The sequence below is a fragment of the Juglans microcarpa x Juglans regia genome, chromosome 6D, assembly GCF_004785595.1.
Source record: "Juglans microcarpa x Juglans regia isolate MS1-56 chromosome 6D, Jm3101_v1.0, whole genome shotgun sequence".
In the NCBI taxonomy this organism is placed as follows: domain Eukaryota; kingdom Viridiplantae; phylum Streptophyta; class Magnoliopsida; order Fagales; family Juglandaceae; genus Juglans; species Juglans microcarpa x Juglans regia.
In genome coordinates this window covers 21,799,644-21,871,732 of record NC_054604.1, presented here as the reverse complement: position 1 = coordinate 21,871,732, position 72,089 = coordinate 21,799,644, and the positions used below count along the sequence as shown (strand labels likewise).

General features: G+C 36.6%; 1 long non-coding RNA gene across 1 annotated transcript; it reads left to right on the top strand.

Moving 5' to 3' along the window:
* Nucleotides 1-19,110: 19,110 nt before the first annotated feature.
* LOC121234097 lies at nucleotides 19,111-46,210 on the top strand. The gene is made up of 3 exons (XR_005934303.1): nucleotides 19,111-19,122; nucleotides 35,581-35,592; nucleotides 46,101-46,210. It is a non-coding gene; the product is annotated as an uncharacterized LOC121234097 (long non-coding RNA).
* Nucleotides 46,211-72,089: the final 25,879 nt, after the last annotated feature.

Below are 72,089 nucleotides of genomic sequence, written 5' to 3'. Positions count from 1 at the left end.
GCCACCTCAAGGAAGACGGAACCACCCACGGTGCCAGAAACCGCTGACCAGCTCAACCCCGTGGCACCCACTCCATCCCAGTAAGCCCTCGACCACCTCTAGCCTCCTCTCCCTCTCGGTTGTTCTTAGTAGTTTTTCGATTTACAGTTCTTTCTCTCTCACTTGGTCTCTCTCTCTCTCTCTCTCAAGCTTTCGATTTCTCTATATCTCTCCAACCTTGGGCCACCGAGGAACCACCCAGCTCTGTCATTAAGCACCACCAAGCTCAAAAGCCTCACGCCTAGCTCTCAGTAAGCCCTGCCCGAATATGCATGCAACCCATTCACGTGTAAAACCTAACCCGAGTATGCATGCAACCCGTAGGATCATTTTTTTAAGTGGGTTAGTTAAATTACAAAAATGCCCTTTGTATTGTTTTTCCAAAAATACCCATGCCTAATTAGGATTAAAAGATGAGAATATTTTAGTACTAGGAAGAATCTAGGTTTAGGAATTATAGACTATTTTAGGTTTTAAATAAAATCACATGTTTAATTAGAAATTTATGCAAATTACGTGTTTATTTTATAGGCGACCGATTACTTGTCGAAAATAGTGGATTAGCACTACAAGGTAAGTAGCTTGATCATACCCATGTATGTACGGTAAACGGCATGTCTTTTATAAAAATATTTTGCATGTATGCCCATCTTTGGAAGCTCCTCTTTACGTACCCAATCATGATATATTTATGAAAATCTATGATTTTATATAAAGATTTATGCATTAAATTATTTATTAAATCCATGATTTTATGTGAAAGTTTATGAATATTGATGATCTCATGTGATAATTTATGCATTAAAATAATTATGGGAAGTCATACATGATTTTATGTGAGAGATTATTCATAAAATTATTTATGAAATGCATGATGTTACGTAAGAGTTATTTCATAAAATTATTTATGAAATGCATGATTTTATGTGAGAGTTATGCATAAAATTTTCTATAAAAGTCATGAATTTATGTGAGGGAACATGTATCACGATATTTATGAAAGAATGCGATTTCATTTGAAATCTATGACAAGATATGACAAGTATGTATGTGATTTCTTTTGAAATCTATGAAATGACAAGTATGCAAGTATGATTTTGATAAAACATGTAACGGCCTATGTTATGATATGAAAATGGTACCTATGTTATGCGCATATTGCATTGCCAGGTCATGCATGCTGGTAGTGCACCCAGTATGTCTTCCTTATGTATAGATTCCACAACCCACGGCTACAGACGAAATTGGAATCTACTTAGATTCGCTAAGCCTAACTCACGGGGGTCAATAGTGGGTAATGAGCTATGATAAATGAAAATATAAGTACATGTTCATGTTCATGTTAATTACATATGTATTTGTGAGTATGCACGTTTTTCAAGAAACCTTATGTTTATTATGTTTACTGTATGATGTATTGCTTATTGAGTATTCGACTCATTTTAGTTTATTTTTATATTTTTAATTTACCCCAGGTGATGACATTTATGAGGATGAGACTGCAGAACAGGACTTGACCCCGAGAGGCGAGGCAGAGGCCTAGACAGATTATGCTATGATTATTTCTATGGTTTATAGTTTAAATAAATCATTTTGATAAGCACATGAGATTTCCGTATTTTTTTTAAATAAGTGCTTCCGCAGACTTTATTTTGGATTTTCAGCATTTATTGAAGTTTGTTATTTATGGAAATCTTTTGCATCTGGCGTTTTGTTAAAAAGAAAAGCTTTTAAGTTTAAGCTTAGTAGTAGCACACTGTCTTTCCAAAAATTCTAAAATGTCTTTTTGGGAAGCGGGGTGTTACAAGAAGACATATGCTAGCGTGCAAGCATGAACATTTACAAAGTACAGTATGCAGAATAAAAGATTTTCCAGAGTTATCATGAAGAACAAAGCATGTTTTCAAAAGTAACAGAGCGATAGTTTTAAGACAAATAAAACCCAGAGTACTTTGGCATAACATAACCTGAACATCATCATCACATCAAAATAGTCCATCTCACAGAGCAGAGACCATGTTTCACCCTCGTGGTAGGGTTGTGCTAACCCCAGTGGCCAAACTACGTAGAGACAGAGGTGAAATCTTTCCCTTATTCTTCTTGGAGCCCTAAGTGTGTACACAGGAAAGACTACAATAAAACCACTTTGTTTCCAAAGTGGGTGCACTTAGAGATAAAAGAGTTGGTACCAACCCAAACAGTGCAGAACAGAGACAGAACTAGATACAAAATTAGTACACCGTGCCAAAGGTTTTCAGATGCCATATCAAAATAAAATAGAGCACCAAAACATAATCAGATCATTCTTACATGCTGAAAATAAAAGTCAGAGCATCTTTCTAAATCAGTGCACAATTTTTCAGATTCTCAATATCGCTCTCAGTCAACATGACAAAATTTAGCTCATGTCTACACAATACATGTCAGAAACATTTTTTTTTCATACATATTTCATGAATAATGCAAACAAGCGACAGATGTTTATTTTTCCTATGTTCTCATTTCATCACAAAAATATGCAAAGTTTTCAGAAAGTCAACCTCAGTCTCAATAATTTGTGTAAAGCCTAGCATAGGAACCCCGCTTACCTGACTCATGGAATGTATTATCTATGGCTTGAATTCGACTTCTAATAATCTCGTCACCTATCGACAGTAAACAAATAGACACTAAGTGTTAAATGACTATTGACACAACTTCTACTTAAATAATTAAAATCCATAATCCCAAACCATATTACAACAAAATAACTCAAATAAAATAGCCATATAATAATCTGGACAGCTCACACTTCAACCCAAAATACCAAATATCAATTTTAATATTGACTTATACACCCACCAAAGTCAACGTCAAACACAAATAATCAATATATCACCCTCTCTTAAATGGCCCCAAACTCCAAGCAACGACCAACAACTCAACCAAAACAGCAATAATGTAACTCCAAATAATTTAACCTCAATTCCATCGGTCATATAAAAACCTGAATAGTACAAAAACGGCCACTACTCAGCCCCGAGTATGCATTTGATTTACTGCATGTCCAACCCAACAATCCAAAACTCAAAGACCATTCCAACAAAAGGTGTTTGCTTACACACAAAAATGCCACAGACTACATATTTCAAATATTTCATTGGAGTGAAATAAACTGACTTGAAGTGAATGTGTGTGCGTGCGTGAGAAACAAAGAATGAGGATGGCCTACTAGCGAATGCTCTCCAGTGATGGGCTTCAACGGTTACAAAGGAAACAAATTCAGGAACCCACGAAAATGCAGTACCAACAATCACAAAGCAAAAAGAATCTACAAGTGATGAGAAAGAGAGGGTCGGTTGAGAGGGTTGTAGTTCAGAGTCTTAAGTGAATAATGAATGAGAGGGAGAGATAGATACCTGAAGACAAGGAACACCATGCGAGAGAGGAAGAGGAGAAGAGTCTGTAGAGAGAACTAAAGATTTGAGGAGAATAACTAACCACAAGAGAAGAATAACCTGCCGTGTAGAGAGAATAGGATTAGAGGAGCCGTTTTCGGTAAAAGCAGAGGAGAGGAAGAGAAAATGGGGGAAACAGTCGTTGGGTGGGGGAAGGAAAAGGAAGGGAAAGACTAACCTGCTATGGGCCACGGGTTGGGCTTTAGTTGTCTGGGCCAGGCCTCACACTTACATTCCAGTACATAGTTCAAATACAATCCAATACACTCACATCAAATACATTCCAGTACACAGTTTAAATACATTCAATCACTTACATTCCAATACACAGTTCCAATACATTCAATACACAGAGTATCTAAATATTAAAACTAAAATATCTCATTATGCCGGTTGTGATCCATCCTCGTCAGGTTGCACCGGTTGTGATCCATCCAACCTAAATTACATCTGTAATGAATAATATTCAAATATTAATGTGATATCGATAGTACAATCTGAATATTAATATGATATCTTCATATTCCACATGCTTGTGCTTGACCTATTTTATTCAAGTACTTGGCCAATAAAGTGCTTTCTCTTTCCATCCAAACTTGATATGGAAGTTGATTATTCTACTCAGATTCCTTTATCAATGCTTTCTAATCTAAAAAATTGATCTCCACGTTTCTGATCAGCTAAAGTCTAGGAATAAGCAATCGTTTTAAAGTCCATAGTTGTAGCTCTAATGATTGGTGGCTTGCTATTTCATGTCCAAAATTTATATTTTATTTGAATGGGGATAAACTATGAACATAGACCAGTAACCTTACGAAGAGCCTTTAAAGCAAATTAGAGGGAAAAAAAAGTCCCACTTTCACAAAGAAAGCTATTTACAAGCACTAAAGGGTACCCAAGGATGAGAGCAAATACTCTACGCATCTGAATTAATCAAATGGAGTGAAAATTCAGGCTGGGAAGTTGCAATCTTGGCAAAATGAAAGGACACACTAGCCTGAGATTTGTAAGATCAAGCTCGATATCTTTAAACATTTGATAAAAAATCGCACACACATTAAAAAAAAATTAACCATTAAATAAAATAAAAAAATCAGTAGATTCTCTCGGTAGCTTCTCTATGTGGGATAAGCATTTTCTCTCTCCCTCTCTCTCTCTCTCTCTCTTTTTTTTTTTGAGAGTTGGCAACTTCTAAAATTGACCTGTTGTGTTCTCTAATAAGTACATGACGTTTTTACATGACAACATAGTTACTGGTTCACAACCAAGTTCACAAGCAAGTTCCAAAGTAGAGCCAAGCAACTTCAAGAAAGAAAGAAGTAAACCTGAGTTTTAGCAATACCTTAATATATAGACTCTGCTAGTAAAGAATAAGCCAACAATGGAATAACTGATCAACTGGCACAAAAAACCAGAAAAGCTCAAGCCTTGCAAGAGCAACTCATTTTTGCATTACACAGACAACTCTAAAAAAATCTCAATTCATTCATGAAAAGTGGGTGTTGTATATTAGCAAATGTTAAATTTAAAATAGTTCAACGAACCCAACAACTCTCATAATGCTGTTAGTTCAATATATACGCAAATGATGAATAGTTTATTCATCCAATTCACCACCTTATTGAACTGACTGAAGTAACAAAACAAATAGAAAAAAAGTATCATAAAAAGGATACAAACCGATGGGGCTGATCAATTAATTAGGAACTCGCTAGAATTTATAGTTAAAAAGAACTCTTTTTTGGCCAAAGGTAAGAACTTGTTAATACCTCCTCGATGAGATGATGGCCAGTGACAGATCCACTCTAGCACTCTGCAATACTCAAGCAAAGTACCCAACAACTTGTTCAATACCAAATATCCCTTTTATGTTCTCGATTCATACCAGAGCGACTCATTAAGAAAATTCTGAAAACGAAATTGGTTTGAAAAACTTGAGAAATGTGCAAAGAATGTCACCAAGAATGCTCGAAGGACTGGGTCTTGAAGAACCAAATCACAGAGGATGATTATGCCTAAAGAATAACGCAGTAGTTGTAGTACAACTTTAGGGTGTCAATTCCACATAGAGAAAAATTAAAAGAATAGTAGAAAGAATAAAGAACTAAAGAAAAATATTAAATGATTAATGAGGACAAAGATTAATTTTAAATATAAATGAAAGTGAAGCAAAGTGACTGACGAAAAAAGTACTCAAGTTTGACAAAAAGTAAAGCGTTGGGAATCCCTTGCACAAATCTGGTATTTTAATTATTCTTAATTCATTGAATAACTCAATCGGGAACTCAATTCTCAAAATTCTCAATCGGAATGTATATATTTATAAACCAAGATTAAACTAAATGTAACCCGATGAAAAATATTCACCACTTTTAAAATACGTGAATTATTATCACTATTGAGAAAATCCAATGACGACAATATACTAAGGAAGCGATATTGCAGCAAGGAATTAAATCAATATAGATAAATAATTGATCCAAACATAATCAAAGAGTTGATCCATTCAATAGAAAAAGCATGACTGAATCCATAAACAGAATAAATTCTATGATTATTCGGAGAAGAAAACATAACAATGAATTGAGAGTGATAAAACAAAAGTGTTTTAGTAATTGAAAATCAAATACATAAATAAAAAATAAATTAAAAATACCATCTAATATGCAAGTTCATCCCTAGCCCTACTTGAGAATTTAGTTACCCATAAATATAATGGACAACAAACATCTCAAGAGAAAAATAGAGTTAACGGTGGCTATGGAAATGAATTTTAGATCTTCTTCATTCAAATTGGGCCATCTCCCCTCTTCTGAACTACCAAATTTCATGCTAATGATATGTTTAAATAGGGTAGGAAAGAAGCTCTAATGTCTTCATATTCCCGCACACAAAATTGTCTAAATTTTAGGAATCAGCTTGGCAGCTACGTACGCACTTCAGGAGTTTGAATTTGGAAATCCTTATTAGATACAACTTTGTATTCCTTTAAGATAGATTTCCAATGCATCAAGAATCGTATCAATCCGATATTTGAGCGGAAATTTATGATTAAACTACTAAAGTGTGTCCATTCTATCTCTAAGCGCATTTTGGACTTTGATCCGAATTACTCTCAAACCCCATCATTATCCTTTTTTGAAGAGTCCTACACTTGTTGAAAGTTCTTAAGTTGTTCCAACGTCTTGCTCACTTGAAAGTTCTTTGAATTTGAATAGGTTTGGACTTGTTCTTTTATAGACTCTGAAATTAAACATAAAAATTTGCTCAGGAGTATCCCAAAGTAAATAAAAACTCAATTCAAGAATACATATTAATTTCAATGATTTTTATTACATTTTAGCATTTTAGTCCAATAATAGGGTATTTGGAGTGCACTTTCGTACACTCATCACATCCCGTAACCAACTTATTGCTAGTCCCTAGCAATTTCTATGCTAAAAAGATGAAAGAGATGAGAATCACTAAAATAGGCCACCAATTCACATTTTTCAGATTCATATATCAAAAACAAACTAAAGAATCCAATAACCTATCAAGATCAATCCATTTATAGCAATTCACAGAGTGTGTGTGTGTTTTTCAAGCTGTAACCATCTTGCCACTAACCTTGACACATGCAACATCAAGAACGTCTCAAGAAAAGGGTTCAACTCTATAACTCATAGGTATAATAGTGTTTCGTGTAAGGGCTCTCTCTATAGAGTTGACAAGTGGTATACACACAATCACATAGAGATTTAGTTAATTATAAACAAGCAACAAGCAGGCATTGATCTTATAATAGGATCACTAACAAATAAGAATTCAACCATTCTTTCCACAGGCCTACTTAGGATAGAACGGTCAACACTAAAGGTTGTAACGTGGCTTAGGTTCAGGGCTATATGAAAAAAATGAAAAAGGATTCAAAAACCTCCAAGTACATACAAATGGAATTTTATTAAATATTTCAGTAGACCACACTTCTCACTTGATGTACTCTCCAACTTTTCAGATCATCAAATAATGCCTCTTTTTCCTTTTCTTTTCTTTTTTCAGTTTGTTTTTATAATTTGTAGAACAATTATGTCACCCTGGTATTTTGCTATTTCTACCTAGCCTTGGTATTTTACCTTTAAAACTCACTCACTTGAACACCTTGTAACTCATGTTCTTCCATTTCCTCTCTCTCCTTTTTTTTATTCAGTGCAAAAAAAAAAAAAAAAAAAAAAAGAATTCCACATCTAGTACACACTTGGAAGTAACAAGGATAGGGAAAATAAGTGTATAGGTTATACTCTAATGTGGAGAGATAAGGATAATGTGGGCATATGAAAAGAAAAAGCTAGATGTGTTTATTGTCTCAAAGTTTTACTAGGGGTCTATGATGGAAAGGGTTAGCTTGAAAGGCTCAAACGTTGATCCTAAGTTGACGTTCGTCATATCCCAAGTATATCCACTATCCAATTCAACATATCAATAAACACTTATAATAATTTACTGCATTTCTAGGCTCTCAATTCTCTCCGAAACTCACATAAATACTTAAGTAAAAGAGTTCTCTAGCTACATGTGTCAAACCACCATCTTACCACAAACTTGGATGAGTGCATTAGAGGTTTTGTGAATGCCTCAAAAAAATAATTTTGGTCGGTTTGGTGAATTCACGAAAATGGCTATGAATGAGAATGAGTACACATGTGAAAATGATGCACGTGTGATGCAAAATTAAAAAATTTGACACATGAAAATATGCCACAGAGTTCCAACAAGCATTTTAAATACTGAATTTGCATCACCCCTCCAATTTAAATGAAACATTGTCCTCAATGTTTAAGAATCAAATTTGAATGGGAAGTAATTAAAAAGGGTAGAATATACCAGATGAGTGACGTGGGTAGCTCGCTAAGCACCAAAGATGGTACATTGAAATGACAAAATGAGACTAACCTGCAAACAAATAATAATAATAATAATAAAACAACAGTAAACAAAAAGGAAAAGAAAGAAAATAAGAGAAAACAAAAACAAAATAAATATAGAAAAACATACCTATGTGGTGTGGTCAAGTTTGATAGACCGGATCCACAAGTGAAATGTCTTTCACTTCTGGAACTTGCCTATCAATTAATACTTTAAGGCGTTGACCATTTAGTTTAAAGATCTGACCATCCTTAGGATCCTCTATTTCCACCGTCCCATTTGCAAAAACATTCTTCACGACAAAATGGTCGATCCACCTAGACCTAAGTTTTTCTAGGTGCTTATGGAGTCTAGAATCATATAAGAATACTTGATCATTAGGCCTAAACATTTTTCTCAAAATATTTTTATCATGAAATGCTTTCATTTTAGCCTTACAGATTCTCGAGTTCTCATAAGTATCATTTCTCAACTCCTCTAACTCGGTCAACTGAAATTTTCTAAGCTTGCTTGCTTCTCCCATGTCAAAATTGAAATGCTTGATGGCCTAATAAGCTTGATGCTCAAGCTCCATAGGTAAGTGGCACGGCTTTCCAAAAATAAGCCTATAAGGTGACATGCCTAAGGGAGTTTTGAAGCTATACGGTAGGCCCAAAGTGTATCAACTAGCCTCAAAGACCAATCTTTACGATTCGGGTTGACCCTTTTTTTCTAAAATTTGCTTAATTTTCTTGTTTGCAAGTTCTACCTATCCACTTGTTTGGGGGTCGTAGGCAGTACAGAACGGTTGCAAAAATGGGTGCCACAATCACTAATGATAGCACGTGGTGTACCAAATCGAGATAACACATTCTCTTTTAGAAATTTAATTACCATCCTATTATCATTATTCCTACAAATTGCTGCCTCTACCCATTTTGATACATAATCTATTGCACAATAATATATTTATATCCAAAAGAATGAGGAAATGGTCCCATAAAATTAATGCCCCAACAATAAAAAATTTCAATCACTAAAATTGGGTTGCATCATATTACAACGGGACATAACTCCTAACTTTTGACAGTTTTCACATGAGCAACAATAGATGTTTGCATCCTTAAACAAGGTGGCCAAATAAAATCCTTACTGCAGAATTTTTACAGCCGTTTTCTTCATTGAAAAGTGGCCCCCACATGCTTGGGAGTGACAAAATTTCAAGATGCTAGCAATCTCTTCATCAAGGATGCAATGCCTTAAAATTTGGTCAGGGCAGTATTTCGAAAGGAAAGGGTCATACCAATAGAAATTACGTACCTCAATCATGAACTTCCTCTTGTCCTGAGCGTTCCAATCCACCAGTATCTCACCTGCAACCAAATAATTCACAATGTAAGCAAACCATGGTAGAGAAGTAATAGAAAGTAAATGCTCATCGCTAAAATCATCCCTGATTGGCAGGTAGTCAGATGTGTCCTCAAATGTGAGCCTCGAGCGATGGTCAGCCACTACGTTCTCCACTCCTTTTTTTGTCTTTGATGGTGATGTCAAATTCCTGCAAAAGTAAAATCCACTGTATTAGTCGCGCCTTAGCATCCTTCTTTGTAAGAAGATACTTAAGGGCTGCATGATTTGTGAAAATAATAATAGGAGAACCAATCAAGTAAGCACGAAACTTATCCAAAGCAAACACTATAGCTAGCAACTCTTTTTCAGTGGTGGAATAATTCATCTGAGCACTATTTAGAATTCTACTAGCATAGTAAATGACAAAAGGCTTCCCCTCCCTTCGCTGTCCAAGAACAACACTTATAGCAAAGTCATTAGCATCACACCTGATCTCAAAAGTTAAAGTCCAATCAGGTGGCTGCATTATAGGTGCTGAGGTAAGCTTGCCAATTAGCGTTTTAAAGACCTCTTGAAAAGCCTGTGTCCACTCAAATGGGGCATTTTTATCTAGGAGGTCACATAGTGGTCTAGATATGGTGGAAAAATTATGTATGAACCTCCAAGAAAAACCCGCATGACAAAGAAAGGATCTCACATCCTTTACTGTCCTAGGTGTAGGCAACTTAGAAACTAATTCAATCTTAGATTGATCAACCTCTATCCCCCTAGAAGAAATAATATGCCCTAAGACAATACCTGAAGGTACCATAAAGTGGCATTTCTCCTAATTCAAAACAATGCCTTCTATTGTAGGAAAAAAAGTCTTCACTCTTTTTTCTCTTGGGAAAGAATGAGGTGAAGGGTGGGGTCTACAAACTGAATTGAGAGGTGGTTAAGAGAGGACGTTAGGAAGGACTGCAGAAGAACTACGGTTGCAGAGTGGAGTAGTGAAGGTGGTTTGAGGTGGTAAGTAGAAGATTCGGCAGTGGCTGGAGGTGGGGAAAGATGATGGAGATAGAGGAAAAGTGGAAGAATTTGAAGCTCACGGAGGAAGAAACCATAAATATTGAAGTGGGCGAGGAGCTCTCGGAGGAACTGAAGTTAAAAGAAGAATGTAGCCTGGTGGGGAAGGTTTGGGTGGAGAGGAAGTTGAATGCGGTGGCGGTAGAGGAGACGATGGCGAAAATTTGGAGGATAAGCTAGAGAGCGAGGTTTAAGGAGGTGGGCATGAATATCTTTGTAATCCAATTTGCAAATCAAGCTGACAAGATGAAGGTTCAGGGAGGAAGACTGTGGTTATTTGACAACCACATGCATGTTTTATTGCCATACAATGGATATTTACCGCCACAAAAGCTGGATTTTACGAAGAAAAGGTTGTGGGTTCAGCTTTCTGAATTACTGTTGTCGTGTATGAACGAAGTAAGGGGAAAAATGATCGGAGCCACAATAGGTGAAGTTATTGAGGTTGATACACAGATAGATGGCAGTGGGTGGGGGAATTACTTAAGAGTTCTAGTGCTACTAGATTTGTTGAAGCCTCTTGCTAGGGGAAGAACAATATCGATGATGGGGATGAATTTTTGGATCCCATTAAGGTATGAAAAGCTCCCGCACTTTTGTTTTACTTGTGGATGCATAGTTCATGGAAAGGATAAATGTGAGAAAAAAGAGATTGATGGTGGGGAACAATTTGGTGTGTGGCTTAGAGCTGTGGGAAGAGGGAAGTTGAGGGAGGTGTATTCAAAACAAAATAATGGGGAAATGGAGAGGAATGTAGGGGGGAAGATCCTATTGAGGTGAGGAAGAGGGGAGAGGAGATCATTGATGCTGAAAAGGGATATGGGAGGGAGGTGTTTGGTGGAACAAATGAAAACGAAAATGAAAATGAAAAGAACGGGCAAGGAGATGTTGAATCTGAGAAATCTGATGAGCAAGTTCATTCTGGGGAAAATGAAAAGGGAGGATAATGTAGGCGAGGGCTCTGATATTTTGGCTGTGGTGGACAATGTTGAGAAATATAAAGTGAATGGGTCCTCAAACACAATGGCAGTGAATGAGGTGGGGAAGAGAATGGGTCTTTGGAAGAAGAGAGCTAGGGAAGTGGGGGCAAGGTGGAGATAAGTGAGCTGAGCACACAAGGGAAAAAAAGAAAAGGGATAATAGAGGAAGGAAAAGGGGAAACGAAGAAGAGGAAACAAAGGAAAATCAGTGTTATGAGAGTGAAGATGAATTATTAAAAGGGAGGGTGGTGGCTGTTGAACAGCCCCACCTGCTACAATGAAAACACTTAGTTGGAACTGCCAAGGGCTTGGGAACCCTTGGACAGTTCAAGACCTTCACCATATGGTGAAGGACAAGAAACCCAACATAGTTTTCTTAATGGAAACTAAGATGAATAATAGAAAATGTGAAAGCATGAAAAAAAGGCTGAAGTGTGAATGTTTTTTGGTGGTGGAACCTGTTGGTAGAAAGGGGGGATTGATAATGTTTTGGGATCATAATATAATTGCTGAAGTGGCCAGCTATTCCCAAAGGCACATTAGTATGTGGGTCACATATGAGGGTGGGAAGGAAAGATGGATGTTAACAGGTTATTATGGGGAACCAGATGCTAGTAAGAGAGTCGCTTCATGGAATTTTTTCTCATCTCTTAAACCTGATGGGAATGTGGGATGGTGTGTAATTGGTGACTTTAATGAAGTTGTGTCACATGATGAGAAAGTAGGAGGGAGGCAGAGACAAGAGAGTCAAATGGCAGCCTTCAGAGCTGTTTTAGAAGATGGAGGGCTTTTTGATATGGGATGGAAAGGTGATAAGTACACGTGGAGTAATAAGCATGTGGATGAAACTTTTACCAAAGAAAGGCTTGATAGGGCAATTGTGAATTCAAGGTGGAAGAATTTATTTCAGGAAGGTTGGGTGGAGATTATGGCAGCTAGATGTTCTGATCATAGACCTTTGTTGCTGTGCATGAGTCAGCTTTTTGAAAGGGAGAGAAGAATGAGAGTTTTTAGATATGAGGCCAGTTGGACACTTGAAGAGGAGTGTTCTGAGGTTCTAAAAAGGGTGTGGAATAAGGGTGATGAAAGGATGGAGGGGGTGTCTAATCTGAAAAGCAACCTTGAAGGTAGCAAGAAGGCTTTACTCAGATGGTGCAAAAAAAATAGAGCAGGGAAGGGAATAGAGTTGGAAGAAAAAACTAAGTTGTTGAAGAGCTTACAGGAGAGTGAAAATAGTAATAATGTGGAGGAAATAAAAATGATTCAAAGGGAGGTGGGGAGTTTGTTAGAAAAGGAAGACTTAATGTGGAGACAAAGGGCAAAACAGAATTGGTATCAGCTAGGGGATAAAAATACTAAATTCTTCCATAGCTGTGCTAGTCAAAGAAGAGCCAAAAATAAGATAAAAGAGGTTAGGGATGAACAAGGCAAAAGCTGGTCAAAAAAAGAGGATGTGGAAGAAGCTTTTAATGCTCATTTTGGAAAGGTTTTTACCTCTTCCAAACAAAGGCAGGTAGAAATTGATCTTTGTTTGTTGAAAATGGAGCCTCGTGTAACTAGGGAGATGAATGAAAGACTTACTAAGCCTTTCAACAGAGTGGAGATTGAAGAAGCTATCAACCAGATGGCTCCTTTAAAGTCCCCTGGACCAGATGGATTTGGTGCCTGTTTCTACCAAAAGCACTGGAATATTATTGGTGATGAAGTCTATGAGACTGTGCTGTCTTGGTTGAATGGTACACCTTTTGATCCCTCTATTAATCATACTTTTATTGCTCTCATTCCTAAAGTGGAAAGTCCTTCTAAGGTCAGTGAATATAGGCCAATTAGCCTGTGTAATGTGGCCTACAAGATCTTGTCTAAGGTGCTGGCCAATAGAATGAAAAAATTTAGATATCATCATTTCTCCCAACCAGAGTGCGTTTATTCCTGGGAGATTGATAACGGATAATATTATGGTTGCTTATGAGTTGTTACACTCGATGAAAGCAAGAAAAAAAGGGAGAGTAGGTAGCATGGCAATTAAACTTGACATGTCAAAAGCGTATGACAGGATAGAATGGTTTTATCTTGAGTCTGTCATGAGAAAGTTGGGTTTCTGTTCTCGATGGGTTGAGTTGATCTTGAGGTGTGTTAGCTCTGTAACCTACTCAGTTCTTGTCAATGGTCAGCCTGGCCCTATTTTTGTTCCCACAAGAGGATTAAGACAAGGAGACCTACTATCTCCTTATCTTTTTATTCTTTGTGCTGAAGGGTTAACTACTCTTCTCAATTGGTCTAATATGCAAGGGGAGGATGTAGAGTGAATCATTTGCTTTTTGCAGATGATTGTGTGCTTTTTGGGAGGGCTAAAGTGGAGGAATGGAAGAAGATTCAATCAATATTGCAGATTTATGAGATTGCCTCTGGGCAAGTCTTGAATCAAGAAAAATCAAATATTTTCTATAGCTCAAATACTAGTTTGATCGACAAGAATAAGATAAGGGAGGCTGGTGGGGCAGTGATGGTTGGATCTTATGAAAAGTGTCTAGAGTTGCCCCCTATGGTGGGAAGATCTAAGTATTATACATTCAGAGGGTTAAAGGAAAGAGTATGGAGGAAGGTCACCAACTGGAAGAATTCTTTTCTGTCAGCAGCAGGGAAGGAAGTGCTAATTAAGGCAGTGCTACAAGCGGTTCTAACTTATGCAATGAGTGTTTTTTTACTCCCAAAAAAACTTTGCAAGGATTTAAATAGTATACTTGCTAAGTTTTGGTGGGGCAATCAGAATACCAACAAAGGAGTTAACTGGTGCAGCTGGGACAGGTTGGGGCAACAGAAGCAAAAAGTAGGGCTTGGATTCAGGAATGTGGAGTGTTTTAATCTGGCATTACTAGCAAAGCAGGGGTGGAGGTTAGTGCATAATCCTGACAGCTTAGTAGCCCGAATATTTAAACAGAAGTACTTTGGAGATTCTTCCTTTTTACATGCTAAGTTGGGTGGTAGACCCTCTCTGACTTGGAAGAGTGTGTGGAAGGCATCAGAATTGTTAAAAGAAGGGTTGAGATGGAGGGTGGGGGATGGAAAAAATATAAAAATATGGGAGGATAAATGGCTCACAACTCCATCATCTTTCTGTGTACAGGCTCTTGTTTCAAGACTAAATAAGAATGCAAAGGTAGAGGAATTAATTGTGCAGGACAGTAGGGAATGGAATGAGACTTTAATAGGGGAGATATTTGGGCTGGAGGAAGTGGAACAAATTCTGAGTTTGCCACTGAGTAAACTGAACTCTGGCGATAAAATGGTGTGGGGACCATCTAAGAAGGGACTTTTTTCGGTGAGAAGTGCATATAACCTGGAGTTGGAGAGAAGGAAGAGATTAAAAGGGGAAACTTCACAGGAGCATGTTGATGATCAAAGGTGGGTCAGGATATGGGAGTTGCATATACCAGAGAAAACCAAATTGTTTTTATGGAAAGCTGGAATTAATCTGATGACTAAGAAGCTAGTGGATAGTGATTTATGTCCCATTTGTAAACATGAGGTGGAATCTACCATGCATGTACTCTGGCAGTGTTCTGCTGCCAATGATGTGTGGATAGAGTCTTTATTCAAAATTAAAAAATGGATCATTGCAGAAGACAACTTACTGACTTTGATTGAAAAAATGATGCAGAAGCTGACTAAGAAGGAAATGGAGGAGATGGCTATGATTATAAGGGGATTATGGCTCAGAAGAAATCAGTTTGTTTTTGAAAATGTTTTCAAAAGCCCCGGACAGGTGGTCAGGATAGCAAGGGATGAAATAAGGGATTTTCAGGTAGTTCAAAATATGAATTTAAATAAGGTATCAGGTAATCCTGTAGATAAGCAAAGAAGGTGGAAGGTTCCAAGTGAGGGCTTTGTAAAGGTTAATTGGGATGCAGCTATCAACTTGAATCTAAGAATGATGGGGATAGGAGTAGTTATAAGGGATGAAAGGGGAGAAGTGCTAATAGCCTGCTGTGATCAGAAGAAGTATGTGCAACAACCAGCTACAGCAGAATGTATGGCCCTCTGGAAAGCTATGGAACTGGGCAGAGATCTTGGCTTCAATAGGGTGATTTTCGAAGGTGATGCATATACTATTGTGAAGGCTGTAAATGAGGAAAGTGAAGACTTCCCAACTTATGGGAGTATAGTTCAAGATGTGAAACAGATGCTGCAACAATACAGAAACTGGAAAGTGCAATTTGTCAATAGGAACTCGAATGAAGTGGCTCACATTTTAGCCAAGATGGCTATTAGTTTAGAGATTGAGAAAGTTTGGATGGAAGATATACCAAGTTGTATTTCTGAAAGTATAGAAAAGGATAAGAAATGTATGAACAATGTTGATTAATGATTAATACAAATTGTTTTGATTCAAAAAAAAAAAAAAAAAACAATGCCTTCTTCTCACAACGAGTCAACACTCTCTCTAAATTCAATAAGTATGCATCAAAAGAAGATCCAAAAACAGTTAAGTCATCCATAAAAACTTCCATGCAATTTTCAACCATGTCACTAAAAATGCTCATCATGCAACGTTAAAAAGTAGCAAGTGCATTACACAATCGAAATGACATTCTACGAAAAGCATAAGTATCAAAAGGACAAGTAAAAGTGGTTTTTATCCTGATTTTCTAATGCAATTTCAATTTGATAATAACCAGAATAAACATCTAAGAAACAATAGAAAGGATGATCAGCCACACGCTCAAGAATTTGATCAATAAAAGGGAGGGGAAAATGGTCTTTCCGGGTGGTAGCGTTCAATTTTCTATAATTAATGTACATCCGCCACCCAGTCACAAGTTTTGTAGGAACTAACTCACCTAGCTCATTCTTCACCACAGTGACACCTGACTTTTTAGGAACAACCTGTGTAGTACTTACCCATTTACTATCAGCAATAGGATATATCATTCCTGCATCTAATAGTTTCAACACTTTATTTTGCACCACTTTTTTCATAGTAGGATTAAGCCTACGCTGGGGGTCTCTACAGGGCTAGTTCCTTCCTCCAAATTAATTTTATGAGAACAGACCTGGGACTAATACCTTTTATATCAGCAATGCTCCAACCTAAGGCTGACTTATGCTCACTTAGGGTCCAAACTAATTTCTCACCTTGAGACTAAGACAATTCAGATGAGATAATGACAGGAAAAGTATCACCTAAACCAAGGAAAGCATGCTTTAAACCCTTAGGCAGAGATTTCAATTCAACTTTGGGTGCTTCCACACTTGAAGGAATTTGTTTTTCACATTTCTTAGGCAACTCCTCAAACTTTGGTTGCCATGCCTGAGTGTCATAATCTTGAGTTCTATAAAAAATAGCACAAATATCAACTACATCAGATGGATCACTGATAGAATCAAACTCATAATTAACAAGAAAATACTCAAGGGGATTAAAATCATGAGATATAGAAACTCCCCTATTCATGAGTGAGTCAATCATGTATGTCTGGTGGCTTTCGTCATCATCTTCTGGTTGTTTTGCAATATGGAAGATATTCACCTAGAGAGTCATGTTTCCAAAAGACAGCTTCATGAGCCCATTCCTACGATTAATAAGAGCATTAGCAGTGGTAAGGAAAGGCCTACCTAAAATCAAAAGAATTGTAGAAGTAGTATCAACAACAGAGATAGTGTCAAGTATTATGAAATCAACATGATAATAAAATTTTTCAATCTGAATTAGAACATCCTCTACCACTACCCGGGGTACTTTGACTGAACGGTCAGCCATTGCAATACCACAGTGGTTGGTTTGATTTCTCTCAACCCCAACTACAAATAAATAGAATATGGCATTAGATTCACTCTAGCTCCTAAATCTAGCAAAGTTTACCCAAACTCATGATTTCCAATGATGCACGTAATGGTTAAACAACCAGGATCCTTGTACTTGGGAGGAATCCGCTGCTCAATTAGAGCACTAACTTGCTCTGTCAGGAACGCTATCTTCTTCACATGGTGCTTCCTCTTAACTGTACACAAATCTTTGAGAACTTTTGCATAAGTAGGAACTTGTTTAATCACATGCAAAAGAGGAAGATTGATTTTTACCTGCCTTAGATTCTTTAGGATTTCATTGTTAGGATCCAAAGTTCGCTTGCTTGATTTTAAAGTTTGAGGGAATGGTATCTTAACAGGACTTTTTTCTCACCTTAGGTTCCTTGGTCAGCTCGGCATCACTACTATCTTAATCATTTTCCACATCCTCTGATTTGTTCATTGTTGGGATGTGTAATGACTTACCACTTCTCGTCACAATGGCATTCACATCCTTCAAATTCTCTTGTGCCTTGTGTTGACCATGGGGTGCAGACTGAACTTGACAAGGAAACTTACCTCGCTCATTCACACTCAAGGAGCTCATTAATTTGGACATATGGCTCTTTATCTCCTTATTTTCTTCAACAACCTGTGTAATCAAAGATTCAAACTTTTGATTAGTCTTACCTTGTGTCACAATAAAAGCATGCAAAGTGTCTTCTAAATGACTCATAGAATATAAAGGTGCATGATATGGTATAGGATATGATCTAAGGGGTCGTGCATGCTGTTAGTTTTCAATTTCCAGTTAAAATTTGGGTGATTGTGCCATCCCAAATTATAGGTATTAGAGAAAGGTATTAAAGGCTTATTGTACATCTCAACCTTTTTGTTTAGGTTGCATCTCAACCTTTTTGTTTAGGTTATCCTCTTCCCTGAGATGATAAATTCCACCACCATTTGGGTTTCTTGTAGGTCGTAACCTATTTGTGCTCTCAGTAGCACTAGGTCCAGTCCAAGTATGAGTTTTTTCAGCAAGCTCATTAAGGTATTCTATGGCCTCATCAGGATCTTTGTGTAAGAACTCACCATTACACATCATCTCCACAAATTGTTGCTCTTTAGGTGTAAGTCCCTAGTAAAAGTAGCTCACTAAGCGCCAATTCTCATACTCATGGTGAGGACACATACTCAACAACTCCTTAAATCTTTTCCAAGACTGATATAAAGTCTTACTGTCAATTTGGTGGAGGTTTACCTTTTTAAAGCGTAGGTCTTATGTTGGGGAGAATATTTATTAAAGAAGATCTGAGTCATCTCATTCCATGACCTAATAGATCAGGGTTTTAGTGAGTATAGCCAACTCTTAGCTCTATCCTTCAAAGAGAAAGGAAAGAACTTAAGTCTCACAATGTCATCAGTTGCATTCTCTATGAAAAGTCGCAACTACTTCCTCAAATTCCCTAATGTGCACATATGGATTTTCATTTTTCAAGCCATGAAAAGTAGGGAGTAACTATATCATCCCTATTTTAAAATCCAATTGGCAAGTATTAGCTGAAGACATGATGCATGATGGTGTGATTGTGCATGTAGGATGGAGGTAATCATGAAGAGTTCTAATGGGTTGATCATCATGTTCACTCATTTCTTCGGGACTAGATGGATTATCAAATAAAGGATTTAAAAAATTTGATTCTAACTCTTCCACAGGCCTACAAGCAAATGTACCTAATGTGTCTCTATATCTGTGCATGCAAGGTAAAGAAAGACTAAAAAAAATATAAAAATGCCATGAAAAGAAATAAAAAAATAATGCAGCAAGCTAAAATAGAGAACGAAGTTACCGCCTTTACAAACTGCTAAAAAGAAAAACAATCTATGAGAGTGATAAAATAAAAGAGTTTTAATAATTAAAAATCAAATACATAAATAAAAAATAAACTAAAAATACCATATAATGTGCAAGTTCATTCCTAGCCGTACTTGAGAATTTAGTTACCCATAACTATAATGGACAACAAAAATCTCAAGAGAAAAATAGAGCTAACGCCAGCCATGGAAGTTAATTTTAGATCTTCCTCCTTCAAACTGAGTCGTCTCCCCTCTTCTAAACTCTCCAATTTCGTGCTAATGATATGTTTAAAAAGGGTAGGAAAGAAACCCTAATGTCTTCATATTTCCGCACACAAAATTACCTAAATTTTAGGACTAAACTTGAAAGTCACGTACGCACTTCAGGAGTTTAAATTTAGAAATCCTTATTAAGACTGTTCATCCTGGCTTGATTTTTTTTCAGCCCAGTCCGAAACCCGGATACCCGCTTTCAGGTTTCGGGTTCCTGCCCGAATCAAATCCGGGCCTCCGGATTATAAAACCCGGACCTATATGGTCTGGATGCGGGTGACTTAAACGGGTTCGGGTGACTTAAACGGGTTCCAGATTTCCAATCCGGTACCCGCATTTGTACGTAAAAACAAAATGCCCCTTCGTCGAGTACCAGTTCATCTCTTTCTTAGGTTTAACTTTAGCTTTCATCCGTCCCCCCTCTCTCTCTCTCTTTTCTTTTCAGTTCATCTTCTTTCTTAGGTTTAGCTTTCATCCATCCCCTTTCTCTCTCTCTCTCTCTTTTCTCTTCGAGTTTCTCACTTGTGGCTCCGTCGTCTTCTTCTCTCTCTCTTTCTCTCTCGTGCTGAAACCCTAGCTCCTGTGACTCTTCCTTTCCCGATCGAAGATCTGTTCCTCGTGGACGTCGTCTTCTACTTTTTTGCTTCGTCGTCGACTTCTACAACCAAGGTTAGTTTTTCTCCATTTTGCATACTCTCTCTGTGTTGGTGCTATTATTTCGATTTGGGTTGTGAAATATTGTCACTGTGTTAGTTCTTCCGAACAAACCTAAGGCTCGCATCTCCTTCTTTGGGAAATATCCCCGAAACCCATGCTTTGCACTTCCAAATTTGTGTTTTTTGACAATGTTTTAGATTTGTAAGCATGTGGGAAAAGGATGTGAATCTGTTTTGGGTTTGTTTTTAAACGTGAGGTTTTATTTATTTATTTGGGTCTATTATATGCTGTTATTTTGCTAGATCTGCTATTTTGTTGGTCTTGGCTTCCTTTCTGCAGCTGGATTTCTATTCTCTCCATTATTTTGGGTTTATTTTGATGTGAATGTTTGAATAGAGTAATCTAGATTTGTGAAACCCCAAAGGGAGAAGAGTGAAAATATCCGTAACCACAGAGTCTCTTAATAAGATCCGGGTCTAGGTCTTTGAGATATAGATCGTGGGCATAAGTTTTAGATGATGTTAAACCCATTTTCTTATAACAGATTTGTTTGGCAGAGAATATGATTTGGTTTCTGAATATTTTTTAATGTTAATTTCTTTAGTTTTGTGGTTCAAACTCACAAATATAATTCTGGTTTTTATCATATTGGATAGTTGTTAACATGTTTCCATCTTTTTCCTCTGTTTCTTAGAGCTACTTTAATGGCAATGTGTTCTTGGTCTAAGTTACAATATTGATTTGGGTTTACAGTATCTAGTGGTAGATCCAACCGAATCAGCAAAAAAAATTTTGGAAACCTTCTTGGGAAGTAATTTTGCTTGTGAAGAAAATAGAGGCAAACTCTGTTCCTGATGGTGATTTTTTATAGTTTTTCTGATCTCCTTGAGCTTTTTGTTTGATTCCATAAAAGGGGAAGTACACTACTTTTCAACGTCACCTTAAAGATTTTTTGGAGCCATTATTATGATGCCACATTTAGTAACTAATTAATTCTCTTTTTTGGTTCAATTTTGCATTGCCTCATCATAGCTTAGATTGTTGGGTGGGAAGGATGTGGTCTGTATCCCACAAGTCTTGTAAAAACAGTGTCATGTCTGTATCCCACTATTTTTCAGCTAACATTAGCTTCTTCTTGTTCCAGTTAGTGGTAAACCTGATTCGGCTTTCTATACTTCAGTGTCATGGGTCTTACTTTCTATTGTTTTCTTTATATGATATGGAATGCGACAACACCTTGAACTTGAAGGGGAAACTTTGTTTATTTGGCATAAAAATGTCCAAAGTGTGGTGATTTGGATTTCTTTTTTAAGCATGCTGTGAGAGATCAAATGCATTGTTTTGTGGTAGCATTTTTCTTCCCAAAAGCTTTGGATCTGACATCTTTGGTTTATTATTTGAGTGTCTTCCTTTCGTTACCTTGTGTTTCTAATCAAGTATTGGGACATGTTGTTGACTTGTCATTCTTTTTGTTATGAACTGTGAGGAATAGAGCTTGGAAATGTAATTTATCTTGCTGTTCCATAAAGACAAGAATTGGAATTTATCTCAAGGAGAGTTTTTTCTCATCAACAATTTTGGCGTTACAATTTTGGTGTGAGATTAAAAGACTACATAGCTTTTCTAAGTATTCAAAACTTTTGTTTTTTGCAGGATCTCCAGTCAGTCAAATCACTTGAAGTTGCTACTCGGATTGAGATTAAATCATTGATGGAAGACCATGCTAATGATTTTGTAATTCATATCTTGTAATTTTGTATTTTGTAATGTAATGTAATGTATAAATAACAAATAATGTAATATGTAGTGGATTGCATTCATTGTAGTTTTTCGTTTTTATATATTTTTATTATTATGGACAATGTTAGTATTGTGCTTTTTAATGATGACTTAGAAAAAATTTTCATAAAATATAGGCTTTTATAAAAAATTATGATTTTCAACATTTTTTTTAATAAATATAGAAGAATTTTGCTTTTCAACATTTTAATTATAGGCTTTTATAAAAAAAAAAAAATTATGCATCTTAACCCTTTATATGGACTTTTTTTTTTTTTTAAAAAAATTCCGGGTACAACCTGGAACTCGGATTTTCAGGTTTCAAAAATTCAGATTCGTCCAGGTTTCGGCCCAGATCTAATCCGTACCAACCAAGTCCGGGTTCCAACCCGGTTTCAGTCTGAGTATACCCGGGTTCCTGGGTCGGAACCCGGATGAACACTCTTAGTCCTTATTAGAGACAATTTTGTAGTCCTTTAAGATAGTTTTCCAAAGCATTAAGAATCGTATCAATCTAATATTTGAGCAGAAAATTATGATTAAAATACTAAAGTATGTCCATTCTGTCTCCAAGTGTATTTTGGACTCTAATCTGAATTACTTTCAAATCTCATTATTATCTTTATTTGAAGAGTTCTACACTCGTTGAAAGTTCTTAGGTTGTTCCAACATCTTGTTCACTTGAAAGTCCTTTGAATTTGAATGGATTTAGATTTGCTCTTTTATAGACTTTGAAATTAAACATAAAAATCTGCTCAGGAATATTTCAAAGTAAATAGAAACTCAATTCAAGAATACACATTATTTCCAATGATTTCTATTAACATTTTTGCATTTTAGTCCAATAATAGGGTATTTAGAGTGCACTTTCGTACACTCATCAGTGGACCTCTCACGGCAACCGCATACCTCTCTCTCACCCATGACGAGCACCTCAACTCAGCTATGTGACAAGGGCGACCGCAACAACCGGAATCCATCACCCAAGATGGTGACCAAGGACGGAATGCTTCAGCTTCACAGGAACTCTCTAGTTTTGCTCAAGGAATGATGACCACAATGAGAAGACAGACCCATTTCAATTTCCCTTCATTGCATATATCTTTCATGTTTTTTTTTTTTAATATCGGATGACTTGGCATACTGCCATAGCAGCTGATAACGCAGCAGGGAAGTAGGCCGGTTGGCCATTTCTATTTAAAGAAATGAAAATTTTGTGTAAAGTATGTATACGAGTGAGAATGTATAAATGAAAACCTATGTGAAAATATTTTTACGGTATGAAGTAATACTTACTAAGTATTCGACTCATTTTGTTTTTATGAGTGCCACACCCAGGAATGAAATGAGGACAGACATAGCTCAAGGAAAAGGTGACGGAGGCCTAGACCTTTTGTGTAATATATGGAATCTTATTTTTGCAAAAGAACTTATATTTTAGTTTAATGATTTTTGTTGTAAAACTCTCTCTTAGATTTGTAAATGCAAGCAAGTTTTAAATTTTAACCGGAGAATATTTTATATCCTATGAAGGGAAGGAAAAAGTTTTAGAAGTTCATTAATTCTCATCTCCTTTTTTTAAAATCATTTTCTAAAATCTCACCACAAGGACGTGCGTTACACAAATTATGTAAGTTTAAATTCTTTATTTGTATCTAATAATATTTTTGTTACTTATACTATCTCTAATGATTATTTTTATAGGACAAAATGGTATCACTTATGGAAATTGCTACGGCTTCATCTGATGAATCGTCTGTGAATGATATTTAGATTTTTTTTTTTCTCAGGTTTTGGACCACATTCTATATATTTGATGGGTTTAGAACGTTGAGTGAATCCTTCCTCAACATCATCATCCTCTTCTCAAGTCAGATTGAATAACAACTCTTGGAAATTAGAGAAAGCAAGGCTCGAGATCGAATATTGAGGTCCAAGCAATGATAGTTGTAGACTCAATTAGATCAGACAACGGATATAGAAGCGAGATTAGAAGAAAACATGCAGAAGAATTTGGAGATTCAATCCCAAAAAATGTTCAAATAATGGCAATTAATGATATCTCAAAACTCTATGCAACCACAATCCTAGAACTTATTTTCTTTAGTTGTCTTTTTATTATTCTGATTTCATGTAACATTTGTGCAAATGTGGTGTTTTAATTATAATATTTAATATTAGTTTCATATTTGAATTTATAGTTTACCATAACATGACTACCATTCAAACATATTTTAGTTTCCGTTTGAACTCCCAATCAAAACCATTCGAATGGCGTCAATTCTGTTCAAACAGATTAATTGTTTGTTCAAACAGACTTCATGTTTGAACATTCGAACAAATAATAGCATGTTTGAACACATTTGTTATCATTCGAATGTATCATACACCTTTTGAACAAAAATATTGAATCACCCGTTCGAATAGATGTTTTCAATTCGAACGTATATAAATCGCGTTCGATCAGATTGTTTTTGTTTGAACATAAATATATCTGTTTGACCAGACAACCTGTTTGAATACACCATTCATTCTAATAGGATCAAATAAATTCGCGTTGTTTGAAACTAATTTCGATTGAGTTCGAATAAAACCCGACCGTTCAAACAATATATCTTCCATTCGAGCAGTTTTTTGCGACAAAAACGTTTCATCCCCAAATAATATTCTCATTCGAATGTTTTTGACCGATTCCGCCAGATTTCATCCCAAGAAGTATGTTTTGGGACAAAATTCAAATTTCGTCTCCAAAAACCTTTTGAGAAAGACCATTTGGGATAAAGTAGAGATGAAACTTTTTTGTCTCTAATACTTGTTTGGGGCAAAAATGCCATTTAAATTTTGTCCCATAAAATGCATTCTCTTGTAGTGTAATAACAAGAAGGATAATATTGGAAAGATAAGAAAATGAGAGAGAGAGGATGCTTTTCCATTCGTCTATCGATTGGAGCTGGAATTCCAAAAGCAATATATATTAATTAAACTTAGCGATTACCAACTAAACCATGAGTAACTTGGGTCGAGCATTCAGTTATCGGAAGAATAGTCCATCTCAGTCTTCTGAGCCTCTCAGTCGTCCTATCCGCTGACACAGTTATAATTGCCGGGAGGATGGACCAAAACTGAAGGGATCCACAAAACATAAGAAGTACAAGATGTGGGATACTGGCTGTCGGGAAAATGGTAAATATTGAAATATTATAGCACAAAACAAGGAATGTAAGGGGTGGGTGGAACAAAATGCGAGTAAACCCTGAAGGGAGAAGGAAGATCATTGTCATGCCTGTTATATAAAACATAAGGGTGTTTGAAATGAAGAACAAAAATGAGTTTGTAGTGCTCATGGCTACTGTTCCTGCAAGGTGTGGTGGTTGACTCACTTCATGGTCATTATTAGCATTAATCTTGGTTGTTGTATTGAACTGACCGATTCCAGGATAGGAGTTGTCTTGCTGAACTCCTCCTGGAGGGCAGATTGCTGCTTGGTATGCAATTGCTATAACAAGTGTAGCAGCCACCAACAACAGATTGCGTACCTCATTTGTTAATTTCATTCTCTGACGAAACTTGCATTTGTAGAAACTTTCATAAATTGAGATAGGCCTCTGAAATAATCTGTCAGAGATAGAAATTCATCAGAAGAGATAGCGCACTTAAAGCTCCGGCACGACATAGCAAATCCTTGATCTCTTCGTAGTCATGAACTTGTAACATCATTTGATGTTGCAAGATGTCTAGAGCGGTATAACCCTCTTGAGTTCTTGATGTTTTTTTCAACTGATGCAGAATTGACTAAGCACTTTCTCACATAATACAATGTAATAAAGTGAAATGCAATCTGGTTCCACACGAGGACAGCAACCAAAGCATGGCTGAACTACGTTCCAACACTCAAGACATGCATAAAGCTGATAAAGTATGTTGCAGTACATGGAAAGAAAAAGGCAGCAGCAGCAAAAAGGATGGCACAGAAAAGAAGAAGGTCAGCTAAAGAAATGCATGGTTGCATACAAAGAAATATGAGGAACACGATGCATAAAGCTACCTTTACCATACTGTCCACAAAAGTTCTGAATTGATGTTGTGTACATAATCAAAAGTTAAATTTTAGTAGCTTCCTTTTACTTTTCTATTTTTTGTAACGTATATATAGATATATGTGACCCTTGTGTAATCAAAACATATCAAATGAGAATCAGTTTCTTATCAAATCAGTTTCTTCTCATCTTCACTTTCTGTTTTTAACAGTTTCTAACATTGTATCAGAGCAGGAATAATTTCCTGCAATACCTTCTCATTTTTTAATCATCTTTCATTGAACCTATGGCCTCCTCATATTCCTCTTCTTCTTCTCCTTCTCCTATAAAAGATCCAAATAGCCCCTTTTTCTTGCATCACAGTGACAATGCAAACACTGTCATTGTTTCACCACCCTTGACTGGCTCCAACTACATTTCTTGGAGCAGATCTTTTCTTCTTTCCATTTCAATCAAGAATAAGTCAGGATTCTTGGATGGCACCATCCCCACTCCTAACCTTGCAGATCCTTCTTATGTATCTTGGTTACAATGCAACAACATCCTGCTTGCTTGGATTTTAAATTTAGTTTCCAAGGACATAGCCTCTAATGTGTTCTTCATGACTTCAGCTAAACAGGTATGGGATAAACTCAAGGAGCGCTTTGCACAGCCTGATGAAGCTATGATATATCACCTTCAACACAAACTCAGTGGCATAGTTCAAGGACACCTTTCTGTAAGTGACTACTTCACCCAACTTAATGCCATTTGGGAAGAACTGCATAGCTATAGACTACTTCCTTGTTGCTCTTGTGGTTTATGTACTTGTAATGCTTCAAGGAATGTTGGTGAAGTTCAGCAGAGGGACTATGTTTTCAAATTTTTAATGGGTTTAAATCATAGCTATGATGCTGTTAGAGGGCAAGTTATCTTGTTGAGCCCCTTGCCTTCTCTAGATAAGACCTTCTCACTTATTTTACAAGAAGAGAGGCAAAGGCAAGCAAGAAACATAGTTGTTCATACCACAGAACCATCTGCCTTGCTTGCTTATCAAAATTTCTCAAAGAAAAAGGAGAAAACAGATTTGGTTTGTGGACATTGTGGGAAGATGGGACACACAAAGGAGAAATGCTACAAACTAATAGGGTTTCCACCCACTTTCAAATTCACCAAATCCAAGTTTGGAAATGGTTTTGAAAACCTGCTGCTCACTCTGCAAACCAGGTTGCTCTGATGGTTCCATTATGGATCAAACTATTGCTGAAAGCCATGCATCTCCTGCACCAAGTACCTCTCAGTTAAACCTCTCTCAAGTACAAGCACAACACCTCGTAGCTCTTGTCAATGCTCAATTCCCTCAGCTGACCTCAGGACACAATAAACCTCTCATGCCACCACCTATGCATCCCTCACCAATTATTTCAGAACCTGCCCCTTCAACAACATCTCACTCCAATCTAGCAGGTAATCATCATTATTTTTCCAGTCCTAGCATCTCTCATAACCTTTCTCTTTTCAATGTCACAAGTCATGATAAATTCACTGCTCATTTACAAGACCAGCATGATACATTTCATCACACACCATGGATCATGGACACAGGAGCCACTGATCACATGGTGTGCTCCACCTCTTTTTTTACTAATTCTTCCTGTTGCATTCAAGCTTTTGTACAACTTCCAAGTGGTACAAAAGCTCAAGTCACACACATAGGCACTGTTAAACTTTCAGACTCTCTCCTTCTTATTGATGTCCTATGTGTTCCCTCATTTGCTTTCAATCTCATCTCAGTCAGTAAACTCACTCACAGACCAGACACTTGTCTATTTTTCTTAAATAATCTCTGTTTCATTTAGGTCCTCTCTTCATGGATGACGATTGGACTTGCTAAAGTCCACGCTGGTCTCTATTACCTACTGTCTTCACCACCAGACAACTCCAATATTCCATCTTCAAGCCCATCTAGTCTAACTCGAGTCAACCAAGCTGCTGTACACCAAGATTTTGACTTATGGCATTGCCGATTAGGAAATTTATCCTCTCAAAGAATGAATTCAATTCATTCTAATGTACCTAATGTAAAGTCCAAAGAAAAATCTCATTGTACAGTTTGTCATTTGGCTAAACAGAAACAACTTTCATTCCCTTCAAGTGTTTCAAGTAGTTCATTTCCCTTTGATTTAATCCATTGTGATATATCCATACTCCCATGCTTCCCTTCATGGATTTCATTATTTTTTAACAATTGTGGATGATTATTCGAGAGTTACTTGGGTTTTCCTAATGAGACTAAAATCAGATACAAGATCTCTCTTGCAATCTTTCTTCCATCTCATACAAACTAAATTCAACAAAAACATTAAGCAAATCAGAACTGACAATGGACTTGAATTTGCTATGATTGATTTTTTAAAAAAATATGGCATCATTCATCAAACATCATGTGTATATACCCCTCAACAAAATGGTGTTGTTGAGAGAAAACACCAACATCTCTTGAATGTTGCTCGAGCCCTTCTCTTTCAAGCATCATTGCCAATCCAATTTTGGGGAGATACTGTCTTAATAGCAGCCTATATCATTAACAGAATCCCCACACCTCTCATCTCCAACAAATCTCCATATGAGATGCTTTTCTCATCACCACCTTCATATTCTCACCTTAAGGTCTTTGGCTGTCTCTCTTATGCTAGCACTCTTAAATAAAACAGAACCAAATTTGAACATAGAGCTAAACCTTGCATTTTCTTAGGATATCCTGCTAATGTCAAAGGTTATAAGCTGTATGACATTGAATCTCACTCTACCTTTATCTCTCGAAATGTCATTTTTCATGAATCCATTTTCCCCTTCAAATCTAGTTCCCCTTCAAACAATGACATGTCTTCCTTCCCCAATAACCTTGTCCTTCCTCCTGCACCACCAGATGACATCTTTTCATTTCCCCAAACTTCTCAAACCCTCACTCAATCACACAATGATGAAGAACCTTCTTCATCAGAACCTTCTTCACCAGCTGATGAAGAACTCTCTTCACCAGCTGACCCCTCCACTCTTCCTTCACCTGCTCACTCACAACCTTTCCCTCTTCGAAGGTCCACTAGAAATAGGAACCAACTTGCTTATCTTCATCAATATCATTGCCAGCTTGCAGCATCTCAACCCTTCCTTTCCTCCTCCACAAATCACCCCCTTCATGATTACATGACTTACAAAAATCTCTCTCCCTCTCACCAGTCATTTTCTGTTTTCCTTTCATTACTTCATGAACCTCAGTCCTATAATGAAGCTGTCAGGTTTGAGCATTGGCAAGATGCCATGAAAGCTAAACTTCATGCTCTAGAAGAAAACAACACATGGACTGTCACCACCTTACCCCCCCAACAAAACTGCAATTGGTTGTAGATATGTTTACAAAACCAAGCTGAAATCAGATGGATCTTTTGAAAGACACAAAGCCAGACTTGTGGCTAAATGCTACACTCAAAAAGAAGACTTTGACTTCCAAGAGACCTTTAGTCCAGTTGCAAAGCTCACCACAGTTCGAGTTTTCCTTGCTATAGCAGCCATTAAAAACTGGTCCCTCACTCAAATGGATGTTCACAATGCCTTTCTCCATGGAGACCTCGATGAGAACATCTATATGCAATTACCTCCAGGCAATCACATCAAGAGTGAGCAGATTGAGGGGGAGAACTTGGTATGCAAGTTAAATAAGTGTCTCTATAGACTTAAGCAAGCATCTAGGCAATGGTTCTCAAAGTTTTCAAATTCATTCACTGCCATTGGATTTCATCAATCAAAATCTGACTAACTTGGCACAAAGACAGTTTCCACACCTATTGAATTGAACCATAAATTGAGTCACACCACATAAGAAATCCTCCAAGATCCTACATCTTATAGAAGACTCGTTGGAAGGTTAATTTACTTAACCATCACTAGACCCGACATCACTTATGCTGTAAGTGTTCTAAGCCAGTTCATGGATAGACCCTCACAACCTCATATGCACTCAGCCTATAGGATTCTCAAGTACCTCAAGGGATCCATAGGTCAAGGCATTTTCTTGTCATCCAAATTAGATTTACATCCAAGGGCCTATAGTGATTCAGATTGGGCTGCCTGCCCCGAGACAAGAAGATCTCTCACAGAGTTCTGTATATTCATTGGAGATTCACTAATAAGCTGGAAATCTAAGAAGCAAGCAACAATTCTAGATCTTCAGCTGAGGCTGAATATAGGGCACTAGCATCTACAAGTTGTGAGATCATGTGGCTTCTCGGTTTGCTAAAAGAATTTAATGTTGACCATGCACAATCTACTTCCCTCTTATGTGATAACCAAGCAGCCATCCACATTACAAAGAATCCAATTTATCATGAAAAGACCAAGCATATAGAACTAGATTGCCATTTTGTTAGAGAAAAGGTCTTGGCTGGTATTATCACACCTATGCATGTGTCCTCAAAATTTCAGTTGGCAGATATTTTCACTAAGGCTTTACCAACTTCTACATTTTAATTCTTACTATCCAATATGGGAACTGTTAACATCTATGCCCATCTTGAAGGGGAGTCTTACAGAATACAATGTAATAAAGTGAAATGCAATCTGGTTCCACACGAGGACAGCAACCAAAGCATGGCTGAACTACATTGCAGCACTCAAAACATGCATAAAGCTGATAAAGTATGCTGCAGTACATGGAAAGAAAAAGGCAGCAGCAGCAGCAAAAAGGATGGCACAGAAAAGAAGAAGGTCAGCTAAAGAAATGCATGGTTGCATACAAAGAAATATGAGGAACACAATGCATAAAGCTGCCTCTACCATACTGTCCACAAAAGTTCTGAATTGATGTTGTGTACATAATCAAAAGTTAAATTGTAGTAGCTTCCTTTTACTTGTCTTTTTTTGTAACGTGTATATATATATGTGACCCTTGTGTAATCAAAACATATCAAATGAGAATCAATTTCTTATCAAATCAGTTTCTTCTCATCTTCACTTTCTGTTTTTAACTGTTTCTAACACACTTCACAACCTGAACAATGTAGACACTCATAATTATTGATCCCAACACGGTAAGCATTCAACGCTACGTACTAAACTACTCCCGTACGTACCCTAGATCTCTAAAGAAAAGTCCGACTGCTAGAAAGAAAAATGGATAAAATAAAATCTAGCTACTGAAACCATGAGTAATAGTATCACTTGAGGAAGAGCCTTACATGCTTTGGAAATTAAATTCTTACAGATAGCCAGACCTATGCTCAACGAGATAGAGACTTCCAGTATTCTAATTGTATATTCCAGTAGAAGAAAATATGGCTGGACAGAACTTGCCTGGGGTAGATTTCTTGATACCACAATGTGCAACATAGTGTTGCCTTCGTCATCCCTCCAATTCAATAACTTCATTTCCCACGAGTTAGCATGCCTAAACCAACACTACAAGAAATTAGGCATTTTCGAGCGATTTTAAAATCGTTCGAAAAAAAAATCGTCGAAATATACCTTATTTCCAGCGATTTTTTAAGTTACCGCATAATTTCAAGTGCGAAGGTGGGAAACGGAGGAGCAAAATTTCGACTTTACTTTTTGTGGCGACTTTTCTACCTTTAGCGGTGATTTTTTTCGCCGCAAAAAAGATTTGTTAACTGTAGCGGCATTAGAGTTCCGTCGATTAGAAACATCGCTGCAATTGAGCATATTTGCGGCAACCATTATCGTCGTAGAAAGCATATGGGGCGATTAAATCTTATTAGTGGCGAATGAAAGGCATCGCAAAAGCTAATAAAATTAAAACCCGTGCCCTGCCATTTCCCCTCATTTCTTTCCCCCCAGCCCTTTCCCTCACCCCCCTCCTCCTCTCTCTCCCCAACCCTTTTCTGCCTCAAGCCTCCGCCGCCGACAGCCCGACGCCAATGACCCCACCACGCTGCCGCCACCTCACCTCGATGGCTACCCCCTCCTTCTCCCCTAGCCCTACTCCGATCTCTTTCCTTTTCTCCGAATCTGGCCTCACCTCTCTCTCTCTCTCTCTCTCTCTCTCTCTCGGATTTCTCTATATTGCCGCCACTGGGGGCGCCGTTTGCCACCACCCACACCTCGACGCCGTCGCTAGTCCTTCGTTGGAGCCCCCTTCTCCTTCCCGTCTAGCCCAGTAGCCCGAGGTCATCCCTCTCTCCCTTGCTTTATTTGTAACCCACTGTTACCAAATGAGAAGGAGGTGTGAAGACTAAGGCAGATGAGTTAACCTTGAAGGAAAGTGATATGGAGTTAAAGTTGATTTTGGAAATGTATAGACGTGAATTTACTGATTCAAGGTTAGAGAATCTGCACATTTTGTTTTTCCTTGTCCACATTTATAATGATATTGGTATCTTTACTTTAAGAAAACACTACTAATTTGATGTACTTTGTTAAAGGCCCATTGGGTATTGTCCAAAGTTGTTAAATGCGCTGAGAGGAATCTTTCTACAATCATCACATTTGAATGAATAAGTGTGTGCACTTTTTTGTTGGAATTAAACGTAAATAAACCAACAAACTCTTTGATGGGTAAATGGTGTTCCACAAATTGCAAGATGTTATCTTCTTTTATAACACCTACATAATGTTAGTTCTGGTTTTGTAGTGTCAATATGATGCTACAATTGAATTTTGCATAAAAATAAATGAGTTTTGCACATTCAATTCCACTATTTTTACAGGTTGCTCAGATGATGTAATATATATTAGTTTGTTTAGTGTTATGATATCACTGTTCTTAGAAGTTTATAAGATCTGCAAGGATGTCATGAAGCCAGAGACTTAGAATATAAGGCTTGGGCCATATATTCTCGAGGCACTTAAGTATTGGTGAGGATATTTGTTTTTTGTGCATGTAATACTTTACCCTGCAGCATTGATGAGTTCACCACTTGATGGTTATTTTATTTTTATTGTCTTTAGGCCAATGAAAATGAAGTAGGAAGTTGATTATCCATACATCTGATGGTTAAGTTTCTTGTATTATCTCTAATTTTTTTACCTTATTTTTTAGAAAACTTGGTTTTATTTTTTGTTGAACTTTTGTTTTTCTTTTGACAATATATTCTTGAACTATACAAAGATAATCTATATAGCAATAGATTTATCTATTTTATTAGTTTTGTATAATCATCTTTTAAACTAGAGGTTGTGGTTTTGGAAATGGAGGTGTTCTTCTTTTCCTAGCTCCCTGTTGACGCTAGTTTTGAAAGCTAATGTAACTTTGAGGATCTGTAGTATGGGTCACATTATATATTTTTTATGCAACTCATGTCATTATTTCTCTGCTATATGTGAATGTTGGTCTTGAAACCTGGTTTTCATGACTTGTAGATGTGGACAAAGCCTCGTGAATAGATGGTGGGGATCGTCAAAGGATGTTTGACTCTTCAAAAACTCTGTTTTGGATTTGCCCCTCTCTCGCTCCTTTATTTTTAGGTATTTAAAAATGATAGGCTGCACTATTTTCCTGCCATGTAAAATTTTCTGTGTAGTCCTTTTTCTTTGGTCTGCAACCTCATGCTTTGGTTTTATAACATCAAGAAAAGGATATAAATTGGATATATGCCTATCATTATAAAATGCTTATTTTTTATTTTATTTAAAAAGGGCTGCGAATTCCTTCTGTTAACAAGTGATACAATTTCACGAAATAATAGTTTCTTACAGCTGTTTTTTATAAGTAAAGAAAGCACAAGGGAGCATGTTTCTCCAAGGAGCATAAAGAGTTCATGATTTCATTTTACACCTTAAAATTTTAGAAGCCATATGTGAGCCTGCAGTAGTGTACAATATTCATTTTGAAAGTTCCATCTGAAAAATTAATTTTTAGTCTGCTTATTGACATACTAAACACATTAACCTGATGTGGAAGCTGTATTTTTACACATTGACTTTGTAAGTATAAGAACTCTTCTGAGATTGCTTCAGTGCCTTTGTTTCCACCTTTCATATGTTGAAGCTGAATCTAAACTCTTTTCACACTCCATGCTAGCTATTACCAAGCTATTGTATATTCTCATGATGACATCTTTATTCAATAAAAGATCAAATGCTAGGTTTAGACAGACTTTACAAAAAATAAATTTACGAACTGACATGACTTGCTATAAATAATGTCGAAATTGTCCTGTTGATTTTTTACTGTTCTTTGCTCATCTTTGGTTTGGTTGGGCTTTGTTAGGAGCCTAGAGAAAGAACAGGTAAATGTTAGTTGCAGGAGTTTCCCACCATAATCAGCTGAGGCCTACCTCCAAAAAGTTTGAAAAGTAAAGCATAATAGAAAAAATACAGAGAAGAAATCTTTTCTAATTTTTTTTTTTAATGATTTTCAGGTTAGCTTGTGTTGGTCAGACTTGACCAGATGTTCAACACTTCAACTGCAAACCTTGATTATCTTAATCATATTAGTTTATTTATATATAGTTTTCAAACGAATCTATGCAACTAAGATGTTGTTTTATATACCTTAAAATATCATTCTCCAAACAAGCTTATATTTTTCTATGCTTCATTATGACTACTTTCTAGATCATTTTTCTCTTTAAAAAAAATAAAAGCATTATTAACATGAGAATCATGTATGTTAACAACGTTACTAACATTTCTCATTTTTGTTCATAGGAAGGATAAGTATCCATTGAAACCTAAGCATCCAATGTCAGCATTCTTCTTGTTCACAAATAGTAGCCAAGTTGCACTGCCTGCGGAGAAGAAGAGTGTTTTAGTGGTATTTTATTATCACAATTCTCATTTTCAATATTATTCCAGTTTTTCAGCCACTTGCTCTCCTCTAATTTGATGAATTTTGGCTTTGTAATAGGTTGCAAGAATCAGTGTTGAAGAGTGGAAACACATGATAGAAGAACATAAAGGACCTTATGAAGAGGTTAACAGTTAATTCATTTTCAAAGAAAAATTTTGTGCCCCAAGTAATCATGGCTTAAATTCCTGTTTTGCTCGAGTCTCATTATTCTCTCTATTTGAAACTTATAGATGGCAAAGAAGAATAAGGAAATGTATTTGCAAGAAATGGAAGCTTCCAAGTAGAAGAAAGATGAAGAAGTTGTCAACCTCATAAAGGAAGAGGAAGAGCAGATGAAACTTCAGAAGCATGAGGCCTTTCAGCTTCTGAAAAGTGAAGAAGAAGGAGAAAACTGAGAATATAATCAAGGTACGTTAACAAACAATCGTAATTTTTTTTTTTTTTTTTTTTGTCTTTAAGTGTGAAGACTTTTATTGCTTCTAATATAGTTCTCCAATGTGCATAAAATGAAAGAAAATCGACAGAAGAAGGAGCAGCAGAAGAAGTAAGACGAGAAGTCTAACTCTTGATTATATTAAATGAGATTTTCTCCAAAGTTTTGCAATTTTTAGATTTATGCACCTGCTCTGCTCTCACTTGAGTCTTTCAATTTTTAGATTTTCTCCAATGTTTTGCAGTTTTTAGATTTAGTCACCTGCTCTGCTCTCACTTGAGTCTTTCAGATTTTCTCCAATGTTTTGCAGTTTTAGATTTAGTTAGTTAATTGGTTGCTTGTACATTAGACTTTAACTTAAATTACTAGCTTGTGTTTGGCAACTCACAGGCTGAAAGTTCTTGCTTTTGCTTGATCTTAGTGTTTTTCTCTAAAGGTAACATTTACAGCTTCCAAGAATGTTGTAAGAATGTTACTTTTTTTCGTAGAGTTGTAAGAAGCTGCCTACCTCTAATTGAAGGTAATACTACAGGCACATTGCAGGCTTGCAGCAACAGAGTGCGCTATGGATATTAAATTAAGGTACTTTTTATTCTCCCATTCACTCTCTTTCTTGTTTGGGTGTTTTTTTTATTTAGTAGTTCTTAATTATTATTTGATATAAATGTTAACTTGCAATTAGCTTGAGCTTTGTGTGGCCATCTAGAAATTTCATACTGAATATAATTTGGATGTGTATTATATTTTTTATGTATTCTGTTTTGTTCATTGTTTTTTTATTTTCTGATTACAACATTTGCGGCGCGTAACGGTCGCCACAAATAATTTTTTGTCTCAGAAACTTATTTGTGGCGATCTTTACTCGCAGTAAATACTGCTTTTGGGTGATAATTACCCAGTTGAAAATGAATTATCGCGACGATAACTGAAATCGTTGGGAAAAATAATGTCTATTGCAGCGATTTTAACACTTTATGCGACGATATATATCGCTCCAATTAACTGTTTTCAACGATTTAATGGTAAACGGAAAGACCAATTCCGTTGATTTTTGGTACAGTTGTGGCGAACAAAAATTGCCGAAAATAGTAGTTTCTTGTGACAATTTTTTCCTATCGTTGAAATTGATAAAAAATGACACTTTAATTTTGTCAAATATGCAGCGAATTAAAAATCGCTGTAAATAATCAATTGCAACGATTAGTAGGGTTATTTGCGACAATTTTGAGTGCTAGAAAAAGTCTGATTTCTTGTAATGCAGGCACGTCGAAGCCATCCCACCAGGTATTCAAAAGCATCGAACATGTTGCGTTCTAGTGCAATATGCAAGCCAGTCTCCCTTTGAGTTGTTACAACTTCAAGGGATTTGGGGCAAACTTGTAGAAATGCATGCAGAAGGTGAAGGTTTCCAGTTTGTGCTAGATAATGTGTAACGTTCCGATCCCGAAGGTCTGAAGAGTTAGATCTTAATACCTAATATCAACTTCAATAACACAACTATAAAATCCAGAAAATTCTATAAAATACTAATTTCTTTACTTAACAAAAATATCTATGTTTCTTCATAGGGACAATAAAGAAATTATCAATAACATAAATTAAAAACTTTCTGAAGACTCAAAAATATCATTAACTCATCAATTCAAAATAATCGAAAATAAATCGATTTGCTAACTATGATTCTCAAATAAGCACTTGTACCCTCAGACACTTATTCCACTATGATCGTCACATCTTCCTAAAACTTCCTACTCTTGTTCTCCAGTTAAATCATCAAAATTATCTGAAAAATATTTGGAGATAAATGATGATTTATCAACAACTCAGTAAGCAAAAAACATATACCAGTTTGTAAACATGAGCATTTATCAGAATTCAGAATGTTGAACAAAATATTTTTTTTCAGAATATAGAATCAGAATACTTGTTTTCAAAATTCAAAATCATAACATATTACCAAAAAATATAAGAGCTAAATTTCCAGAAAACATTCTTATGCAAAATCTCTTTTGGCAGAGCATAACTGAACATATTCATCTTATCTTATTATATCAAAATAGAGACCATGTTTAACCCCCGTGGTAGGGTTGTGCAAATCCCAGTAGCTAACCGAGTAGAAATTGAATGTGAATCTTCCCTTTATTCATTCTAGGAGCCCTGATGGTGCACATAATAAAGACCACGTAGAAAACTATTTTGTTTCCAAAGTGGGTACACCAGAAACAGAAAATTTAATACCAACCCGAACAGAGGTCACAGTTTTACACCCGTGGTAAGGTCTGAACGAAACAGAAACAGAAACGGAATGTTATGCTATAGGTTTTCAAAAATCTCATCATATCATATCAGAGTACAAAACATTTTCAGAACAGAACAAAATCAGATCACAAAAACATAATTTATGTACAAAATTACATATTCGCTCTCTTTTGCACAGTTCAGAAAATAGAATGTCAAAACTAAGCTTATGTCTACACCAATCATGCCAGAAAAATACTTTATTCGTAAACAAGATCTCAAGAGTAATGCAAAACAAATAATTGAGGTAGTTCAAATTTCTTTTAATAACAAAATATGCATACTTCTTAAAAATCAACCTCAACTTATTTTATTTTTATGCAAAATTTATTATAGGAATCCCGCTTAGCTGGACTTCTTAGCTTTTTCAGAATTTTTCTAAAAAATGCCGAACAATATTTAATCGTCACCTATAAAATAATCACGTAATTATCGTAATTTTCAATTAATCACGTATTTCAATATTTAAGCCTATGCTTCTAAAATAACCTATTTAATTCCTCAAAACCTAAAATTTCATAAGCTCAAATTATAAATCATCACTTTCTAAAATCATCAATGTCCATTTAATCACTTTGACTAAAATATTTAAAAGTTTGACCTATTTATTATTAAAAACAAACTATAAAGTTTAATACTAGATAATATAGTTATCCCAAAATATTTTAAAATAAACCATAACTATTTTTTAATAAACTAAATCATATCTAAAGTGTAAAAATAACATTACACTGGTATCGTTTACTCTTAAAATAAATCTTTAGTTAATAATATGTTAAAATACTTAAATGATTTATGTAATTATAATTAAATAAGAGTTTATTAACACGTATTAAAATTTTAAAAAACATTAGCAAAACTTGTAGTTCAAAAAGTAAAAAAGTAATTAGCAATATTAGTGTAAAATATAGCTTAGAAGCATGTAATTACACTTACGTAAAACCAAATTCTTTGAATAAAATAGAAGCTACGAACGTGATGGAGGTTCACCGTGAAGAGTGGTGCTGCGACGGAGTTGGGTGCAGTGGGCAGCGATGGTTACTACGACGGTGCGCTGGAAGAGAGAGAGTGGTGAGAGAGAGAGAGAGAGAGAGGAACCTCATGTAGAAAAAGAGAGAGAGAGACGAAAAGAGACGAAGAGGAGAGTGGGTGAGTTCGGTGGTAGCTTATCGAGAGGAGAGCGACGGACTTGCATGGAGTGCAGCGCTCGGTGATGCTCTCTGTGCAGTGGCGATGTCGTGAAAGAGGTTGGCGGCGTAGGGTGGCAGGTTGCTTGCACATGATGGGGAAGACTACTTCCTCTGTTTCGGGGGTCAAAAACAAAGTATTTCGTGGGTGTGTTTCCTTCAACAGCTAGGCAACAGTGGTGGTGGTCTTGGTAGTGGTTTACATGGGGGTGCACTAGTGTAGCAGCAGTACAAACGACAAAGGGCTGGGTTGCTGGAACTTTACGTGGGGTAGCTGCGGCGTCGGTTTAAAATAAGCAGAAGGAGGGTGATGCGGCCTGGAGTGGTGTCTTCGTGCTTGATGGAACTCGGCAGCGTGACCCACACTCTGTGCTTCGGTGGTTGCCTTTCCGTGGTGGTGAGGATGGGCTAGAGGGTGGTGCACTGTTTGCAAGGAGGAGTTGCTAGCTACGACTTCGTGTGGTAGGGCAATGGCGCGAGGTTTCTTTGTGCAAAAACAAAACCCTAAAGCTGAGGAGAATAGAGGTGTACGTCCATGGGAGTGCAATTGTGCGTGGTGGCAAAAATATCATAAACTCAGTTGATTTTAATTGTTTAAAAGACACAGGTGTGGGCTTGGGTCTTGGTCTTTTTCTTGAGTCATCGATCACGACTCAATTTCTAAAAATAATTCAATTAGTCCTAAAATCTTATCGACTCATAAAATTTTTTTTAACCTAATTATAAACACCAAAGAAAATCATAAACCTCCAAAACAAAGATTTTAAGCCCATAGTCTATTAAAAAAAAAACTCGAACACTCAATTGGATTTTTCACACACATAAGTTCAAAAATATATAAAAATAGAGCTTCATTGGGTTCGAGTGTTACATAATGCAAAGGATTCGCACTTCCCTTTTGCTTGGACACGGACAAGGTCTTTATCAACATCAATTAGCCAGAGCACAAGGTCGGTGTGGTCATATTGCAAAGCAAGGTGCATGGGGGTGAACCCATCTGGATTGAGCTTCGTAGCAAAGAACGGCTTTAACATGGCGACCTCCATGGCAAATCGGGTCTGTCCAGCAGATGCAGCAGCGTGTAAAGGACTGTCAACAAATGAAATCTCATTGACCTCGTCTAAGACTCTTGCATGCTTTCGTATCGAATCGTACAAGAGCTGAACGTTTCCTTCCTCAGCAGCCCGCTTCAATTCCGGATCCATTCTGACGAGCTGAAGGCAATTCAAGAAAAGGCGTTAAGCTTCAACGAAAGAACCCCAAAGACTTATAATCTATTTGCTAGGTACAAGCGGTTTGCTGTATCAAATCGCGTACTAATATTCGCATAAATTTTTTTTATTACAATATAAAAATAAAAGAAAAAATTTTTAAGAGAAGAATAAGATCTTTTATTTCATAAAAATTAATTTAATATTTAATTCACATTATTTCATTAAATAAATATCTTATATTTAATATTAGTGTACGAATTGGTGTGCAAAATCGTTTACTAGAACACTTTTCCATCTCTAAATTCCTCGAATCTCTTCACACCGCTTTTTTTGGGTCGGGGTCCGTCTTTGTTTGCGGTGACTTTTAGTTCGGAAGAAGTATTGTCAGATTGCCCGGTCAGGCAAAGAAAGAAATTAAAGTGAATAGAAAAGACTATCTCTGGTCCCTTCGTCGAAACTAGCACGGTCCCCATTCAAGTTTGAACACAAAAAAGTCAGCCTTTGTAAATTTTTTTTTGTAATTTAAAAAAAATATATTTACGGTGAATTATTTGTGACCATAATAATAATTTGTAACGAAAAAAAACTCATCTTGACAGGAAAAAATTATTTTTAAAAAAAGTAATTAATCACAAATAAACCGTTTCTTGTGATATATATAAATGGGTAGGTGTAACAGTACTTCTCATTTGTCATTTCTCTCTTTTACTCCCATGGGATTAGTGGACTTTGATTGTGATCCACTAGTCAATAAAGAATTTCTTCAAGTATTGGTATTAGGCTATATTTGGTTGTTAGTGTGAGCCTTACTCATTTCAAATTAGTATCATCAATTATTTTTTCAACTTTCTATAAAAAAAGTAAAACATATCTCAACCAACTTCATACATTCAAATATACATCTCAACTTATTTACATTTAAACGCATCTAAATAGAATTCATAAAATATTAATATTTTATTGATCAACTCATATCATCAGAGATCACCTCAGCATCCAATGCAGAATTCAAATATTGATATATGATATGATTGTTGCGTCAAAATTAGACGGTTGAACTAAGAAGAAAAAACACAAACAAAATGTTCTAACTATAATTAAACAAATTGATAAAAAAATAAAAATTAAACAGATTGATCATATCCCGTACGTAGAAATTAAATCCTAATCATCCGAATGTTAATTAACGTCGTCTACATGTTCTTGCGGTCTATATATTATATATTCCTCATGAATAACTTGAATTAATGCTGATCTAAAACCTACCGTTATCTCTATCGATCTCAATTCGCAATGGAATTATCGGACATCTTGAATCCACCATTCCTGAGTGGATTTGGATGCCTCGCTCATGCCGGCCTAAATCCAAAGATTCCTAATTATCCGGATGTTAATAATTAACGTCGTCTACATATTCTAGCTGTCTATATATTATACAGTAATCTTGGTTACATTTAGATGCTAAAGTGATCTCAAATAATTTCTAAATAGTAATAAAAAAATACTAAATAATAATAAAAAAATTGTAAGTAATTTGTGAATAGTAATAAACTGTTTGTAAATAACAATAAAGTAATACGAGATTATTTTATATGCAGTTACAAACACAATACATGAGAACGGAGCAGTACCAGTAATTGGCCTCCTCTAAACCAGATGCTCTATCTAGTAGACTAGTACTATGATAAGAAAGATGAGGGAAATGGAGGCTAGAAAGCAAAACTGGAACATGGATCACTGCAACAAATTAGGCTTCTTCCCATGAGCGGTTTTGTTACCATTAGTCCATATTTGTGTCGGAAATGACTTTTTTCTGCCACTTTGAGTTGTAGCTGACTCCTCGAAATTATATTCTAAGAGATAGTACTTAATCCTGCAAGCGAAATGTTTCTTATAAATAAGAGTATTTCCAAAGATTCTTTTTCTCGCAAAAGCGCAAACTTCCGTTGCAAAAAGTATGCCAACCATGGTTAATTGGGGTCGGAAATACTTATTTGCTGCGGTGAAAATCGTGAAAAATATGCATTTGCTACCAAAAAAATATTTCCGGCGATTTACAATCGTCGGAAATAGTCTTTTATGAAATAAAAAAAATACTAGTAAAATAGTATCAGAGGCTCACAACCTTATACCTAAAATACATAAAAGAATGTGAACAATATATTACGAAAAAGAAAATATTGGAATACAAATAACAATTTCTAGGTAGTTTTAAAAGAAATGGAAAAAATAAACACAAATACTAAACATGGTTAAATGCACTAAATGATTAAAAAATAAAAAAGAAAAAAGAAAAAACAAATACATGAGAAGTGTCTACCACTTGTTATTTGATCATTAAAGTTAAACTTATGAAAAAAAACTTATTTGTTCTGAAAACAGCCATCACAAAACACACTTTGGAAGTATATGCAACACCCAACACATAATACACATACTAAATCCATTTCAATCCACACTTAGCAACCATTCACAACACTCCACTTCACACTCACCTAAATTATAAAATCTATTAATCATGTACACTGCCCATGTACATCATTCCAATACCAAATAACCAAATAAATCTAGTAGCCCATAAAAGGGAGAGAGAGAGAGAGAGCTATACAAATGTATGGCTACCAAAAGAAAAAAGGAAACAATACAAAGCTCTTGACTAAAATTCTCACCGCCAAATGAATTTTAGGTGAAGCAGTTGTTGCATAGAAGTTGTTTGTTTCAAGGCTTCATTCTTCAATGCTGCTTCTTTTTTTGCCTGCTCTTTGCAAGAACATAGCGAAAGAAATAAAACAATCTTATAAGAATTATGTTTGAACAGAAAACAACCACGTCAGAGAGTAAAATAAACAAATATATATATGCATATAACAGCAAATTCAGATTTAGATAGATATTTAATCCTTTTATCATCTTGCTAGAGGTTTTATGATTTATCCTTAGGCTATTAGCTAATAAGGATAATGTAACGCCTCGATCCCGGAGGTCCGGAGAGTTAGCTCTTAATACTTAATATCAACTTCAATAACACAACTATAAAATCCAGAAATTTCCATTAATTCATTTACTCAAACAAAAACTCTATGTTCCTTCATAGGGATAATAAAGAAATTATCAATAACATAAATTAAAACTCTCCAACGGCTCGAAAATATCCTTAATTCATCAAATCAAAATAACCGAAAATAAGTCAATTTACTAATTATGACTCTCAAATAAGCACTTGTACCCTTAAACACTTATTCCACTACGATCATCACACCTTGCTAAAACTTCATACTCTTGTTCTCCAACTGAATCATCAAAATTATCTAAAAACATATGGAGATGAGGGGTGAGTTATCAACAACTTAGTAAGCAGAGAACATATATCAATGTGTAAACATGAGCATTTACAGAGATCATAATGCATAACAGAACATTTTCATTTTCAGAGTGCGGAAGTAGAACATGTTATCAAAATATCAGAGCGAAGATTCAGAAATAATTTCATTCAAAAATATCATTTGGCATAACATAAATGATCATCATCTTCATCAGAACATCATATCAGAGCAGAAGCCATGTATAACCCCCATGATAAGGTTGTGCATCTGCAGATAGTCAAGCAGAACATAAATTACTCCGTCACCAAGGTGTGCACTCTAAATAGAGACCACTATTATAACTTGTGGCAGGACCGTTTCTACTATTATAACCCGTGGTTAGGCCGTATCCACTATTATTACTCGTGGTTGGGCCGTATCAACTATTGTAACCCGTGGTTAGGTCGTATCACTATTATTACTCGTGGTTGGGCCGTATCAACTATTGTAACCCGTGGTTGGGACGTATCACTATTATTACCCGTGGTTAGGCCATATCCACTATTATACCGGTGGTAGGGCCGTAACTGAACGGAGCAGAAACAGAATTGAATTTAGAATCAAAGAGTCATGCCAAAGGTTTTTAGAAATCACATTTTATCCAAACAGAGTAATGAACAAAATCATATCATCTTCGTAATCAAAGCAGATCCAAAGCATATTTACATAATTATGCACAAATTTTCATATTCGCTCATTTTGCATATGTCAGAAATAGAATGTAAAAAATAAGCTTATGTCTACACCAGTCATGACAAAAATGATTTCTCTTTCATCAGAGTTCAATGTGTAATGAAGAATAAATAATTGAGGGTATTTTCACATTTCTTTTCAAAACTTATGATGCACCTTTTCATAAATCAGTCTCACTTCATTGTTATTTTATGCAAATTCTAGCATAGGAACCCCGCTTACCTGGACTTCCTGTCTTTTCAGAATTTTTCTCAAAAATGCCGAACAAATATTAATCGCCACCTATAAAATAATCACGTAACTTTCATAAATTTCCAATCCATGTATTTCAATATCCAAACCTAAAATACCTATTTTAATACATCAAAACCTAAAATTTTCTTAACTCTAAAATATCATCACTTTCTTAAATTCATCATTTTTCACTTAATAACTCCGGCTAAAAAATTAAATTATAACTTATTTACTATTGAAGTTCAACTATACAATATAAAATTGGATAACATAATTATATCAAAATTTATTAAAGTAGACAAAGCAAAAATGTCTTTTAATTAAAATAGACTTAATTAGTTTTAAAGTATTTATTATAAAACTAAAATCTTATTATAATACACTACTGAAATTAGTAATAGAATACTTAGCAATTTATTTTGAAAAGAAAAGTATTTTCTATAGACTTTCTTATCACTCAAATAGAGCCATGCAAAACAAGTTTAATAAAAAATATGCCCCATGAGTTATCCTGGTGACAAGGGCGATTTGGGAATGTAAAAACATAAACATGGGCTGTTTGGGAAAAGCTTGAACACAAAAGGAAAATTGATGTATAAAACGAAAACTCTAGACCAAACAATGCAACATAGGCATCCATACTCACCGAGAGAGTGGAGCCGCGACGTAGCTGGGTGCGGTGGGCAACGATGATCACAATGCAGGAGCAGTGAGAGAGAGATCTAGAGAGAGAGTGACACGGAGGTGCTGTCGGTGGCTTACTGAGAGGGACATGGCGGAATAGGAGTGGCGTGGAGTGACCGTCGGAGTTCTCTGTGCTGGTGGTAATGACGTGGAGGCACTGGCACCGAGTAGTTGCAGATTGGTGGCTCACGGTGGGGAGACTACTTCCTCTATTTCGGTGCAGTAAAACAGAGTGTTTCGTGGGTGGTTTTTATTTTTTTTCCAACAGCTGGGCGACAGTGGTGTAGGGCGGTGTTGTGGAGGCTTTTTACCTTGCACAGTGACTGAGAGGGAGGAGACTATGACGTGGTGGTGGTGGTTATGCTGCAATATAGTTTGAGTATGGGCTAGGCAGTGCTAATACACGGTGATTTCCGTCGAGCAGGAGATGTGGTTCGTGCATTTCGGGCTGGGGTGCGAGGCAACTTCCCATTTGTGGGACTTGGTGCCTATGGAAGAAGAACCAAAATATCAGAACGTGGATACTGGGTTGTGTGCATGAGTTTGGTGTTGCCTGAAATGGAGCCGTGGGGGAGCTAATCGCGCGGCAGCCCTAGCTTGGGGAAGGAGACGACAACCCTATTCTGGGTTTTCTTCGTGCACGAAGGATGTGTATTTATAGGTGCTTGGAAGACCAAAATAAAACCCTAGAGATGAGAGAAAGTGGCGTGCATGCATGGGCATAAACGGACGTGAAACCGTGAAGAACGTGGAGTTTGAAGTAAGGTAACACAGGCTTGGGCTTTCAGTAAATTAAAGGCCTCGACTCAATCTCTAAAAATAATACAATTTGTCTTAGACAAATATCTTGACCCTTAAAAGGCTTTTTTTCTTTTTTTTTGAAAGCAACTTAGCACTTGACCCTGGTGTTACAGATTACAAGTCTAGACGCAACAAGCTCTATTTGTTTGACTGAATAAGCTTCCATTGTTCTTAAAATTGGTGTAGCTGATAGGCTTAAACTTGTGTCATGAACCGATGCTCTAGTTTGTATCACACCACCATCTATCTATCAATATCAATTCTTGGGAGCATGTTATTATTCACACCTACTTTAAGTCCATCACTATAAAAGCATAAAATTTGGGATCAAATAAATTACCCAAAACTATAATATTATTCCAAAATTGGGAATGAAATTACCCAATTCTTTGGAACATGTTATTATTCACACTTACTTTAAGTCCATCACTACAAATTTATGACACAAAAAGCAAGTGGTTCCATCAAAATTTATCCTGCAAAGTACAATATATAGCAGGTGCTCAGTCATTATAGCAAACATGGAAGAAAGATTGCTATCTATAGGCTACTTCCACACACTAACTAGTATTAAACAAACAAAAGGCATTTCTTCAAACACCTGCCTTACATTCATTTTATTTACGCCTTCATAGATGGATTAATAACCAATCTACTGTGCAAGAGGAAAAAAATTGAATTTTCTGGAAAAACATGCTCTTAAGAATCTAAATTAGCTGAGGAAGAGTAACATTCATAATGAAAGGTATGAATCAGGAAGACAAACTCTTCAATTTTTAGATTAAGAGACAACAATCGGCATATTATTCAAACATGACATAAAATAAGTTGCATATTTAATGTCAGAATAAACAAAGGGCTTTTAATTGCAGGTTCAAAAATCAGCACAAAATTCAATCATATTCCCATCTTGATTGCTTGCTACCGACTGTAGCAACCCTTACACAACTTCGTTCAAAACATAGCATAAAATTTTGCGTTCTTATCTTCCAAAACTTCCTCTCCTAGGTGTTTAATCTAGAAGTTGTGTGACGTTCAATCCGAAAGTAATTCACTTTCGGAAGAAGTTGTGGACTAAGTAGGATTGGGAATCAAGTCCACAATCGGCTCCTGGAGAAGTAGTTGTGTGAGGGAAGAAGTACTTTCGAAAGAAGTTGTGGACTGAGTAGGATTAGGAATCAAGTCCACAGTTGGCTCCTGGAGAAGAAGAAGTGAGGAAAGAAGTGAAGGGGGGTTGGGGGTATATGTAATGTTTTTGGGAGGGAAAAGGGAGAGGGAGAGGAGGGTCTTTCAATTACAGCTGCAGTCCCACAAGCGGAATCTCCTACAGCTCATTTGTTCATGTTTCGGTCTCTGAGAGAGAGAGAGAGAGAGAGAGAGTGTGTGAGTCTAGTGAGGGAGAGAGAGGGGGATGAGAAAGAGTGTGTGAGGGCACAGGGGACTATGTGGCGTGGGTCCCTAGTGAGGGTAATTAGTATGACTTGGCTGGCCGTAAGCCCGTTCACGAAACATTATGCATTTGGGTTAAATAATCCAAACTAAGGTATCGTTTATTTCGAGACATGGGATGGGTTAAAATGAAATTAAAAGTTAAAAAATTGAATAAAATAATATTAAAATATATATTTTAATGTTAATTTTATTTTAAAATTTAAAAAAGTTAAACTGTTTATTTTATTTTGTGTGAGAGTTTGGAAAAGTTAAAATAATGAAATGAAATATTTTCAAAATTTTCAAAATTTTAGATTTTAGTCTTGAAAGCAAACCAGTTCCGTTAAGTTTAATTTTAAATCAAATTTAGCATTTAAATTCAATTCAATTCCTCTTTACACGTGGAATCTATAATTTTTTTCAGATAAACATCTCTTTATATGCGAGATCCATAATCTTTTTTAACTTTTTATAAATACATCTAAATTCATTTTAACATTTAAATACATTTAAATTCATATTAGGTGCTCCATAAAATTCACTCAATCATCTCAAGTTATTACTATTCGTAAAAAAATTAACTAATTTCAATTCAACTCAACATCCTAAGCACTCTCTCATTACTTTACTTTCTGACTCATTCATTCATGTTTCGGTCTCAAAGAGAGACAGAGGAGGGTCTTTCAATTACTGCTCCAGTCCCACAAACGGAATCTCCTATAGCTCATTCATTCATGGTTTGGTTTGAGAGAGAGATTTAGAGAGGGAGAATATAGAGAGGGAGAGGGAAGGGGATGAGAAAGAGCGTGTGGGGGATCGGGGGACTACGTGGCATAGGTTCCATCCTCCCGACAATTATAAGTTCTAGGGCCATAAACGAGCCGAGTTCGAGCGAGCTCGGCTTGTTCACTTCTCAACTTGAGCTTGGACTCGACTCGTTTATCAGCAGGGCAGAACGTCTGAGCTCGGCTAATGTACAAGGGAAATGAGCTTGAACTCAGGTGTGACGCCCCGACTCCCACGTACAAAAATACGGAAATCGTGACGTCGGGATGATGACAACATGGTCACGCATCTCAACGAAATGTGCTCAAATGTGTGCAACATACAAAAGTGCACAATAAAAGTCGCAACGGATAATATAAATAAGTCAACTAAGTACCAAAAATTTAAATACAAATATTCAAAACAAATTACTTTTAAAAGTTATACAGTCATCCCAAAATATAGTACAAAGGCATATACATAAATAATTGATAAAACGAATCTTGATACACGAGAGCAATCTCAGATCTCTCCTCTAACGGAGCCAAGCTTAAGGCTCGTCAATCACATCTACATCAAAATCTGAGATACCATAAAATGGTATCACAGGTAAGTAATAATCCAAACAACTCTCGGGATAAAAATGCATTAATGCAACCAACAAACAGATCCCAAAATCTCATTTTTCCCGAAAATGATTATTTTCCAACACACGCCAAAATCCCAATTTGGCCCAAAAATATAATCCGTCATTTTTCCAGAAAATGAATCACACAAAAACCAACCATTTATCGGACACTGTAGGCGGGAATTGCAGGCGAGACTATACCACCATCCCTACCGCATGCACCGTAGGCGGGAATCATAGGCTGGACAAAACCACCATTCCTGCTTACCACCATCCCTACCGCGTGCACTGTAGGCGGATATCACAGACGGGACTTTACCACCATCTTTACAATTCCTTTCCACGCAATGAGTACTTATCAAAGCACTGTAGGCGGGAATCACAGGCAGGACGATATCACCATCCCTACTTACCACCATCCGTACCGCGTGCACCGTAGGCGGGAATCACAGGCGGGACACAACCACTATCCCTGCTTACCACCATCCCTACCGCTTGCACCGTAGGCGAGAATCGCAGGCGGGACTATACTACCATCCTTGCTTACCACTATCCCTACAGTCACTTTCTCATTTTTCTCAAACTAGTCAATCCAGTCATTTCAAACACACTAAAAATCATTTCTCACATAAAAATCTAGTTTTCAAATAAACACATAAATATGTATGTAATCATGCAAAACTTAGTTTTCAGTTACAAACATGAATATGCGTGCAAATGCAATGAAGAAGACATGACACCAATATCCAACAGCCAACAATGTTAACACAATCCAATCACATAAAAAACTTCATCCTCCAATCCATCCGACCCCTGTCCTCCTCGGACTCAGTCTAGCATAACCAACCAGTTCACAGATGAAATGAGTTAGTGCAAAAATATATTTAAATCACGAAAGTTCTTTGAGAAAATACTTACAGTACTCTAATATAATTTTCGAAGAATCATGGAGGTGCAAGAAGTGGCGGCACAGCAACGTAACAATGCAAAATGCACTGTGGCCGTGGGTCTCAAAAATTCACTTTTGAACAGGGACAAACCAAGACCCGAAATTGATAGGGTAGGGCTTAGGGATGTCGGTGAAGCCAATGGTGGTGGTAGTTGGCCGTGGGTGACGGCGTAGAGGGCGATTGAAGACCAAAAAGTCCAAAACGAAAATGTTGATGGTGGAGCTTCACCGGTGGCGAATCAGAGCTGGGGATGGGTGGGTTAGGTTGCTAGAAAGTCGAGGATGAAGTGGTGAAGAAATGGTGACCGGAGGTGGCGCGACGACGACGTGCTAGCTCAAGAGGGCCGCGGCTTCGGGGCAAACGGCGGCATGAGGGAGGCTGAGATCGAAGGGGGTGGTCGCCGGCCAGTGGGGAAGCTAATGAGAGGGGCGGTGTGGTGTACGGTGACGCGCGGCGACAACTGGGTGGAGGAGAAGAAACGGATGGGGGAGAGAAGAGAGAGGGGACGCGCGTGGGGAGAGAGAATGGAGAAAAAGAAAATGGAGGGAAAAAGAAAAAGAGAAAGAAAGAAAAAGAAGAAAGAAAAATGAAGAGAAAGAAATGAGGTCAAATCCTTACATCTTGGGTCACAAAAATAATCCAACGAAAAAGATTTTAAAACAGCCAGCTAATTAAAATAATTTAAACGTAATGATAAAATAAAAATAAAATAATTAAATCCAACAATCAATTAATTTAAAAAGAAGAACAATTTAAATACATAACAATAATTAATATTAAGGAAACATATCAAATTAATTTTCACAATTTAAGGATCACAAAAATAAACCATTTAAAAATCTGATAATTTTAAAACAAGAGAATAAATTTTTGAATTAATAAAAATAATCATTCAATACAAATACATTAAAATATGGTGTGTTACATCGGGCTTAAGCTCGATTCTATTAACGAGCCAAGCTCAACTCGACCTCTACTCGCTTATGTAAAATTTTAGTGAAAGAAAAAGAAATAATAAAGATCAACCGAAAAGGTAAAAAAAAAATTAAGCACCCTGAGATTTGAACACGATCTCTTTAAACATATCAACATTTGTTTGGATCTATATGGTATGAAAACCAAATTCAGAAATAAAAAGTTTATAGAAAAATGTACATTAACTCAAATATGTAGAAAATGAAATTTTTTTTGCAGATCCACGATGGAAGAAAAATCAAATAAAAGAGAAAAAATATAGAGAAAAGGAGATTAAAAGAAAAATAAAAAATAATAATCAAAAAAAAAAAAAAAAAGTTAACAACGCTGACATCTAACACGATCTCTCAGAATGTATGAAGATTTGTTTGGCTTTAGAGTACCAAAAAAAAAAGGCAACAGAAATAAAAGGAAAAAATTGTTGATATCTAACACCCACCCGTTTCCCAGCCACTCCTCACGTCGATCATGGCTTAGCACCATCATCACCAGTTGTGCACATGAATTGCCGCACGATTTCCTCTTGGTAACCTCTCTCTTTTCTCCTTTAAGGCATGGCTCTTTGTTACAATCGACGGTTTGAGAAGTAAGAAAGACCGAGTCTTAGAGGATTCGGGAAGGAACAAGACGAAAGCGATGAAAAATCTGGTCTGAAGTCTTTTGGTCAAAAATATTAAGTGAAGTGCAGTGGAATCGTAGCCGTTGGATCATGCATTGGGAAAGAAGATGGAAATCACACGCAGCACTAGTATTACCTATGTAGTGGAATGTGGAAACAATGGTGTGGGGCAGGCTAGACTCTAGAGTACTTAGCCTTTTAAAAAAATGTGGAACGAGACAAGAGTTTTATGATTATCAATATCCTTGGGGCAACAAAAAGTCTCTTAATATATAATTAATTCACTGTACAGTAAGTATTTTTCAATTATTTCGCTGAATGTATTAATTTGAAACCAAATTGCTATGGTCGCACACCTACAAAATGGAACTTTTGTCGTGCCTAATTACCAAGTAGTACTAGGTGGACCACTCCAAATCAAGCAACTAATCTTCTTGGTCAATGGACTCGTATATATAATAAAGTATATAATATTCATTTTTTTTTTCAGACACTTACATGAACGCGATTGGCCAAAGTAATGGAATCAAACTAAATCATATCCTTGGCAACCAAAGGTAAAATACAGTTTGGACAAATCTCAATATCATAAACATCTTCTATGCATTCGAGAGCAGCCTTTGCTAAACTGTGAGCTGCCATATTAGCCTCACAATATGCATGTGAAACTAACCAAGTAGCAGCCAAGTCTAGTATAGTTCTTGCATCTGTTATGAGACATCCACCCATGCTCCAATTGGAGGTATCTTGGTTCAGTAGATCCATTACCTGTTTTGAGTCCCCCTCTAGGCAGAACTTCCTTAGTCCAAGTTCCTTGCAGAAAACAGTTGCCAAAAGTAACCCATAGACTTCAGCATCAAAAGCATTGCCTCTTAAGGGTCTGTTAGCACGAAGGGCACCTATCACAAAACCTTGATGATCTCTTATGAGTACTCCTATACCAATCCTCCCCTCCCTCGATTGTATAGATGCATCTCAATTGACCTTGTAACACTCTACTGTAGGTTTTGATCATCTATGAGCCCTTGCCAGAGACTTTGGATTAAAGCCAGCTTCCTGTTGGAAGGCCTCCTTATGAGAGTAAAGTTCTGTCTTGGCCTAATTTGTGACATCCCTTGGGTGCTGAAAAACTTTTCCATGTAAATAGTCATTTCTTCTAGACCATATCACTTTCATTGTGACTGCTACCTCATCTAGTTCCCCTAGATCAAGAGTGTCAACCAGGCCTGCCCACACATTCAAAACTAGATCACTCTGGAGAGATAGCTTTTGCACTTTCTTTGGACCTTGACACCACACATCTTTAGTAGCAATACATCCCCATAAGGCATGGCCAGAAGTCTCATATTCCTGTTTGCATATCAGACAGAGGCTATCCTCTACTACCTTCCTTTTTTTCAAATTAGCTAGACTGGGGAGAGCCTCACTACAAGCTCTCCATAGAAACATCTTAGTGGTAGGAGGTACTTTTAGTTTCCAGATTGTCCTCCACACTTGGCAGTCCCTGATTCTACCAGTTGATTCCCTTTCTAGCTCTCTTTCCATCTCTTTACTGAGATGATAGCCACTTTTGACTGTGTAGATGCCATTAGGAGTAAATTGCCATATTAACTTGTCTTCTCTCCCCCCTAAGCTGATTGGAATGGCTTTGATGCCCTCTATTTCCTGTTGAGGAAAAAGTTCAAAAAGGAGAGGTTCCCTCCATTGCTTCAATTGATGGTCAATGAGATCACAAACTTTATCACACCAGCAATCTGCTTCTCGAGTTGTCAGAATCTTTTGAAAAGGTAATGAAGTATCCATCAGTCTTGCCATATGTTTACTTTTTGGCCATTTCCAACCCTCCATATGAGAACTGTCTTCAACAATTTTAAGCCAGCATATATGCCTCTCCATGCAAAAGAAGGCCCTGTCCCCAACTTTGCTTCAAGCAAACCAATTTTGTTAAAGTATTTTTGCTTTAGAATTTGTGCCACTAGAGATGTTGGATTTTGTAGGACCCTCCAACCTTGCTTCGAGAGTAAAGCAATATTAAAGCATCTCAAATCTCTGAAACCAAGGCCTCCTATTTCCTTGCTGTCACTGAGTTGCTTCCAATTGACCCACTGAATTTTGGAGGAATCTTCATTGAAATCCCACCAAAACTTCCTTAGCATATGATTCAACTTACTGGTAATAGATGCTGGTAGCAAAAACATTCCCATTGCATAGGTGGGGAAGGCTTGGAGGACTGCCTTGAGCAGAATTTCCTTGCCTACAACAGAAAGAAACTTAGTTCTCCAATTGGTTACTCGAGTTCAGGTCCTATCAATTAGGGAATGGAATGAGGCAATCTTCTTCTTGCCCACCAGAGCAGGTAAGCCCAGGTATCTTTCAAAATTGGAAGTGGATTGGACACCTGCTAGCTGTAGAATCTGTTGTGAAGTTACCTGGGCAGTGTTCTTACTAAAGAATATGGCAGATTTATCTTTGTTTAAGTCTTGTCCTGAGCCTTTCTCATATAGATCGAGGATATTATGCACACAAATCAGTTCCTCAAGCTTTGTTTGGCAGAACAAGAGGCTGTCATCAACAAAGAACAGGTGGTTCATTGTGATTGGACCTCTTCCTATTGAAATAGGAGTTAAGTTGCCACATGCCTCAGCTTGATTTAGAAAAGAAGTGAGGGCTTCTGCACATAAGATAAATAAATAAGGAGACAATGGATCTCCTTGTCTTAGGCCCCTAGAAGGCATGAAACACTGTTGAGGTTCTCCATTTACCAGGATTGAATAAGATACATATTTGAGGCATGCCTAGAATTCCATTTCAGTCATGATAGCTTGAATGGATTTCCACTCTACCCTATCATAGGCCTTGCTCATGTCCAATTTAAGGGCCATGAAACCTCTTTTGCCTTTCATTCTTGAGTTTATAGAGTGTAATATCTCATATGCTACAAGGGTGTTATCATAGATGAGCCTTCCAGGTACAAATGCACTCTGGTTGGCGGCAATGATCTTAGGCAGTAGATTTTTCAGCTTGTTTGCGATGGTTTTAGATACAATCTTGTATAATACATTACACAGACTAATAGGCCTATAATCAGCTACTTTTTTGGGGCTTTGAACTTTGGGGATAAGTGAAATGAAGGTATCATTAACATCATTGAGTGAGCCACCATGATTTAGAAACTTAAGAGCATAACTGCATACTTGTTCACTTACCACCTCCCAATGTTTTTTATAGAACTGAGTAGGGAACCCATCAGGGCCTGGTGACCCTAAAGGATTCATTTGAAAGACAGTTGCTGTAATGTCTTCCCTAGTGAAAGGGTTTATAAGCCAAGCCTTCATTTCCATATCTAACTTTGTGCCCATTGCATGCAAACAATTCTCAACATTCGAAGGGTGGGAAGTAGTAAATAAGGAGGAGAAAAAACCTGTGAAGACCTCTCCAATTTCTGCCTTTTTAGTGACACATCTTCCCTGTGAATCCTCTATACATTTGATTGTATTGATCTTCCTTCTTTGGCTTGCTTGCATGTGAAAATATTGAGTGTTCCTATCCCCATGCTTGAGCCAATGCTGCTTTGCTCTTTGCCTCCACTTGATTTCATTTTCTGTTATGGATGAGACCACCTCCTTTTGACTTTTTTTCATAGTTGCTAAGTGCTCGCCTGTACCTGTGCTCTGTAGATGGCCAATACTTTGTTTCCCCTTTGTGATATCCATATATTCTTGTTGCTTAAGTGTCTGCCTCCAGACCAATAGATCTTTTTGGCATAATCCAAGCTTGGTCCTCAGTAATCTGGCCTCACAATCTGTTGTACTAATTTTCTGCCATGCCTCACCAGCAACCCTCTGGCATTCTTCCTTCAATTCCCATGCCATCTCATATCTAAAACACCATCTCCGTTTCTTCTTCCCCTCATTAGTGTTATGTAAAACAATGGACAAGGGAGAGTGATCAGACTTAATGGAAGGAAGAACAGTGCATAAACCATGGTTATAGAGATCATTCCATTCCTTGTTTCCAAGAGCTCTATCAATTTTTTCCTTGGTAAAGTCCATGCCACTTCTATTATTCGACCAGGTAAACTCCTGCCCATGTGAGTGGATGTCATTGAGCCCACAACATTCAACAGCTTGTCAACTCTTCAATCTGTCTGTATGGTCTGCTAGCTCCACCTATTTTGTCACTTTGATGGAGAATCTCATTGAAATCCCAAGCACACAACCAAGCTATAGAGTTGGTAGGTTTAAGCATCTTCAATAATTGCCAACTACTACTTCTCTTCCCTGTATCAGGGTGTCCATAAAAACCTGTGAATTGCTATATTGGTCCACTACCTTCTTCTTGGATCAAAGCACTAATGTGCCATCTTGTATAATTGACGACTGTAATACTGCATTCCTATTTCCATAGGAGAGCAATACCCCCACTGAGTCCCACACAATCCATTGAGAAACACCCATCCATCTGCAAACATCTCCTTACCACCTCCATTCTTTTCCTTTTGCAGTTAGTCTCCACTAGGAAAACTAAGCTGGGGTACTTTTCCTTAGCTAAGTTCCTAAGGACACTAATAGTCTGAGGGTTCCCAAACCCTTGGCAGTTCCACACCAAAATGCTCATTGATGCTGGCAGGGCTGGGAACCAGCCTTTGCCTTAACCATGGGATTTCCTTTGGTGTCATGACATCTCTTTGCCTTCTTTGGAATAGGTTCCTGGAATGGTATACCCCTTTTACAACCCCTCTCATATTTGTTACTTGTAGGAAAATTTGAGATATCAACCAATATCGAGGTACCATTGCGTTCTATATTTGATACACTACCACAAATTCTCCTTTTCCATTTTCTCAATGTGCTGAAGCCATTATCATTAACCGATTGCATGGTAGTGTCTATGCCATGTAAAGTACCTAAGACCACCCTTTTGTTTTGATCTTTTTGTTTAAAACCACTATAATCAACAGCAGGTGCCACCTCATTGTTTTTTGTGATTTCCCGCATTCCCAGTTCAAAAAGTTTCTTCGTCGTTGGTTCATGAGGGCTATGTGTCCCTGGTATTAGGTTGGCCTCGACATCTATCCCCACGTGAGAGCCTTGGTTATCTTGGAGTCCAGAGGGTTCTAAAGGGCTATTGCCCTCATGTACGTAGGTTGCCTATGCATGATCAGAGGGTTGACTTACCTCCTGGAGTTTAAACAGATTCTCGAGGTAGGGGTAATTAGGAATTCCTACTCCTACTCTTGCTTTGCCCTCTGTTGATGGTTGATATGGGTCTGCAAAAGATCCTCCTCCCTTATTTTTCACTGTTGACTTCTCTTCATTTTCTGCCCCAATTTCTGGATGAACCTCTGATATGTTGTGCAATGAATTTTCCTAGACCAAAATGCCCCATCCACCTTGTTGTTCCCTTTGGTGGTTGTTTCCACCCTTAGAGCCGCCATATGTATGACTGTAAAAAATGTTTATATTCCTGGGTTGTCCTCGAAGCCATGGACCAAATTGAGCTGAGGGCTGTGTATCTCCTTGTTTAGTACGTGATCTCATGCAACCTTTCACTTTGTGATTAAGAACACCACATTGAAAACAAAAGCTTTGCAGTCGCTCATATTTAAAAGAGACCCAATGCTGCTTATCATCTAGCTTTAGCCATTCCCTTGCAACAAGAGCTTGTTGAGGCCCACAACCACCCTTACTCTAAGACACCTCCTCCATGCACGACCATTTGCCTCTGCGTCAACCCTAATGACATGGCCTATGGAATTTGCAAACTGCTATCCAAAACTTTCTATCACGGTTGATAGTGGGAGGTTGTGAAGTTGTATCCAGAATGGTTCGTAGCGAAACTGCAATGTATCTATGGACATCTTTTCATCCACCTCCATCATGGTGAGGAGGTGTCTGTCAAAAAACCATGGACGTCCACTCAAGACCCTTTCTTTGTCGCCTATCTTCTAGAACTCGATCAAGAAACATTGTTCTCCAAGCTCCTTAAACGTCACCCACCCTTCCAACCTCCATATTTGAGACATTGTGATTCTAAAACCTTCATTGTTAACTCCCTTCTCGGTTAGTGCCTTCCCCACCATACAATAGTTGCCTCGATTTTCCTCTCCATATGTGTTCTCCTGCTTTACATGGAAGCAGACACTCTCTTCTTTGGAAAGGTGTAGCCTCTCCCATCGTGTTGCCAAATCCTTAGCCTCCATTGCGTCTCACCACCCAAAGAAAAGATTAAAAAATGAGAAAATAAACACAAGCTCACAGAAGTGAGACTTTAACCTTTGACAAATCAACGGCACTGGAACCTCACGCTTTCTCCCAAAGAAAGGGAAGGCACTCCTTTCTCTTTTGTTAAAGTATATAATATTCATGCTCTATATATTGGAATATTAAATAATAATGTATAAACTGATCGGAATAAATAATACATTAAAGCAACACTTGTATGCAAAAAGTAGGAAAAAAGTTTACTACGTTGTCAGCATTTATATCTGTAATGTCAGTCATCATCATCCCATTGGTTGATAATTATATTAGTATATATTTGTAATACATTTAATACATGGTTATAGACTATAGTGATTTAGTTATAATGATTAGTATCACTGTAATAATACATTGATACTAAATATATATATATATAGTTATAGTTATAGACTATAGTAATTTAGTTATAGTGATTAGTATAACCATACAATAGTATTATTATTAGACTATAAGTATTAGTTATAGTAATTTAGTATAACTATATTAGTATAACTATAACTATAGTCTATATTAGACTATACTATTAGTTATATATTAGTATAATTATAACTATATTCTATCTTAGTATAACTACTAATGTCTTATGTACTTATCAAAATTTAGTAATAATATTTGAGTTACTTTCTTTCTTTTTGTATATTATATATAAAACTTATATATAAAAAATATTTTCTATAAAACTTATGCATTCATCATAACTTGTAAACTTATAATGTTTTATATTTATTGGACTCATGTATTCATCATAACTTCTTGTTCTATAAGACTAGAAGTTAATATTATAAATTTATATATAGCATATGTAGTGGACTATATATAAGCAAGACTAAGTCTATATAAATAATTATGAATATTATAAATTATATATATATATCTAACTTTTTGCTATTATATATATTATATTATATATGTATAAATATATACGAGTCGAGCTCACGAGTCGAGTCGAGCTTCATACGAGTTTGTTCACGAACATTAATCAAGTCGGTCAAATTTTATACGAGTTTGCACCGTTTAATAATCGAGCCTAATTCTATGTTTATGAACAGCCCATTTAATATTCGATTAGAGTTGATTTTGAGTTTAATCGAGTTGAATTCGAACTGCCTATCAAATAGCCTGCTCATTACGGCCCTAATAATTAGTATGACTTGGGTAAAAATTGAACAATTCGGAGCAGTTCTTCTGATTCTCAGAATCTCATGCGTCTCTTTATGGTTAAAAATTGTGGCTTTTTTTCTTAAGACATTTCCAATCTCAAGACCGAAAATGTTATAGTCCACCTCATTAATTTTCATGGGGTAAAAGTGTCATTTAATCGACTGCTTCTAAATGATCACTATGCTTACATAATTGCAACTAATAAAAAAAAAAGGAGGTTGAATAATCTTTCCAAAATAAAATATAAAAAATGAAAAATATATTAGTTGGCAGGTTACACTTATAAACCCAATTGGTTTAATAATAGATGTAATATTCCGAATGATCCATCTTAGGGGATCCAAAAAAAGGTAGGTGTATAAAGTTGATATCATTAATATATAAGAGGTAATACTATATATAGTTTTAGAGTGTGCAGTCCTTTCAATAGAGGTAAATGGGTTTATATATACTATATATATAAGAGGTAATACATATTTCTTTGCAAAAAAAGGGGAGTTACCATTAAAAAAATAATTTTTTTCATGTTCATTCTAGATTATCTACATTCTTCAAATGAAGTGCGCGTGAATTGTACACTCTAGAATTGTAAATATTATTTTTTTAAATATATATATGTATGTATGTATATATGTACACCCATGACCCGTGTACAAAGTTGACATGAGATAGCGATCAAGATTATGACTAATGGGCTATCAAAATAATATTTTTGTAGTTGTATATAGGTTTTTATCAGCGATAATGAATCAGATATTTATAAGTACAATTTCTCTCACTCTGACATTTAAAACCATGACAATAATAAGATGATGAGTACATTAATTTGATTTTTCTTTTCTTCCTTTCACTTTTTCATGCTTTTGAATGGGAATATGCAAACGCATCAACCTTTTGAAACTTTAGCTATCAAGTACTACAACATCATGGTATACATGTGAGACACATCTGTCTTAAGAAATGAGACCAAAAGTCAGCATTTCTTTTAGATTTTGAAGATATTGCATGTCCAAGGGGAAGCTGATATTATGCCTCGGTTCTGTTCTTGTAAAAGGATGTGAAGGGGAAATTAGGAGATGTCAATTACAAGATAATTCATACTCTACATCTTCTACTGCCTCTATGAAAGTAAACGATCACTACAAGAAAAACAAGTATTTGTGATGGATTATTTGTGACAAAAATGATTATTTGTGATGAAAACATACTCATTTTAGCAATAAATAGTCATTTTTCGTAGGAAATAGCTAGCTACAAATAAGTAATTTTCTTGTAGTGGATAGAATTGAGGCAATTCTAAGTGTCTCCTGGATTACTCTTGAAGTGATTGGCATCTCTTTGGTATCTGCCCAAGAGAGAACATTCTCTGCAATACTCCCTTCTTTACTCCTCATTATGGCCTCCTGCTCCTCCTATTAAAAAAAAATCACAAGCACTAGAAAATGTAAGTGAACTCCTCATTGTTTTCTTGATGTTTGAAAATCTGGGTCATGAAAAGATCATTGATTTTTAGTTAAGGATTCTTATAGTGACTGCCTGAAGAACACGGGGGTTCTCCAAGATACTTGAGGATCCATGTCAGAATGCTGGCGGTGGTATCACGAGCAGCAAATATGACTCTGATGATGTTGTCGGCAATCTGCTCGTCAGTGAGGACTTCTTTTTCACCCATGAAAGATTCGAGCAAGTCATTATGGTCGAGCTTCATCTGCCTCCTGGTGGAGAGGATTTTGGCCAGGATCTGAGCAAGCTCCTCTCTTGCTTTCATGGCTTTGTTGAAGAGTGTGCTTGGCAGATTAATGGGCAATGAATTGTACCCTTTCTCAAGAATGTAGTAGCACCGCCTCAGATCCTCTTAGTAGAGAACCTCATATTTTCCAAATATGGAAAGCAAGGCAACATTGAATGCAAACTGCAAAGCAATAGAACACATAAATTTGGTTAGGATTACAGGTAGCAAAACACAATTTGAAACATGGGAAGGAGCCCTATTTCACTCTGTCTATTGAGTTCAAAGGGAAATTTCAAGCTGGGGAGCTCACTATCTTTATTTCTTGGAAAGTGTTGATTAACCGGCCTTCCCAAGATTGGAGAGTAACTTTGGCGATGGCTTTGATGTCGAGGACGATGTTTCTTCTTGATGTCATGTTTTGCGGGCCTGGGCAATTCTACTCAGTCAGAGTTCGTGCGATCACTTGCATAGTAGCAATGGGGGACCTCGAGGTCCGTTGATTCTCTGATGCTTAAGTGAGTATGGTGTCGAGGATGAGGATGAAGTATATTCACGATGATAGTGTTAGATTACCTACTTGTCTGTTGCAGGTAGTGTTATTTATACTTGCTGACCTGGTCTCCACGGTAGTGGAGCGTTGTATAGCAAGAGATCATATATTCATGTTGTCCACTCATCGAGCTATCGTTTTGCCATTAGTTTGCTGAGCTATGAAGTGCTTAGTGCTACTGAGTGTTGTTCGAGCCTTGGGCCGCATTGAATGCAGCGTATATTCTATCTTGGGTTCTTTCCATCTCATTAATGTTGGGTATGAACCACCACAGGTTTTCTCGTCTAGCATTGAATGCTATACTCCTTCCCTCTTAAGCCTTTCCTACATTTCTTGTCTTGTTTCCTGATGTAAGCATGATTTGACCCTGGTCTTATACTCGAGCCTTGGCCCAGGTGCTATCGTTTGACCCAATCCATATTATGTACCTGGGCTCTAATTCAGGCCTTGTCTCCAGCCCAATCCAGCCTAGACCTTATATCTGGGTTTTATTCTGGGCCCTGCCTTTAGCCCATTCCAAGGGATTTTCTCCCTTCACAATACCACTCAAATTTTTAGCACACTTGTGGGCTGGAAACTATAAGATTTTTTTCTTTTTTTTTGGGTGAGCGAACCCCAATGAAGATTTGTAACCTGGGCGAGTATTGGAAGGTGAACGGGTTTGCGTGAACTTATTCGTTCTTTCCCCCAATATATAAGGGGATGCGAACTGATCTCTGCCATTAATGAATAATCATTAACTTTGTCTTCATTAACTGAAGCTACTCTTGGCATGAACTTCAACGTTGCATGGGATTGATTCATTCCACGCACGCATGAGGTGGTTAAGTGTCGTTCTATTTCTCCATGGCGAATCTATCCCTTCGTACTTCGTGCCGTTGTTTCAGACACCTAGTTGTTCCATCGCACTATTTTTATCTATTTCTTTACCCTAATTTCTTCTTCTCTTTTCTCCTTGCCATTTCCGTCTTGCCCTCCTTCTTCGTTTCTCTGAAAAACAATACTCTAAGCTTTTTGTCTACTTTCATCATGACTAAACGAGGCGAGAATGATCCCCGCTTCAGATATTTTGCCGGGAAGGGTTTGACGTCAGCCATGACTAGCAATGACCTTCGTACATTCTGCAGAGAGTATCCTATCCCTCCAGGTACAGTTCTTGAAATCTGTAGTTCTCGTATTCCGATGGTGGACGAGGATGGCGTGGTGACTAAGGTGGCTCTTTATCCCCATATGTTTTCCAGCAGACTACGCTTGCCATTTTGTCACCCAATGTGTGATGTTCTGGATTTATTGCAACTAGCCCTGGCGCAACTCAACCCAATGCTTGGCGTTTCATCATGGCTAGTTGTGTGTCCTTTTGAATCGTTCTGGGTGATTCAGAAGATTACCCCGATCTTACTAGTCGGGAGTTCCTATTGGTGTACCACATCAATCGGCTTCCTGGAAACGTTTGTAGTTTCCAATCCCAATCCACCGAGAAGTGTTTCACTACTCTAGAGAGGCATCATTCTTCAATAAAAGATTGGCACCAACGATTCTTTTTTATAAGAGGCTCAGACTGGGAGTTCTTAGAAGGAGAGCATGAATGTGAGGAGTTTCCTGTTCGATCTGTCTGGGGTAAGGTTCCAACTACCAAATCTCTCTCCATCAAGTCATCGGAGAGAGAAGAATTTAGGATTGCCTCCAAAATATCCTGGGCAGTGGCTCGTCCAACCTTTGCAGAGTCTGATTCGTTGCTGACCGATGAGAACATTCATCATTACATCGTTCTTCCCACCGTGCACATGTATTAGGTCGAGACTTCTTAAAGGTTCCTCCTTATCCTCTAAGGGAGAAACGTCGTGCAGGTTCTCCTCCCAAAGATGATCGTGCAAAGCGGTCTCACACAGATGAAGGTGCTTTTGTGCCCATTCAACCTGCGTCTTCCCAGGATGCTCCTTCGAAGTTCTCACATCCCCCTCAACCAAGTGCTCCCCGTAAAGAGAAGAGAGATTCCCACCTAGCGGCTCCAAAGTCCAGTTCTCACCATGCTGCTAAAGAGAGTAGTTTCCACCGAGCTGCTCCTAAAAGCACCTCTCTTCGAGCTACTAAAGAGAGCAGTTCCCACCGAGCAGCTCTTGAAAGCACTTCTCGTCGAGCTGCTCCAGCAAATAAGCCCCCGAGAGGTAATTTTTTGAGATTTCTAAGACCCTTCCTCCTTTTTATTACGTTCATTTAAACAAAAGATAACATAATTTTGCCTTCTTTTTTAGGCTCTGCTAAGGGAGATGAGGCTTACATTGCCATTGCCTTTCTCTTTTCTTCAACTTTTGACCACTTGGCGTCTCGTCGTTCCGGTCTAGCGACGAGAGCTTTCCCTTCCTTTGAGAAGGTTCTTAGTCTGGAGGGGTTTCCACCACGCGAGCCGCCAACTCCTTTTGAGGAAAGACTCGCCGAGGTTGAAGCTTCCTTTAGGGAGTGCTTGACTAACTCCCCCATTTCACCTCTAGAGTTCTCAGGTCTAACTCCCCCCAGTTTACCTTTGGTTCCTTTCAACATTTTTCACCACTCCTCCAGTCCCGCCCTTGGGAATGGACATGGAGGTTACTCCTATTGGAGACAACGAGCTAACTCCTCCTGAGACTGTTGAACCGCATTTCGAGGACACTGTAGAACCACTCGAGACTGGGGAGTCGTGTTCCGAGGAGATTGCGGAACCTATTCCTTCTGAAGTTTCGGTCTCCTCCTCAGTGTTGGAACTACCTTTCGAGCAGGTCCCCCCAATAATCCCAGAAGTTACCCCTTCTCTTCTAATATTTTAGGTATTTGCTTCTTGCATCTTTGCTTGAACCCTTTTTTTTATCCTTATAGTTGTATCTTATGCCGAGTTGCTTTATTCATTTTAGGAATGCTCAAACCCTCAAGCCAAGACCACTCCTCCATTCCATGAAAACGTTGTTATGGTGGAGGATAGTTCTTTATCTGCCTCCCTTTCATCTGGGAACAGTTCTCCCCGCTTCGGAGCAGCTTAGGGCTAGAGTTTGGTTCGGGCTAAGGAACGGCCAAGCTCTCTGTCCGTGCCCCTCCAAGGTCCCCATGTCGAAGTTCCTCTTCAATGTGAGGAGGAATCCGGCCCACCTTCCATACCTACTGAAGCTATTCTGCCATTAGTATGCGTAGAACCTTCTTCTACTTCGCAAGAGCCCAGTCAAGGTTTTAAGAAGGCACGGGCATAATCTTTTGAAGCATAGGCCCGGAAGTTCAGGCCCATGTTCGCTAATGTAAGTGTTTCCTCTATGTATACTGACTTTCACTTTTTGGCTTTTGCCCCAAAATTATATCTTTTCCCGCCCTTTCAGGTCACAAACCAACTTGCTGAGATGGTTTCCAGAGAGCGGGAGGCTCTCGAAGAGGATTTTAGAGCTCAGAGGGCATTAAATACTCTTACGCATATGCAAGGGATGAAAATGGTAGAAGATCTTAACAATTTAACTGTGGAGAATAATTCATTGAGGGAGGACAACGGGTCCCTTCATCAGAAAATCAGTGCCCAATGGAAAGAGATTGAGGTGATGGAACGGATTATGAAGGCGATGGATCATAAGCTTGAAACAATGGCTCTGGAAATTGAGCTCAAAGATAAGGAGATTCGGTTCAGGGACCTGGAGATTGAGGAAAGCAATACGAAGATTGCCTCTAAGGTCCAAGAGTTAGAATCCGCCCAGAAGGAGATCGAAGACCTCCAAGCCCATTCCGAGCTTCTCCTTACTGAAAGGTAAAGTTCCCAAGCCGAAGTGCAGAAGTTGGAGTGTGAATTGGAGTCCCACCAAGAAAAGCTGAAGCAGCGCAAAGAAGCCATCGAGACATTGGCGTAGGAAAAAAGGCACGCCATTGAAATTCGCAACCGAATGTTCCACAAATATATGTCGATTGCCAAACAAGGAGATAAGATAAGGGCTTCAGCTCAGGTTACGGTTTCTCGTTGTGAGTCTTTTCTAGAAGCAGCCCCGCTTCGCACGGACTTTATTGAATCCCAACTTAGAAACGCTCACACCCTACATGAAGAAGTCTAGATTTATGGGTATAGGGAAGGTCTCGAGCATCTTCGACAGGTGTTACTTGAAGATCCCAAGGCCGATCGTCGCACTTTAAACCTTCAAGAACTAACTCCGAATAGATTCGCTTATGAAGAAATGTTGACATGGGGTGTAGATGACATGCCTCTAGCCTTCTGCAATGCTCCTCCTTAGCCGTCAACCTTTCCTTTTGTTTTTTTGTTTTTTCTTTTTGTTTGTTTTTTTCCTGTTTTCAGACCTATAATGGTCTTTGATGTAATTTGACATTTCTATCTAAATGAATGTACCTCTAGTTTGTTTGAACTTAGCCGATTGAAACCTTTTATTTTCCTTCTTTTTCTACTTGTTGCATTTGGTTGTTTTCCATTGCCGACCCGTGCATTTTGATTTGTTTTGGGTAGCAACCAAAAGATGTACCATTCGATTGTTGAGACCTGAGCTAGTCGATTTTTCATTGAAGGAAATTTGTGCCAGCCTTTATTGAGTGTTTACTGAACGGCACAACTCTACTGAGTGTTTACCAAGTGGCACCACTTCTCTTAGTGTTTATCGTTAAATTTGATCTATTTGCTTTATTTATAGTACTCCGTTGCTAAAAAAAAATTATTATGTCTATATGTTTAATACATCTATTATATAATATTAAAAAAATATAGCAACGAAATTACCTGATAAGTAGGATTTTCAAACATATCATAAATCTTCTCCCATTCGTTTGGTGGCATTGCTTGGAATGGATTTTGGCACGCCTCTGTTGTGGTACTGAACTTCTAATAGTGTGCATAACATCGACTTTTGTACCTCTGAAATGCATTCGACATTAGTTCCTCAACTGTTAGTCGATCCTCTCGCGGCCAAAATTAAGTTCAAACTTGTTCTTTCAAAAATTATAAACAATTAGTATAAATACAAAGTAATTTTAAATTAACATGTTATACTTAGTTTCTTGGGATGTATCTTATTACCAGACAACAATTTTTATGTGGTCTTTCACATCTTAGAGAACCTTCACCCAAGAGGATGTAATCATTGGTGCATACGTGCGAGTAAGAGTACCAACATAAGAAGCAAACCAAGCTGTCGAATCCCCAGAGCCAACAATATGATCATCTTGAATATCAACTTTAATTTTACCTATTTTTCTTATTTTCTCAATGCAGACACCCCTCGTAGTGCATTAACCTCGACGCTGGCTTAGAACAACTATATATACAATAATTAAGCATTTATTTTAATTAAATTATTTTATCTTATAAATATATATTACTTAAATCGAGCATTAAATATGGTATTTAATTTGATAAAATACTTTGTTCTGGGTCTGGTGATATTGACCCACTATTGATGGCAGGTGAACCACATAGGGAGTCGGTAATGAATGGAAATGATACACGTGTTGCTTTGTATTTGGGAGGTGTATCTGTTTGAAATTGTAATAAATTATTATTCGAACAAATGCTACGAAAAATTATAAGAATGATACTTACACAAATATCTATTTGAAATTCATTCACTATCAGTTTTGCTGGACCAGTCGCTCTCATCCTCACTAGACACTTCAGTTGATTCATGTTCTTCCGACATTTCACCTTCAATTACTTCAGGTTGAACATCTTCTCTACGTAATGGGACCATGTCATATTGGCTTAGATTAATAAATAGATTGATGTCTGATTCGTTTTCTTGATATGCTTCTTCATTTGCTAGACTATCAACTTTTTCATGTGGTTCGTCTGCCTCTGGAATGTAATCATATATGCAAACTTCTCCACTACACGCCATGGGTTCCTATACTCCAGATCATCTAAATTATAAACTTGATTCACTTAGCAAGCGAGAACGAAAGGATTGTCCTCATACCATATGCGAGATATATTGAAACTCAGAAAATATTCATTGCTACGCACTCCCAGCCTAGGATTTGAGACATCCCACCAATTACATTTAAACAACCAGACCATATATCCTCCCACGTAGTTTAACGCTATGATATGTTTCACAATTTCGTAGAAGTTAATATTATCATCCCATGGATTACTTCGACTACAACTGCACAATTTTGAGTTTTTCTATATCATTCTCTATCAGCTATATGAAGTCTATATCCACGCACCAAACATCCTGAGTATTGGATGGTCCGTTTGGAAGGACCACGTGGCAGAGCATACAGTTCTGATGAAGTTTCTTCTGAATTTTTACCATATTTCGATACAACCTACATCAATAAATATTATTATTATAGTAGTATATATTCTTAAAAGTATGTAAGTATTAGTATAAGTATATATTCTTATACTTATAAGTATGTACAAGTATAACTATATATATAAGTATAATATATCCTAGTATATAAGCATATATAGTTGTATAACTAATTATAATATAAGTTAACAAATATGTATAACTATATATATAAGTATATTATATATATATAGTTGTATATTACATATATGTGTACTACATATAAGAGTATTACGTATAAGTATAATATATCGTAGTATATAAGTATATATTGATATAAATAAATATCAATATAATAGCCAATGGTTCTAATACCAAAGACGTTTATACAAGTAATATTAATAGCTTAATAATAATAATAATAATAATAGGCAGTATAACCAGCCATATGCATGAAAACAATTATACAGACGGTATAATCGACCATATGCGTAAATAAATATAAAAGATAAAAAAGATATATGATAAGATTGATTTCCTTAAAAACATATTACTTACAATGAGATTAATTATCAGAAAGGTTGGAGACAAGAGATGAAGGTGTATAGGTTTTAGAAAGTGAGGAGAACAAGAGAAGGGAAGTTTGGACTAGAGAAAAGGAAGCTTCATATGAAAGTTTCTAAATGCTCTTCTTCGTTTATAGACTTCTTTATATAAACATTAGAACAATAATTCCTAATAATATATGTTTGACATCCTATCTCCCTTCGTCAAGTATCCATAGATGTAATTCAAAAATAGACAAAGTAGTTTGTCTTCTAGTAGACAATAATCTTGATTGGCTCTTACATAATAATCTGATAATGAACGAAGTTTTTTATCTTTATAATTTGAAGAAATAATACTTCTGACAGCATTCCTCTGTTATATTGAATAATTGGGAAAGCAATAATCTTCTGAGATCACATAATCTGAGGGTCATATTCTGTAAATTCCAGATCAAATGGATCTTGAGAATCCATCAGATGTACTTGATGGTAGGCTGAGTTGCCTTGAGATGGAGAGGCCTGTTGAACTGGTGATTGTAATGGAGATAATCTGGTTGGATGCTATGCATCTTCTTCATCACTGTCTGATATTTGTGACATTGCTTCAGTTAATTTTTTTCAAATCCTTTTTGCTCGTGATAGATGCTAATTGAGTCCGAAAGCTACTCCGCTGGACTAGCACTTCAGGGGCTTTGGTAATCTTTGAAAACATTTTTAAAATATGATCGTAATTGTATTTTTTCTACCATTTGACAAAGATTTGGCGGGTGAGAAACATAATGTTTTTGAGAGAGTGATGAGATTTAATAATGTATTCTCACTTCATAATCCAATTTAATTTTGTTTTGAGGAAGAAAAAAATAAGTGGTGAACAATGTTTTAATGAGAGTGAATAATCATTTTGTGGAGCAAAAATTTGAAGACTTTCTTGGAGAGGGAGAGGAAGGAGAAGAGGTTCAGGTCCATAATAATCCCACCATAGTAAAAACCATTGCAGGAGTGTCTTGATCTCTTATAATTTATCGAAGTAGAGAAGCCAAGAATGACGCAAATTTTTGTTTTGCTTTAAAAATATTTTTTTCCAGGTCTGCTGATAATCATAATAATCATAATATGACGGATCATAAGGATGAGAAAATTTCCTTATTAAATAGGTTTTTTTTTCCTCATTTTCCAATGTGAGAACTTGTTTAATGGTGACTTTATGAAAGGCAATAATTGGAAATACAGGTGGAGAAGGTTGCATTTGAAGAGAACAGTGAATCTCAAAGAGAATAATTAAATCTATGTCTACTAATTTGAATTCATAAAAATGCTAGATTTTCTTAATATTTTGTGGGACATAATGCCAATCTGGCAAAGGAAATGCATCAAGTAATTTTTGGGATCAGATAGGCGTTGGATTTCAGACTCAATGGGAAAGATGGGATGCCAGTAAGTCTTAATGATATTAGGGAATGTAGAAGGCTAAGATAATATTAGAGGATTGATAATTTGAGATGGGGTAGAGGAAGAAGGAGAAACAGCTAGTACTGAACTGCTGATAATGTGCATGACATCGACCTTTGTACCTCTGAAATGCATTCGACTTAGTTCCTCAACCGTTAGTCGATCCTCTCGTCAGCCAAAATTAAGTTAAAACTCACTCTTTCAAAAATTATAAACAATTAGTATAAATACAAAGTAACTTTAAATTAACATGTTATATTTAGTTTTTTGGGATGTATCTTATTACCAGGCGACGATTTTTATGTGGTCTTTTACATCTTAGAGAACCTTAGCCTAGGAGGATATACCCATCAGTGCATACGTGCCAATAAGGGTACCAACATAAAAAGCAAACTAAGCTGTTGAATCCCCGGAGCCAACGATATGATCATCTTGAATATCAACTTTAATTTTACCCATTTTTTCTTATTTTCTCTATGCAGACACCCCTCGTAGTACCTCAACCTCGACAATAGCTTACAACAGCTATATATATCGTAATTAAAACATTTATTTTAATTAAATTATTTTATTTTATAGATATATATTAATTGAATCGAGCATTAAATGTGGTATTTAATTTGATAAAATGCCTTATTATGGGTCTGGTGATGTTGGCTCACTATTGATACCAGGTGAACCACACAGGGAGTCTGTAATGGATGGAGATAGCACATGTGTTGCTTTGTGTTTGAGAGACATATCTGTTTGAAATTGTAATATAATTTCGAACTAACGTTATGGAAAATTATAAGAATGATACTTACACAAATATCTGTTTAAAATTCATTCGCTATCAGTTTTGCTGGATTAGTCGCTCTCATCCTCACTAGACACTTCAATTGATTCATGTTCTTCCGACATTTCACCTTCAATTATTTTGGGTTGAACATCTTCTCTACGCAATGAGACCATGTCATATTGGCTTAGATCAACAAATAGATTGATGCCTGATTCGTTTTCTTAATATGCTTTTTCATTTGCTGGACTATCAACTTCTTCATGTGGTTCGTCTGCCTCTGGAATGTAATCATATATGCAAACTTCTCCACTACACGCCATGGGTTCCAGTACTCCGGATCATCTAAATAAAAAAATTTGATATGCTTGGTAAGCGAGAACAAAATAATAGTTCTTATACCATGTGCGAGATATATTGAAACTCACAAAATATTCATTGTTACGCACTCTCAACTTAGGATTTGAGACATCCCACTAATTACTTTTAAAGAACCAGACCATATATCTCCCCTCCCACGTACTTTAACACTATGATATGTTCCAAAATTTCATATAAGTCAATATTATCATCCCCATGGATTCCTTCGACTATGACCCCACAACTTTGAGTTTTCTTATATCATTCTCTATCAGCTATGTAAAATCTATATCCACACACCAAACATCCTGAGTATTGAAAGGTCCACCTGAATGGACTACATAGCAGTGCATACAGTTCTGGTTATATTTCTTCTAAATTTTCACCATATTTCAATACAACTTACGTCAACAAATATTATTATTATAGTAATATATATTCTTATAAGTATATAAGTATTAGTATAAGTATATATATTCTTATAGTTATAAGTATGTACAACTATATATATAAGTATATATTATATATAGTAGTATATATTACATATAAGTGTATTAAATATAAGTATAATATATCGTAGTATATAGGCATATATAGTTGTATATCTAATTATAATATAAGTTAACAAATCTAAAAACTATTTTTTCTAAACAAAATGATTTATTATAACAAATATCTAATAAATTAGAAAAATTAACTAGTAGCAATACTGCATCTATCTCAAAACAACTTCATATTAATATATTAAGTAAGACAAATCCGCATGTATTATCTAATTCTGAAATTAGTAATATTGAAAATCAATTTAAAAATTTAGATTTACAAATAAATAAGATTAGAGGAGATCATGATATTACTTTTTCAGCAAGGAATTCTAAACATCATGTTTCTATTACTCTTAATTGATATCAGAGACCGGATTAATACCTTCTAATATTTTGAAAAAACAAAAGAGACATTATCCCAAGCTAATGGAATAAAATTAAACATAAATTATAAATTATCTAATGCACACATTTATAATAATGGAATTTGTTTTAAAATAATATTTATTTTAATAAAAAATATTAACACCAAAGTAATATTAGGAAATCCATTCATTGCATTACTTTAGCCTTTCTCTATAACAGAAAAATGAATTTCTACAAAAATACTTGGATAAGAAATTCAATTTAATTTCTTATTTCCTCCTGCATGAAAAGAAATTAACTCCTTAAATAAAGTTTCATTAATCAGAAAACTTAATTTTTTAACAAAAAATAGGATTAAAAGAAAGGAAAAACGGATAAACTTTTTAAAACAAGAATTAAAATATAAAAGAATTCAAGAAAAATTAAAAGATTCATTACTAACTCAAAAAATTGATAATTTTAAAATTATAATTGAAAAAGAAGTATGCTCTAACCTACCTAATACTTTTTGGAATAGAAAACAACATTTATTCGAATTACCTTATAAAAAAAATTTTGAATTACTAGAATAACGAATAATGAATTACTAGAATTTTGTAAAAAAAAAATTAATGATTTATTAACAAAAGGATTGATTAGAAAAAGTAAGTCACCATGAAGTTGTGCTGCTTTTTATGTTCGAAAAAGGTAAAATTAGAAAGAGGAGTCCCTCGACAAGTCATCAATTATAATAAATAAGGTATTACAATGGATTAGATACCCAATTCCTAATAAAAAAAATTTATTATCCCGACTATATAATGTTACGGTATTTTCAAAATTTGACATAAAGAGTGGATTTTGACAAATCCAAATTGTTGAAAAAGACCGTTATAAAACAGCATTAACAGTTCCATTTAGACA